The sequence below is a fragment of the Ovis aries genome, chromosome 14 (genome assembly GCF_016772045.2).
Source record: "Ovis aries strain OAR_USU_Benz2616 breed Rambouillet chromosome 14, ARS-UI_Ramb_v3.0, whole genome shotgun sequence".
Classification (NCBI taxonomy): Eukaryota; Metazoa; Chordata; class Mammalia; order Artiodactyla; family Bovidae; genus Ovis; species Ovis aries.
The window spans coordinates 45,729,847-45,793,635 of NC_056067.1; the positions used below are offsets into that span (position 1 = coordinate 45,729,847).

Genomic DNA, 63,789 nt, shown 5'->3' on the forward strand with positions numbered 1-63,789 from the left:
AGCAGCGGTTGGTACGTGAAGTACGCGGTTAAATCCCGACTCAGCTGACTGTTAAGGCGTCAATGGAGCATTGACTGCCCACGCTTGTGTCTTCTGTTTCCCTATACTCCCGGATGGGGCAGGGTGCGTTCTGCAGCCAATTAACCGTTCAGCAGGGCAAAAGGCGGGAAAGGGGAGCTACCCACAAGCATTCAAAGCCTGGCTGCCTTCCCCGCCCCCCCCCCCCCCCACCCCACGCCCCTATCCAATCACATTCATTTCTCCACAGATTGTAAGGGGTTGAGAGAAAGGTGAAAGACTTTGCAGTGAGAGTTACTCAGGATGTTAAGACAGAACCAAGAAAGAAGTGATATCCCTGAGCCCTTACGGAGGGAGCTTCCAAGGTGATGCAGATGGAGGAGGTTCAGTCTTTTAGAGGATGGGACAAGCAATTTCCGCAGCTACAAAACCTTGAGGACCAGTTGGTGGATGAGATCTCAGCCTTAGAGGCCTGAAGTCTAAGTCCGCAGACCAATCAGACTTAAGGCCTCCTCGCCACAGCGCCGGCCAGGTGGGCAAGAGCTTGGGCTCTGCAGCCAATCAGCGGAGGTCGCGAGGCAGAGGCGGGGATTGAAGGGCAAGGGGAGGGCGGGGAGTGGAGCCAAGACAGAGGGTGTGGCCAGTACTGCAGCCAATCAGCTTCTGCCTCGGATTCCCTGCAGGACCAGCGAGCTGTGCACGTGGTCAGGCTTCGCGCAGTGAGCCTCGCGCCGCTCTACTTTCTAACGGCCACTCGGGTTTGTGCTGCCCTGAGTGAATGTGAGGCTGAGTGGGAAGAGGAACAGGGCCTGAGTCGGTAAGCATCATGGATTTTCTTACTTTTCTTCGGGCTTGGACCTGGCCCAGGTAAAGCTGAGGTATGGGGGCCTGAATGGTTGTCGTGAGGAGGAAGATTGAGAAGGAAGGAGGGCTTTGGCCTCTAGGCACTCCTTCTTCCCTGGAGAGGTTGGAAATTGGGTCTCTTGGGCACTGTTGGGCCCAGCTGGGCAGAAACCAGGCCAGCATGTCTTATGAATTGGTCCGCTGTCCCTGAGATAGCCTGATTTGGAAATATGTTTTGGGGCAGTTGTAGGCACTTGGAGCTCTGTGTGCGGTCAGTAGCCATGTGGTATGGCCTCTGAACCATCACAGGTTGTCTGGGTTCTGGACTGAGCCTGGATCTGGTGACTAGAGAGATCTGTGACTCTCCAGAGGTTAGTGGGAGTCTTTGACCAAGAAATGAAACTAGTAAGCACTTGAGAGGCCTTCTGGAGTTTCTGGATCCAGCCTGGGCTGAGAGTAAGTGTTGATGAAGTCAAAAGCCCAACAGGAAGTTGTCAAGAGTCTTTGCATCCTGGCTGTGCTGGGACCATGTGGCTGCAAGGCCTTGGGGGTGGGGAGGTCTCTGGATTCCAGGTTGGGGTGCTCACGGAAGATTTTCCAGTACGGGGTACAAGTTGGACAACGTGGCAAAGAGGTTAGGCCCGTGGTGTTCTGGAGGTTCCAGGGAGAGGAGCGTGTCTCTGAATTCCAGCAGATTGTTTGCCCTCCGTGAAGTATTATTGACTTGTGGTGGCCCTAGACAGAATCAGGATTGAGTTGTGTTTGGGACCTTTTAGTTCCTGTCCCCATTTTTCCCCCAAACTGTTTCTGGTCATTTCCAGAAGATATCAGGTTATAAGCATGGGGCAGGGGCTTGGGGAAGATGGACGTTGTATTGGACACAGGAGGAGGTGTGTGAGATATCCTGCTCTTTAGGAAGTCACTTGTGCTGTCTTTACTGAAGATTTTTATACTTATGGTGCAGGAAGTTGATAGCTAATTTCACTCAGCTGTTCAAATTCTACGAAGTATTAAAGCTTTCAGGGTGCTTTCATGTACACCCAGAGTTCTCAAACCAAAGGTGAGGTGCAAGGGGGTAGTCTATGAGTGGATTACAAGGGTCTATGAGCTCCTGGAAGTAATCAGAAAAACTGTATGTGTATTGTTGGGGCCAGGGGTGGGGAGGGGAGCAGCCACAAAGAAGAGGAGTGGATCCTGTCCAAGGATGGTTCAGAGCAGTCTGTGACTCTCTTGTCATTCATATGCAAAATGGTATGAGAATCTACAATTTTCTGATGTAAAGAGTTGATTTCATAACATACGAGTTTAAAAAGGATAGTGAACCCCTGAGAGGTTAACAACTACTAGATTAAAGCAGGCCCCCCTATTATCTATTAGGCAAAACTAGAAATGGGAGATTTTCCTTCTTCTCCCCACATCTGGTGTTAGCACACACTTCAAGGTGTCTCACACACTAGCCTGCCTGTCCAAGCTCAGTTTCCATGCCCCTTCCACCCATTCAGGGCCACACCATTCTGAAGAGTATAGATCTAGGGTTGAGGCTCATGTGAGCCTGGGTAGTGGACCATTTGGACAAGGAGGTCAGGGGTTTTGAGTTCCCAAAGTATGGTCTAGAATTGCGAGGTACAAGTGGGTACTTCCTAGATACCCTTGGACTTCTCAGCCTAAAGGGAGGGACACAACTGAAGGTCAGAGTGGCGCCCTCTGGATTTGAGGCAATATGGATATTCAACACTGGTGGAAAGTAGTCCTTGTGAGGAAGTTGAAGGTCTCGGAAGAGTTAGCCCCAAGTTAAGGCTGAAGAAGAAAGCTGTCTATTGTGAAGATGCAGTGGAATCTAAATTGTTTTTATTTCTAGTCTGGTTCTTTTGCCACTTAATCTACAAAAAGTGTGCTATAATAGGGTCTCTATGACCTAGATTCAGCTCACCTGCCTATTACTGTATCCAGATCTTGGGTTATGTAGAACATAGATTTAAGGGAAGAAAGAAGCGCATCCACTCTGTGGCATCTCTTGTCCGGTATGTCTTGGATGTACTTAACTAAAGAATGAACACTTCAAGTTTTCTGTAGGGTTTGGGTAATTGGTTTTAAGCTGTATAAAATGTGGGAAGTTTAATCACCTTAATTTGCAGAAAGTGATGTGTCTCCAGGAAGAGTGGAAAGTTCATAGAACTTTCCTAAATTGAATCTTGTTTAACCTGACTTTGGAGGTACTTAATATTTAATACATGAGACAAAGGGAGTATTTTTCATAAAACAAATAAGCATACCTCTAATTGGCATATTCTGATGGTTTAGCCATTTTTTTTTAAGAGGCAGATTCTTTTTAAAAATTAGTTTATTTGGTTGCACCAGGTCTTAGTTGCATCACACAGGATCTTTCGCTTTTCCTTGTGGCAGGCAGGATCTCTAGTTGCATAATATGAACTCTTATTTGCAGCTTGTGGGAGGGATCTAGATCCCTGGCCAGGGATCGAACCTGGCCCCTCTGTGTTGGGAGCACAGAGTCTTAGCTACTGAGGGAAGTCCCCTGATGGTTTAAGTTTTAATTATAATATTTAGAGAGAATCCATACTTATATTGCTATTTTGACATTTTTTACATCAAGCTGAGTTGTGCTTGAAGGGGCTCATGGTCAGGTATATCAGTAAGAATAAAAGATATCAGATTTCAAACTTTACTTAGTAATATAAGTATTATAAAGGACTGAGAGGCAAAAATCATACCTCCTTTTCCCACATATTTCTCTTCCAATTATATCCTATGTAAACTCTCCTGCCTACTCCACTCTATCCCAAGATGCAGACTTGTGTCCGCAAAACCTGTGGTTTCCTAGCTCCACCCCAGAGAGACAACTCAATAGGAGATTCCTATTGAGGCAGCCTGGCAAGTGGAGGGTGGGCAAGGTTTCTGAGACGGGGGGGGGGGGGGGGGGGGGGGGGGGGGGGGGGAAGAGAAAAGAAACACAACATCCTCTGGTGGTCCAGTGATAAAGAGACTGCGCTTCCAGTGCAGGTGGCAAGGCTTCCCTTGTTGGGGAAGTTCCTCATGACTTGTGGCCAAAGGCAAGAAAAAGAGGAAGAGTCAGCAGTGTGCTTACCTTCCAAGTCAAAGTGGTACTTGCTTCTGCTGTCACTGCTCAGTGAAAGATGGTCTGGACTGTGCAGTCAAGAATGTAGGCAGGAAGAAGGGCTGAGGTGTAGCGGGCCTGACAGCTCTAAGGAGGCAGTCTCTAAAGGGATAGCCTTAGGTGAGGGTAGACACCAAGTTGGAGGGAAAGATGGGGTTTCCCAACCTTGGGGGCTTTAGTTCACTGAACAGAGAGTCCCCTCACCCCTTACCCTCCCTGTTAGGTTTCCTGAAAGCCCCTTGGCGCTCCCTGTCAACTGCATTTGGATAAGAAAATGCTACTCTTTGAGCACAGCCTCCAACTCTTTTGAACATCAATGGGCAAACCACCAGTGGGGGAGCTGAGTCACGGCCACATGCTGTAGGCCTGGGAAGGGACCCCACTCCCTGGGTGATGACATCATCTTCCAGACCCCTATACCTACACTTGGGGTTCCTCCTTTGTGGCTTCTCCCACTTATTCCACATCCTCAGAGAGTATTTCTGTGTGGGAGGAAGGATGTTTTCCCTCCATATACATACACGTCAAGGATTGGTGTTTTTCGTGTCCAAGTCAAGGGTCTTTTATATGGGTATTTTATGGGTCCCTGGGTGTGGTGGTGTGAGGAGTTAGAAAGCTTAGAAATGGAAAATATTTAACGACCAGAGTAGCAAATGAATACAACTTCCCCATTTGCATTTTCCCTTTCACTCTGACTCATCTTCCCCTCTCCCCACACTATTATTGCTCCTCCACTGGCCCCACCCATTGGCACACCCTGTCTGATCTAGGAAGGGATAACATCTGCTTGGACCCAAGCTAGAATGAGAGGTAGAATGAAGGTATGTTAGGTCTCAACAGAGAGTAGAAGGGTGGTCTGAACATTTGGGGGTCCTGAAGCCAAAAGGCGAAACAGGAGTTTGAGAGACATAATATTTGAGTCTAGGAGGGAATCAGACTCTAGCATCTAGTAGAGAAGCCTTGGGGAAAGCAGACTGGGTCTTGTCATCAGAACAGCCTACCAGTGCCTGACTTGTTACTCTTCTAGTTATTTATTAGGCATATGTCAAGCACATATCGTAAGCTATCTAGCAATACCTGTTCTATGCATGAAAAATCTGCAAGAAATAATAAACAAAAAGAAATGTGAGTCTCTCAGACCTCATCTTTTCCCCAGGTTAAGGAGTGCTAAACTGTGAAAAGAGGGCAAATCTCCGAGGACCTTCATCCCCTGGGCAGGAAGTCAAAGAAACCCCGCAAGTCCTGATTTCAGAGAAATGTCATTTGTCACCAGCCCAAGAAAAGTTTTTCTCTTTGGAGACCACCGCAGGCCCTTCCTGGGGTTGCCCCCTTCAAAGCGTGATGGGAGGATCTGAGTCACTCACATACCCTGTCCCCAGCGATGGCCCAGATGGCCTGGGTCATTCCCACAGAGGAGTGGAAGGTTCCCAGTACCAAGTCAGAGAGAGGGAGGAGGAGGCATGCTTTTGGCCCTCTTTCGCTCTCTTCTTAGAATCCAGATGTTTCAGTCCTTTTTACTTTTGAGGTAGTATAAAGAGCTTCCAGCTGCTAGAGCTCTACTGACACCTCTAAGAAACAGAACTAATACTATTTGAATGATGCTACGTACTGAGAAACCACTTTCACATACATCATGTCATTTCATCTTCACCCCACCTCATAATGAGGTAGGCAGAGCTTATCCCTATTTCACAGATGAAGTAACTGAGGCTCAAAGAGGTGACTTGCCCAAGGTGACTCAACTAGCAGATGGCAGAGATGAGAGTCAAATGCAGGTCTGATTATCCCAAAGTTCTTATTGCTTCAGATATAATTCTTTGACTCCAGAAATTCACAGATGAAATAAGACCAGAGGTCAGGAGGCAGAATGCTTGAGTTCTGGAAGGAGAGGAGTGGTCTCTCCTGGAGGGGTGAAGCTCAGCCAGGGGTGTAAGACCACACCCCTTGGGGGACTGTGGCAGACTGATACTTGGGACACCCAATGGAAGACTGTGAAGTCAGGGGCGGGGCTAGCTCCAGAGTAGGGGGGCCAGGAGCCCCAGCAGCAGTTCAGAGCATGCGGTGTCCAGGAGGAAGCTACAACCGGTGAGTGGTTGCTTCTCCCCAACTGAGACTTTCCTCCCATTACATTCCTCTTTCTGTCCACTTCCTGCCAGCCTGTACCCCTCCCTGTGAGGTGTCCAAGTAGTAATTCCTCCCTCTACGGGATCTGTACTCAGGGTGAGCCTACACTTAGGAATATGCCTGCTGGGCTCTGGGACACTTAGGTCTGTCTCTTTGTATCTGGGTTCCCAGTTCTCTTCTTAAAAGCCAAGGTGGTGGTTTTGATGTGTGACAAACTTCTGCCTTGTTGGGTTCTGTCTTTCTAATCTTCACTTTTGGCTTATGAAAAACAAAATTGAACTGTCTCCTTATCCTTATCTTGAGAGGAAACAGCCTCTCCCTCCACAGTTTCCATTTCCCTTTCGCCTGCTTCCTCCAAGGTCAAAGCCTTTTCCGACATCTCTCCATCCCTGGGTGAGGAGCCTTCTCTCCTGTGGGTTCCAACCTGCTCTCTTTATCTCACTGCATGGGAGCTTTTGGTCACTTCCAGTTCTTTCTCTGAGGATGGTTTCTAGAAGTTTCATCCTGAGGGAGATGATCAGTTGATGCCTTGAGCCTGCTTTCTGCAGCTATGACCCCATCTTGCTGCCCTTTTTTCCTCTCAGGACCCTCAGCCCCACATGACAGGCTTGCAGGAGGAGGACACACTGGCTTTCTAAACTCCCATGAAACTGTGTCTAGCTCCACCCCTAACTTACAGGGCTGACTGGGTTTTGTGGTGATCCTGTCTGGAATGAGAGCTGGGGCCTGTTCGGGGGTCTTTCCCTGCAGAGGAGCTTGGAGAAGCAGAAATATCAGTGTCTGCTCTCCTTTAAGTCAGACATTGCCAACTCTGCTCTCCCTTAAGTCAGACATTGCCAACTGGCAGGACCCATCTATCCACTACTTGAGATAGCTCTTCAATGTGCAATCCTTGTTCTTTTAAGTCCTGAATTTGGTCTAATTTCCATTCTCTCACCACCTCCACACCTGCTATGATTCTGAACAGCCTCGGGTTTTCTCTTGGGTCATTTTTTCTGCTCCATTCAGGACAGAGAACTGATTCAAATCCAGCAACTCACTTTCTTCCCTCACCTCCACAGGCTTGAGTATGCGGTTCCTCCCTCCCCTTTTCACCACGGACCCTACACTGTGGCCTTTCTCTCAGAACCTCTGAGATTGGTACCAAGGCAAGGCACAATGCCCCTGTCCCCAACAAGACTGCCTAGTCCCTATGCTTCTGATCGGCTGGTACGGTTAGCAGCCAGGCTCCGGCCAGCACTATGTGATACCCTGATCACAGTGGGGAGCCAGGAGTTCCCTGCCCACAGCCTGGTCCTGGCAGGTGTGAGCCAGCAACTGGGTCGCAGGGGCCACTGGGCTGTGGTGAAAGGCATCAGCCCTTCCACCTTTGCCCAACTTCTGCACTTTGTTTACGGGGAGAGTCTAGAGCTGCATCCTGGGGAACTGGGGCCCCTTGAGGAGGCAGCCAGAACACTGGGGGTGCAGTCCCTGGAGGAGGCATGCATTAGGGCTCGAAGGGACATGGCTAGAGAAGAGCTGGGTCCAGGGCTGAAGAACCAACAGGAGGAGCTAGAGAAACACACAAGGGACTCGATGAGAGGCGTGGGGGCCTTTGGGGAGAAGCAGAGACCAGAGAAGTTTGTTAGAACTGGTGGGAAAGAGCAGGAGACGTTGCACAGGCCGCGGCCGCCAAGAGAGAGCCCTGACATGGCAGAGGCAACTCTGGAGGGTCGAGGGGAGCAGATGAAACCAAAGGAGCAACTCCACCAAGCCCTTGTTGGCCATGGCAGAGTCAGTGGGAAGCAAGAAGTAATCATGTGGTTGAGGGACAGTGCAAAGGGCTCTGAGGAAAGTCTGCGGGAGTTCCCTGGCCCCCTTCCCCCAGCAGGTTCCTTCCAAACTGGCACCACCCCCAGCCCTTGGTGGGCTGAGGCCCCTTGGTTGGGGGAGGGCCAGCCTGCCCTGTGGAGCATCCTTCTGTTGCCACCTAGATATGGCACTCCCTTCTCCCATAGCATCCCTATGACTGGAGCCTGGCAAGAGGTCTGGCCTCGGGACCAGAGGTGAGTCGAAGGGCTTATGGAAGACCTCTGGCTGGGAGGGAGTGGTTCAGGAGAGGCAGCAGTGATGGGTGGAAGGGTACCACATCTCTTATCTCTACTATACATTTCCTGAGTTGTGGTAGGACAAGAAGTTGTCACCACAGGGCAAGCCAAAGCCCAGGCCCCACAGAGGACTTATGACTCCTCCCTCCCCAGAAAGGGATCTGCAGGATCCCAGGTGTAACCAAGGCTGTAACTCTTCCCCATCCCACCCCCAGGATCCCACTGCCCCTAAACCTCCATAAAGGCCTTTGGAGCCAGAACCAGCTGGCCTCCTCCAGCCCCACCCCAGGTAAGCCCCTCACTGCCTGGCATGCACCCTGTAACGTGGTCTCGAGGCTGGGACTGAGGCCAGGGCTCCAGGAGTCCAGCTTGAGCAGGGCGCCTGCTTCACTCTGTTCCCTCCAGGTTCCCTCCCCCAGGGCCCCACACAGCTCAGCCCTGGGGAGCCGGAAGAGTCTGATCACAGGCACACAGGTGAGTAGAGTGAGGGTGCTTTTGCCTCAGCGCCACTATGGCCCCAGCCTGAGTGTTCCAGTGACCCGGCTCTGGGAATCCCAGCCCTGCCCTCCTTTGCCTTTTGTTCCCACAGGTAAACTAGCAACCTGTGTGAGTCAGGTCGGCACCGCAAGCCGTCCATCTCACCCACACCCTCCCCCACCCACTCCTGCTCGGTCTCGGCCCTATTCTTGTTCTGTCTGTGGGAAGAGGTTTTCACTCAAACATCAGATGGAGACGCACTACCGTGTCCACACAGGTACGGGCGTCCTGCCCTGTGCAAACTGCTTCCTTCCAAACTCCAGTGGGCCCGCTCCTAAGTCCCTCTGTGAGTGCCGTGCTCCCGAGCAACAACCTTGCCCAGCTGCCCCTACCTACCCCTAGGCGAGCCTTCACGCCCCTTTTTTTCCTTCATGAGCCTTCCCCTCCACCTTCCCTAGGAGAGAAGCCCTTCTCCTGTAGCCTGTGTCCCCAGCGCTCCCGGGACTTCTCAGCCATGACCAAGCACCTGCGGACGCACGGGGCCGCACCCTACCGCTGCCCTCTGTGCCAGGCCGGCTGCCCCAGCCTGGCCTCCATGCAGGCGCACATGCGTGGCCACTCTCCCAGTCAGCTCCCGCCGGGATGGACCATTCGCTCCACCTTCCTCTACTCCTCCTCCTCGAGGCCATCTAGGGCCTCGACCTCTCCCAGTAGGCCCTCTTCCTCCACCACCTGACGGGGCGTCAGTAACTTCTTTGGCTTCAGCCAAGCTTACAATTAAAGAATGAAAGACGGGCCGGCGAGCAGGCTTCTGATTCCGCACCGCGGCTGCGGCAGCCTAGCAAACTCGGCTTCAAGAAGCACCGCGGGAAGGGAGCCAGGAGCCCTCTCCCAGACGGCCTCGGGCCGCGGACCTGGGCCAGAGAGCCCCTGTGGGGTGAGGGCAGTGAAGTTTGCACGAATGACGGTTAACTGTGCGAGGACTGGCGATTCATCACCAAAATAAAGCTTCCTGTGCTCTCCTCTCGGGACCAGAAAGTAGAGTCCAGCTTTTCGTCTGCGCGTCGGGGGCAGCCTTGCCCTTAGTCCTGTAGCGGCCCCTGGTGGTTCAACGTGGCGGCCACCTCCTCCGTCTCCCGGGGCTTCTGATCCTTCCCTCGAGGCAGCGGGCCGCGAGGACAGGGTGGTGTCCAGACCGACTTCGCGGCAAGCCCTGTGTGGAAAGGCTGTGAGAACCCAAGTTACTGGTCTCTTTCACAGCAAGCAACTGCGCACCAAGTCTGAGTCTGGGTCGTCTAGCCCGGGGCTCGAAAGGAACGCATGTTATGCTCTGCTTTCAGGCACCCGACTCCTTTCCGGAGCACAAGAGCCGAAAGGCCGCAGCCCCTCCAGTATCTTCCCTCCACGCCATACGGAGCGGCTGCCGGGTCAAACTCCAAACTGAGGCGGCCGCCCCTTACCCAGCCCATGCCTCCTGCAGTCGCGAACTTCATCTCCCAGTGTCCCTGAGGGTCCAAGGCCCGCTGCACTCTGGGAGTGGTAGTTCACGCGGGCCGCTGGTCTCGACAAGAACAATAGGAGGAGTCTGGGGCGAGAACCACATCTCCCGGCGGCCCAGGAGATGGCTCTCTGGGCCGGTTCAGGCTCCCATAGTCCCAGTTCTCGCGGCCCTAGCTCGCGGCGGAAGGAGCGAGGCGCTCGAACTACATTTCCCGGAGACCCTTGCGCCTCGCCCTCTCCCGCCGCGACGCGGGATCTAGGCTCTTTAGGTGCGGTCTAAGGGTGACCAGCCGGCGGGCCTCGGACTCCCGCTCCCGTGGTGCCCCGCGCGGCCGGCCCAGCCCCCGGCTCGTGTCGGCCCCGCGGCGGCGCTGGTTGTTGTCGTGAGCCTAAGCCGCCCCGCCCCTCCTCTGCTCCCCTCCCCCCGGCCCTGCGTACGGGCCGCCCCTCCCCCCGCCTCCCCGGCCCCTCTCACGGTGCCAAGATGGCGGCGGCGGCGGGCGGCGGCAGTTGCCCCGGGCCTGGCTCCGCGCGGGGCCGCTTCCCGGGCCGGCCGCGGGGCTCCGGCGGGGGCGGGGGCCGCGGCGGACGGGGCAACGGGGCCGAAAGAGTGCGGGTAGCTCTGCGGCGCGGCGGCGGCGCGGCAGGGCCGGGCGGAGCCGAGCCCGGGGAGGACACGGCCCTGCTCCGTTTGCTGGGACTCCACCGGGGCCTGCGCCGGCTCCGCCGCCTGTGGGCCGGCCCGCGCATTCAGCGGGGCCGGGGCCGGGGCCGGGGCCGGGGCTGGGGCCTGAGCCGGGGCTGCCTGCTGGAGGAGGAGAGCAGTGACGGGGAGTCCGACGATGAGGTGAGACAGTCGGAGGCGTCCCCAGCGCTGGGCGGGGCGGAGGCAGGGGGCTTCCAGGGGTCTGGGTGGCCCCGAGGGGTGGTATGGGGAAGCGGAGTCCTCAGGGCTTTGGGGGAGGGAAAGGGCCCTGGAAATAGGCAGGGGAGGAGGTAGGTAGGCTGTGCGGAGCTGTCGGTGGAAGAGGCCTCTGAAAGTGGATAGAGAAGCCTGAGCTGCCGCTGAGCACTTCGGCTCGAGGCAGGTCCTGCAGAAGTGTCCTGGGCTGATCCTTCTTGGTAGTTGGCAAAGCCATGGCTGGAGAGATTTGGGCTAGGAGGCTATGGGACTGCGTGCCCAACCAGTGGTGGTTGACAGCAGAAGCGTGGCTTGAGTGGACGCAGGCTAGCCGGTGGACCTAGGCTGTGGACCTGCAAGCTGCCCCACCCGGTCTCATAAGCTCCGACACATCACATTTCACCAGTGCCCCAATTCTTCCGACTAAAGTGGAGAGAGGGGACAATGGTGGAGGGCTTCTTCTTGGGGGCAGAGGTGCAAGAGACCTGGGACGTAGGTGAGACTGGGCACTCCAGCAGGTCTGAGTTCAGTTCAGGATTTATCACCAGTCTCGGAAAGGGCTCAAGGTGTGGGTTGTACTGCTTAGGACGGTTTGTAGCCACCTGAGTGCCCACAGCAGGTCATAATATGATAAACTACTTAATACACACACATGCACACCCCACTTGGGTGCCCCAATTCCCAATTTTCATTCAGAGAGAAACAACAGCTTGAGAGGGTATAGACAGAGTTTCTACTTTTTTCTGAGTTGGAGGATGAAAGAATATTAGGGTAGTGGCTGCTGTCTGACTTAGACCCTGTTCTGTTCCCTTTGAGCCAGTGGTCCACTGATGACTTGTGCTGGTGTGGTCTGAAACTGGGGATGCGATTTCAAAATACGTTCTGTCTCCATCCCTGGGAAGAGATTGTGTATTTTTCCCCTTCACCTTCTAGTCTTTTTAGTTCACTTGTAAATAGGGATACGTTAAGGGGGAAGCTGGGGATATTCCTCAATACCTGAGTATCAGGCTAAACAAGGGCTTTGGCACTGACTGCTGTTTCTCCCCTCCACCCCTGGTCCCCTAAATCAGGAGTTTCAGGGTTTTCATTCAGATGAAGATGTGGCCCCCAGTTCCCTGCGCTCTGCGCTCCGATCCCAGCGAGGTGAGTGACGGGGAAACTCTACCTCTGTAGCTTTATAGGAATGTTACTCTTGCTTTTTGTGTTAGCTCTGCCCTGCTCTAGAGTCTCCATCAGTTACCAAGTGTGTTCTGTGTCAAAGCCCCAGCTAGGCTGGGCTGTGGGGGAAGCAGACAAGTCAGAGTCCCTGTACTCCTGGAGTCTTCCTTTGTCTGCAGGGCCAGCTTGACCCATCTCCCCACACCTATTCTCCTTTTAGGTCGAGCCCCCCTAGGTCGGGGCCGCAAGCATAAGACGACCCCCCTTCCGCCTCCTCGCCTAGCAGATGTGGCTCCTACACCCCCAAAGACTCCTGCCCGGAAACGGGGTGAGGAGGGCACAGAACGGATGGTGCAGGCACTGACTGAACTTCTCCGGCGGGCCCAGGCACCCCCAGCCCCCCGGAGCCGGGCATGTGAGTCCTCCACCCCCCGTCGGTCTCGGGGACGGCCCCCAGGACGGCCAGCAGGCCCCTGCAGGAAGAAGCAACAAGCAGTAGTGGTGGCAGAAGCAGCTGTGACAATCCCCAAACCTGAGCCCCCACCTCCTGTTGTTCCAGTAAAACACCGAACTGGCAGCTGGAAGTGCAAGGAGGGGCCCGGCCCAGGCCCTGGGACCCCCAAGCGTGGAGGACAGTCTGGGCGAGGAGGCCGTGGAGGCAGGGGCAGAGGCCGAGGCCGGCTCCCCCTCGTGATCAAGTTTGTTTCAAAGGCCAAAAAAATGAAGATGGGACAGTTGTCCTTGGGACTTGAATCAGGTCAGGGTCAAGATCAGCATGAGGAAAGCTGGCAGGATGCCCCCCAGGGAAGAGTTGGATCTGGGCAAGAAGAGGGCCCCTGCTGGAGGAAGGAGCAGAAGCTGGAGGAGGAGGGAGAGGAGGAGAAAGAAGAGGAAGATGAGGAGGAAGAGAGAGCTGTAGCTGAGGAAGCAATGGTGCTAGCCGAGGAAAAGGAAGAGGCAAAGCTGCCGTCACCACCCCTGACTCCTCCAGCCCCTCCACCTCCTCCATCCCTGCCACCCCCTTCAGCATCTCCTCCGTCCCCGCTTTGCCCTCCCCCCCCACCTGTCTCTCCTCCACCCCCACCATCCCCTCCACCGCCTCGTGCCCCTGAGGAGCAGGAAGAGTCCCCTCCTCCCGTGGTCCCAGCTACATGCTCGCGAAAGAGGGGCCGGCCTCCCCTGACTCCCAGCCAGCGGGCAGAGCGGGAAGCTGCTCGGGCAGGGCCAGAGGGTACCTCTCCTCCCACTCCAGTCCCCAGCACCGCCACAGGAGGCCCTCTGGAAGACAGCCCCACTGTGGCCCCCAAAAGTACCACCTTTCTGAAGAACATCCGACAGTTTATTATGCCTGTGGTGAGTGCCCGCTCTTCCCGTGTCATCAAGACACCCCGGCGATTTATGGATGAAGACCCCCCCAAGCCCCCAAAGGTGGAGGTCTCACCTACTCTACGGCCTCCCACGGCCGCCTCCCCACCGGCCCCCCAGGAACCAGCACCAGCCCCTTCTCCACCCCGTGCCCCAACTCCTCCATCTACCCCAGTCCTGCTCCCTGAGAAGAGACGGTCCATCCTAAGGGAACCCACATTTCGCTGGACCTCACTGACCCGGGAACTGCCCCCTCCTCCCCCTGCTCCTCCACCGGCCCCACCCCCACTTCCTGCCCCTGTAATTCCTTCCCGGAGGCCCCTGCTCCTTCGGGCCCCTCAATTTACCCCAAGTGAAGCCCACCTGAAGATCTACGAATCGGTGCTTACTACTCCTCCTCTTGGGGCCCCTGAAGCCCCTGAGCCAGAGCCTCCTCCTGCCGATGACTCTCCAGCTGAGCCTGAGCCGCGGGCAGTGGGCCGCACGAACCACCTCAGCTTGCCTCGATTTGCCCCTGTGGTCGCCACTCCTATTAAGGCTGAGATGCCCTCCCCTGGGGCTCCAGCTCCAAGCAGTGGGCAGCAGCTTCACACTCAGCTGCAGCAGCCCCTACAGGCCTTGCAAACCCAGCTGCTGCCCCCAGCACTACCACCACAGCAGTCACTACTGCAGCCACAGTTACAGCTGCAGCCACCACCACAGCAGGCGCCACCACTGGAAAAGGCCCGGATTGCAGGCCTGGGGTCCTTACCACTGTCTGGTGTGGAGGAGAAAATGTTCAGTCTCCTCAAGAGAGCCAAGGTGCAGCTAATCAAGATTGACCAGCAGCAGCAGCAGAAAGTGGCGTCTTTGATGCCGGTGAGCATGGTGCTTTGGCCAGGCCCCTGCACCCAGTCACTCAGGCTCAATTCTCTGCAGTCCCTTTACCTCCTGGCTCTCAGGACACCTAGCATTGCAGGGAACCCTCCAAGCCAGCCTTTCCCCTGTCCCCCAGCTTCTTGGGTTCCTTCCCTGGCCCCATTTGTCCTCACTCCAGCCTCTGACCCTATTTATTCCCCCACCAGCCCAGCCCTGGAGGGCAGATGGAGGAGGTTGTGGGGACTGTCAAGCAGATCCCAGATAGAGGTTCTGTCAAGTCGGAAGATGAATCAGTGGAAACTAAGAGGGAGAGACCATCGGTATGGAGTGGGAAGAAGGCCCTCTGGGTAAGACTGGCAGAGGGAGTATGAGGGGCAGCTCTCCACAGGTATTCCTGGTTTTCCTTCCACCAGGGCCCTGAGTCCCCTGTGCAAGGACCCCGCATCAAACATGTCTGCCGTCATGCTGCTGTGGCCCTGGGTCAGGCCCGGGCCATGGTGCCCGAAGACGTCCCTCGCCTCAGTGCTCTCCCTCTCCGGGATCGGCAGGACCTCAACGCAGAGGGTAGGGGCGGGTGTGTTGTGGGGAAGTTTTGACAGCTGTGCCAAATTTGGGGGTGAGTGAAGGAATCAAGAACCTGGGAGAATGGCAACTGAGTAGAGTGCTTTGGGCAAGGTGGCAAGTGGGTTGGAATGCTAGATCTTAGAGCGGACTTGGGAGCACCTGGAGTCTGAGCATGGTGGGAAAGTTGAATGGGATTTTGGGGAGGTCAGAGGACCGAGGTAGAACTCCTGTGCTTTGTGGCTCCATTCCCACCTCTCCACTGCACTAGATACGTCGTCAGCATCTGAGACTGAGAGCGTCCCATCCCAGTCCCAGCCGGGAAAGGTGGAGTCAGCAGGGCCCGGGGGAGACTCAGAGCCTGCAGGGTCTGGAGGGACCCTGGCACATGCACCTCGGCGCTCACTGCCCTCCCATCACGGCAAGAAGATGCGGATGGCACGGTGTGGACACTGTCGGGGCTGCCTGCGTGTGCAGGACTGTGGCTCCTGTGTCAACTGCCTGGACAAGCCCAAGTTTGGGGGCCCCAACACCAAGAAGCAGTGCTGTGTGTGAGTAGCTGGGGCGCAGGCTCCGTTCCCACCCATGGTTGTCAGTCACCCAGGCCTCCTGCCCCAGCAGAGCAGTGGGATTGGCATCCTTGTGGAGAGCTTCCTCTCTTCCCCCAGACCACCAGTCCCCTACCCTGGTGACGTGCTGCTCCCCTCCCCAGATACCGGAAGTGTGACAAGATAGAGGCTCGGAAGATGGAACGGCTGGCCAAAAAAGGTAACGAGGCTTGAGAAGCGTTTCTTTACACAGTCTTACTGAGATGCATGGTATAGAGGAAACCATGTCTTTCTCTGCCCTCCTCCCTGTGTCTTTGCAGTCCAGCACCTTTGTCGTTGTTCCCATCGTGCACTTCTGTATCTCCTGTACTTGTTCTCTTCTGCCCCGCTTTTTTCTGGCTTTTCTCCATCCTAGTGTCCACGTCCTTGGCTGAGCTCAGATCTTACTGAGTCCCCTGTTCCCACAGGCCGGACGATAGTGAAGACGCTGTTGCCCTGGGATTCCGATGAATCTCCTGAGGCCTCCCCTGGTCCTCCAGGCCCACGCCGGGGGGCGGGAGCTGGGGGGCCCCGGGAGGAGGTGGTGGCCCCCCCAGGGCCCGAGGAGCAGGACTCCTTCCTACTGCAGCGCAAGTCAGCCCGGCGCTGCGTCAAACAGCGACCCTCCTATGATATCTTCGAGGACTCGGATGACTCAGAGCCCGGGGGTCCCCCTGCTCCTCGGCGTCGGACCCCCCGGGAGAATGGTATGAATTGTTTGCTGCTTTCGCTATCAGTCCTGTGTGTGGAATAGTTAGGACTCCCCAACCCAAGGCTCTGTCAGTCTCCAGGAGAGTGACTGAGTGAAGAGAAGGGCGGTTTTAGTGGGCAGGGAGAACGGGTACGGGAGGTTTTCAGTAGGTTATTGAACAAGGCTCAAGTCATCCTCATGGACTTGGGCTTGTTAAAGGCCTGGGGATCTGGAAATCACATGGGGGCGGTCGAGGAGTGGGGATGGGACAGAGAAAAGGGGGAACCTCACCACTCCTGTGTCCTGCCTAGAGCTGCCAGTGCCAGAACCAGAGGAGCAGAGTCGGCCCCGCAAACCCACCCTGCAGCCTGTGTTGCAGCTCAAGGCCCGAAGGCGCCTGGACAAGGTCAGCATAGCCCCTACACCAAGAACCTGAGCCCCGTGTGAGGCGTGGCTCCATCCCAAGGAGCTTCCTGGCAAGTCAGGGTCACAGGCTCACCTGAGTGCTGTAGTGTGTCCATGCCAGAGGACAGGCTCTGAGTGACTGAAGCAGGCATCTCTCTTTGGAAGGCCAAGTAGGATCTAGGCAAAAAGCAGGGTGGCGTAGGCTGGGGAGAGGGCAGTGAGAAGTTGGTAAATGGTGGGGCTGCAGCCCTCTTAGCACCGCTGTCCCTCTCTAGGATGCTTTGGCCCCTGGCCCTTTTGCCTCTTTTCCCAATGGCTGGACTGGAAAACAAAAGTCTCCAGATGGCGTGCACCGGGTTCGTGTGGATTTTAAGGTATGGCATAGGGTGGTGGGGACTCTGGTGGGAAGAAACGTGTTGGTTATGAATGAGAACTCTGGGCTTTAAGTTTGGATCTTGCTGTGTTGCTGGCTGCTCTCTGATTCTGCATCTTCTCTTCCCTCAGGAGGATTGTGACCTGGAGAACGTGTGGCTAATGGGTGGCCTAAGCGTACTCACCTCCGTGCCAGGGGGACCACCCATGGTGTGCTTGCTGTGTGCCAGCAAAGGCCTACATGAGGTTGGATCCCTTTCCCCTTAAGTCTCCGTTAGCCCTGACTGCCTGGTGTTTGGGCCCTTTAAACAGGGTCACCCTCCCTGGCCTCCTGGCCCCTCACTCTGCCCATTGTTCACTCTCCCCACTCCTAGCTGGTGTTCTGCCAGGTCTGCTGTGACCCTTTCCACCCATTCTGCCTGGAGGAGGCCGAGCGGCCCCTGCCCCAACATCATGACACTTGGTGCTGCCGCCGCTGCAAGTTTTGCCACGTCTGTGGGCGCAAAGGCCGGGGATCCAAGGTTTGGGCACAAGGGCCGTGGCAGTGGTGGCATGGAGGAGAGGGGTGTCTCTGAGCCAGTAGGTTTTGCCATTGCTGTCTTTCTCCGATATCCTGCAGCACCTCCTGGAGTGTGAGCGCTGCCGCCATGCTTATCACCCAGCCTGTCTGGGGCCCAGCTACCCAACCCGGGCCACACGCAAACGGCGCCACTGGGTGAGAGATGAGGCCCCTTCCTCTGGCTTTGGAGCTCTAATTAATGCCGCCGCCACCCCAGGATTGCTCTAGGCCAGGGCTCTTGGGGATGGGAGGGTGGAGGTCCTCTTAAGAGTTTGATAAGCATCACATGTCCTCTTTAAGAATTTTGCACAGACAAGATTTCTGTGCAGAATTTGTATGTAATGGTTTTACAGGCTCATGGATTCCGTAGTCCCCAGCTCACAGTCCCCTGCTGTAGCCTCATCTCTTCCGTCTCACTCTGCCGGTCTCCACACTTCATCTCTCTCCTGCCCTGCTTCTTTGCCTCTCCATCCTCCTCTTCACCTCTCCCGCACACCTGTTCCCCTTACCCGTCCTTCGGCATCTGTCTCCTGCCCACTCCTGTTTGCCCCTCCCCACTTCACACTTCTCCAGCCTGGTGTCTATGTTCTCCCACTAACATTGTCCTGCCCCTCCAGATCTGCTCAGCCTGCGTGCGCTGTAAGAGCTGTGGGGCGACTCCAGGCAAGAACTGGGACGTCGAGTGGTCGGGAGATTACAGCCTCTGCCCCAGGTGCACCCAGCTCTTTGAGAAAGGTGGGGACCTGGCAGGGGACCGGGGCCCCGGGGGCCACCGGGGAGTGGGCCAGGTTCCTAGACAAGCAGCTGGAAGAGATTCTCTCTGCTAGTATTTCTCCATTCTCTTCTCTGGAGCCTTTCTTTCCATTCAAAGTATTCTTTTGTAGGAGCCCATCTAGTACTTAAGAGAGGGACACGGCCCCTCTGAGGACAGTGGGAGTGGAGGGCTTGGACCCCACCCTCATGGTGGTCCCGGCAGTACCTCCTAGAACTTTTAAGTCTCCGCTGAGCTCTCTGAAGACCTGGGCTTCCTCGTTGGCTCAAGCAGCAGGTTTAGCAAGGCTCTTTGCATTGTGAGGCCTTAGGGCTGCAGAGTTAGGAGAGCATCGTTATCTTTAGCCAGCCTTTGGGGCGTGGTAGGGACCCAGGTGGGGCAGGACAGGGCAGCTTGTGCAGCAGTCGTGGGCCAGCTGGCCTCCATGCCAGGCTGCTGAGGGCAGCTCATGGCACCAACTCCTCTGACTTTTCTTGCTCCAGGAAACTACTGCCCGATCTGCACACGCTGCTACGAAGACAATGACTACGAGAGCAAGATGATGCAGTGTGCACAGTGTGACCACTGGGTGCACGCCAAGTGTGAGGGGCTCTCAGGTGAGTGGGCAGAAGCCTGGGCATGGCCTCAGCCCTGCCCTGCCCTTTGCTGCAGGCTCTCAGGGGACAGCGAAATGTTCTTGGTGACCTGGGGCGGTCTGAGAACTTCCACGTCACTGAAACCGTTTTTCCCTTTCCTGCTCTGGCTATTCTAGATGAAGACTACGAGATCCTTTCAGGGCTGCCAGACTCGGTGCTGTACACCTGTGGGCCGTGTGCTGGGGCCACACACCCTCGCTGGCGAGAGGCCCTGAGTGGGGCCCTACAGGGGGGCCTGCGCCAGGTGCTTCAGGGCCTGCTGAGCTCCAAGGTGGCAGGCCCACTGCTGCTATGCGCCCAGGTCTGCGGGCCCGGATGACTGGACGGGAGGGGCCCGGCCCAGCACGAGCCCTGCTGACTTCCCCTCTTTGCAGTGTGGGCAGGAAGGACAGCAGCTGCACCCAGGGCCCTGCGACCTGCACGCTGTGAGCCGGCGCTTCGAGGAGGGCCACTACAAGTCTGTGGTGAGTGGTACACTGAGGAGCCGCTGCGCACCTGGGGGAGAGGATTGGGGTGGGGGCTCGGGTCCTGACAAACCGCCTTACAGCACAGCTTCATGGAGGACGTGGTGAGCATCCTGATGAGGCACTCTGAGGAAGGAGAGATGCTGGAGCGCCGGGCTGGAGGCCAGACCAAGGGGCTCCTTCTGAAGGTGAGCTCTTTGGGGGCCGCCCTGAGGGTGACTTGCATGGTAGCAGGGAAGAGAGAGTGGGTTCCTGCCCCCCCCCCCCCCCCACCTCTCCTGGGGAAGACAGTTTTTCTCATCCTGTTAACCTGCTCCCCAGCTGCTAGAGTCTGCGTTCGGCTGGTTCGACGCCCACGACCCCAAGTACTGGCGACGGAGTACCCGGCTGCCCAAGTGAGCAAGGCTGGGTAGCAGGAGGGGAACCAGGAAGAGAGGGCAAAGGCAGGGGCGCCTGGGAATCCAGGGTCTAGCTGGACTGAGAATAGACATGGAGCAGGGTTAGGGTCTTGGAGGGCAGGGGGACCAGGATGAGAGTCCCCAGTGGTTCTAGATGAGCAGAGACTCATATTGTGTGGTTAATTCTTACTTTGGCTGTACATTATGCAAGGTGGTGTTGGGGACAGCAGTGGGCAAGCCATGTTTGGGGGGTTGGGCAGGCACTGATAACCTGGACAGTTAGGGCTTTGATGGGGAGGCCCAGGGGCTGTGGGAGCTCAGAGGAGGTGCCTGCCTAGGAGCCTCGGGTCTGAGGCTTCCCAGAGAAATGACATCTAAGCTGAAAAGTGGAGGAGACGTATTCTGGGCACAGAGAACAGTATTTTATGTGGCAAAGGTGGCACGAGAGGGTCTGGCTTGTTTGGAAGGCTGAGAGAAGTTTCGCGTAGAGAGAGGACAGAGGGGCTCATGGCATAATCAGGTTGATACTATGGGTGGGCCCCAGTCCAGCACCCCTCGATAGATGTGTCAGAGGCTGACCCTGCCTGTCCACAGCGGAGTCCTTCCCAATGCGGTGTTGCCCCCATCCCTGGACCACGTCTATGCTCAGTGGAGGCAGCAGGAACCAGAGACCCCAGAATCAGGGCAGCCTCCAGGCGATCCCTCAACAGGTACTGGGCAGTTGGGGCTAGAAGCTTGATCACTTAGTTGGTGGGCCAGGCTCCAGGTCCTCATTCTTAGACCGTCCTTCCCACACCCCTACCAGCTTTCCAGGGCAAGGATTCAGCTGCTTTCTCACACCTGGAGGACCCCCGTCAGTGTGCGCTCTGCCTCAAATACGGGGATGCAGACTCTAAGGTGAGGGCTACTGCGTGAAGACCCAGGTTGCAGGGTCTGATCTCTGACTCTTCCCCTCACACCATGACTCTGCCCCCAGGAGGCGGGACGGCTCCTGTACATTGGGCAGAATGAGTGGACACATGTCAACTGTGCCATTTGGTCAGCCGAAGTGTTTGAAGAAAATGACGGCTCCCTCAAGAACGTGCATGCTGCTGTGGCTCGAGGGAGGCAGATGGTGAGGGCGCGGGCCTGGAGAGGGGGCAGTTCTCGGGGGCTGGGGTGGGGCCCACCTCAAGGAGAGACAGCTCTGGTTTCGCAGTCTCCGCCGCAGCTTGTCCTTGGTGCCTCTTTTGGCTGTCCAGGACTCTAGTGCCGCAGCAAAAGCAAGTCTTTTCCTATCTGTGCTCTCTCGCTTAATGGGGGCCTGAAGCCTCGGAGACTAAAAGTTAGATGATCTGTTACTAGGCTTGTGTGGCATTGACCTCTTACTCCATCCCTGTGAGGTGAGGTACTGCGTGGGAACCCCCCTCTGTGGGGTGCCGCTAGCTCACCCTCAGGAAGTAGGATGAGAGAGACCTGCCACAGCGGGCAGGTGTGAGGGTTCAGTAAAGTAATATGGGCTCCACGTTAGAACAGCGTGAGGAAATCTCAGCTCCTGTTATTTTTCTTCCTGCTACAACTCTGTTTCAAGGAGTCTGCGCTTATTTTGATGTGTGCCTGGGCCTGGATGCCACTGGTGGGGAGTAACGTGCTGTTGTTCTGTGAGGTGCTAGGCTCAGCAGGGGCCCAAGGGAGTCTTTGAGGACAGCGATGCTGGGTGTCAGGCTCTGCTTCCTCGCCTAGCAGCCCCTTCTGCCCATAGCGCTGTGAACTCTGCCTGAAGCCTGGTGCCACGGTGGGCTGCTGCCTTTCCTCCTGTCTCAGCAACTTCCACTTCATGTGCGCCCGGGCCAGCTACTGCATTTTCCAGGATGACAAGAAAGTGTTCTGCCAGAAGCACACAGACCTGCTGGATGGCAAGGTGGGCCCTCACCTTGGGGACACACTGCCCCACTGCTCTCTCTCTTCTTCCTCTCAGGGAGCCCCGTAGCCCCTTGAGCCTCACCCAGCTGCCTCTTAGTGTCTCTTCCTTGTTCCCTTGCTGTCCGCCCCCAGTCCTTTAGTCAAGCCCCTTGACTGACCAGTCTCTGGAGCAAGCCTTCCCTCACATCCCCCTCACCCCCTCACCAATCCAGCAACCCCATTTGCCACCCACCTCCCAGGAGATCGTGAACCCTGACGGTTTTGATGTTCTCCGCCGAGTCTACGTGGACTTTGAGGGCATCAATTTCAAGCGAAAGTTCTTGACGGGGCTTGAACCTGATGCCATCAATGTACTCATTGGTAAGCAGCTTGCTCTCTCCCCTCATCTTCCTGACCCTGCCTAGGCCCGCTCTCCTGACCTCTCCCACCCACCTGTACCATAGGCTCCATTCGGATCGACTCCTTGGGCACTCTGTCTGACCTCTCAGACTGTGAGGGACGGCTCTTCCCCGTTGGCTACCAGTGAGCAACCCAAGGGGTGTTGGTGGGGCTGGGGGCTTCCAAGGCTGGCTCTTGTTTCCCAAGTTGTCCTGTCCCTTTTGTCCTACGCGCCACCCACCCCCACCTCCCCCCGCCCCAGGTGCTCCCGTCTGTACTGGAGCACGGTAGATGCTCGGCGGCGCTGCTGGTATCGGTGCCGGATCCTGGAGTATCGGCCATGGGGGCCAAGAGAAGAGCCGGTTCACCTGGAGGCAGCAGAAGAGAACCAGACCATTGTGCACAGTCCTGCCCCTTCCTCAGGTATGGCCTTGGAGCTCACGCATTTTTTCCCCGAGTGCTGCCCTCCGCAAACAGCTACCCATCAAGCGTTGTTCTCCTGTGCCCTAACGAAATCCCAGGACGTTTGCCATTGTTCTGTGTGTTGTAGTGGTGGTAGCTTAAGATTAACTTCGTGCCAGGAAGTGAGGAGAGAGGCAGGTGCACACTAACTGCTTGTGAGGGTGGCAGTTTCTGGACAAATGTAAGGAGCGTTTATGGCCACCTGACTTGGGGCTCCGTGCTTGTGTTATGCTCCCCGCAGCCCCTTGAAAAAGGGATAAGCTCCTTTGTACATCCTAGAGGGGGCATAGTGGTGAAGCCAGGATTTAACCCTAGACCCGCTCATTTCCCAAACTGACACCCTCCCCTCCATGCCAGCGCTTAGGGCTGGTTGGCAGGAAGCACAGAATGGGCTCAAGGACTGGTAGAGAGAGGGGTCCTGGTGGGCCCAGTGGGAGGAGGGAGAGATGTGGATCAAGCTTGTGGGCAAGGTGTGTGTTCTGGGTTGGAGCACAACATGGAGAGAGGGGAAAGAGAGTACAGCCACCCTGGCTGGAAACACAGGAGCATTGGGAGCAGGCAGCAGAGATCAGCGTGTACAGATTGGGTGGAGCCAGGTCACGGGGCGCCACAAGCGCCAGGATGGGGTGGATGCCTTTGATGTGGCTGGGATGTGCAGCGCCAGTAAGAAAGTGGTAGGACTGGCCGTGCTGGAGGGAGGGCCGTACCCTGCGTGGAGCCTGAATCTGGGAGGGAACAGCAGGCATCCAGGAAGTGAGGAAATGGCCAAGGATGGGTGAGGGGGTCACAAAGGGACTCTGAGCCAGGTGTATGGGGAGGTTTTGCAGAAGTCAGAGAGGTTTGAGATCTGGGCCATGACTGGGAACGCAAGCACCTTGTGCCCGGGTCAGGGGCCAGACGGAGGTGTGGGTGCCTCAAGAGAATGAAAGCTGTGTGAGCAGAGGCTTTCACAAGGAGCCCCCGCCACCCACCACCCCATTCTCTTGCCTCTCTAGAGCCCCCAGATCATGTGGACCCCCCGCCAGATACAGATGCCCTTATCCCTAGAGCTCCTGAGCACCACCCACCCGTTCAGAACCCGGACCCCCCACCTCGGCTGGATCCAAGCAGCGCCCCTCCTCCAGCTCCCCGCTCCTTCTCGGGGGCTCGAATCAAAGTGCCCAACTACTCACCATCCCGGAGGCCCTTGGGGGGTGTGTCCTTTGGACCCCTGCCCTCCCCTGGTGTGTACCTGGAAGTCCTGGGGAGGGGTGGGGCAGGGTGAGGCAGGAACTCCTGGCTGACACTAACCCTTCCCCCTACAGGAAGTCCATCTTCTCTGACCCACCACATCCCTACAGTGGGAGACCCGGACTTCCCAGCTCCCCCGAGACGCTCCCGTCGCCCCAGCCCTCTGGCTTCCAGGCTGCCACCTTCACGGCGGGCCTCTCCCCCTCTCAGAACCTCTCCTCAGCTCAGGGTGCCCCCTCCTACCTCAGTCGTTAGAGCCCTCACACCTACCTCAGGGGAGCTGGCTCCCCCAAGCCGGGCCCCGTCTCCTCCACCACCCCCTGAAGACCTGGGCCCAGACTTTGAGGACATGGAGGTGGTGTCAGGACTGAGTGCTGCTGACCTGGACTTTGCGGCCAGCCTGCTGGGGACTGAGCCCTTCCAGGAAGAGATCGTGGCTGCGGGGGCCGGGGGGAGCAGCCATGGGGGCCCGGGGGACAGCTCAGAGGAGGAGGCTGGCCCCACCCCCCGCTACGTCCACTTCCCTGTGACTGTGGTGTCCGGCCCTGCCCTGGTCCCCGGTGCCCTCCCCGGAGCCCCCCGCATTGAACAGCTGGATGGAGTGGATGATGGCACCGACAGCGAGGCCGAGGCAGTCCAGCAGCCTCGGGGCCAGGGAACTCCTCCTTCAGGGCCAGGAGCAGGCCGGGCGGGGATCATCGGGGCTACAGGGGACAGGGCCCGACCTCCTGAGGACTTGCCGTCAGAAATCGTGGATTTTGTGTTGAAGAACCTAGGGGGTCCTGGGGAGGGGGGTGCTGGACCCAGAGAGGAGCCCCTCCCCCCAGCACCTCCTCTGGCCAACGGCAGCCAGCCCCCTCAGGGCCTGCCCCCTAACCCAGCTGACCCCACCCGGACGTTTGCCTGGCTCCCTGGACCCCCAGGGGTCCGGGTATTGAGCCTGGGCCCTGCCCCTGAGCCCCCGAAACCTGCCGCATCCAAGATCATCCTTGTCAACAAGCTGGGGCAGGTGTTTGTAAAGATGGCGGGGGAGGGTGAACCTGTCTCAACCCCAGTGAAGCCACCGCCTCTGCCCCCTCCCATGCCCCCCACAGCCCCCACTTCCTGGACTCTGCCCCCAGGACCCTTGCTGGGTGTGTTGCCAGTGGTAGGGGTGGTCCGCCCTGCCCCGCCCCCACCTCCCCCTCCATTGACGCTGGTGTTGAGCAGTGGGCCCCCCAGCCCGCCCCGCCAGGCCATCCGTGTCAAAAGGGTGTCCACCTTCTCTGGCCGTTCTCCACCAGCGCCTCCGCCAAGCAAGACTCCCCGGCTGGAGGAAGATGGAGAGTCCTTGGAGGACCCCTCCCAGGGTCCAGGGCCTTGTGGCAGTGGGTGAGTGAGTGTGGCCAGGCTGTGGAGTGGGGGAGAGGTGGGCAAAGGAAGGCACTTAGCCTTCTTACGGTGCCCCTACCCCAGGTTCAGCCGAGTGAGGATGAAAACGCCCACCGTGCGTGGAGTTCTCGACCTGGGTGATCCTGGGGAGCCCACTGCAGGGGAAAGCCCGAGGTGAGTGGCCAGCCTCCTTTCCCTGGAGGCTCTGGTACCGCTGTCCTTTCCTCCTTCTGACAGGTCTCTTCTCACAGGCCCCTCCAGGACCGGTCCCCTCTGCTGCCACTTCCCGAAGGTGGTCCTCCCAGGGCCCCTGATGGTCCCCCTGACCTGCTGCTTGAGTCCCAGTGGCACCACTACTCAGGTAGGGACCAGCCTCTCCCTCTCACTGCCTCCCTCCCCCATTCTGGTCTCAGCTGAGTAACTGACATACACAATTGGTCCACTTTAAACACTCCCTGGGTGTTGCACCTTGCACACTCAACGTGGATACAAGCCTGAGGCGAGGTGCTAGGGTTGCAGAGATACCCTTAGGAGCTTGTGGCCTGTGGCAGAAATAAACACATGCCTGTCCAGTGTCCCCAAAAGGCCAAGGAAGGGCTTCAGAACTTTGTGTGCCAGGGTCAGAGGGTTAGGTACCTAGTAAAGCCAAAGATGGGGTTCTGGGGATCATTCAGAAAGGGTTCAGCCCACTTGAGACCCAGAGGAAGGGCAAGAGCAGTAGGGAAGTCAGAGGAGAGTGGTGTCCAGAGGCTCAGGGAAGGCAGTAGTCAGCCATCCCAGCTGCTGCAGAGGCCACCATGCACATGGGGTCTGGGAAAGGTGTACTATCTGTACAGGTAGCACAGGGTGGGGAAGATGTGGTGTCAGAGTCCAAAACTGAAGACAGCGGTGATGAGGAAGCCAGAATAAAGCCCAGGCACCTCACCAAAAAGCTCAGCTGAGAGTCTTGGGCGGGGGTGGGGGGAGGGTGGGACAAACTCACAGGGGTTTTGTGTGAGGGCTGTGAAAGCAAAGGCAAGAAGGAAGTTGAATGGGACTCATGGATGGAAAAGGAGGTGGGAGGAGCTGTGGCAGTCAGGTTTGAATTGGAGACCCCTGAGACAGGAGGACACGAGGAAGGTGTACAGGCATATCTCGTTTTATTGCCCTTCAGTTATCACATTTTTTACAAATTGAAGGTTTTTGGAAACCCTGCATGGAGCAAGTCTTATCAGCGTCATTTTTCCAACAATATGTGCTCACTTTGTGTCTCTGTGTCACACTTTGGTAATTTTCATAATACTTCAAACTTTCTCATTGTCTGTGACGGTGATCAGTGATCTTTGCTGTTACTATTGCAAGAAGATTACAACTTGCTGAAAGCTCAGATGATGGTTAGCATATTTTAGCGATAATTAAGGTATGTACATTGTTTTTTTAGCCATAATGCTGTTGCACATTTAAGAGACTACAATGTAGTGTAAACATAACTTTTATATGCCCTAGGAAACCCAAAAGATTTGTTGACTTGCTTTATTTCAGTATTTACCCTAATGCGGTGGTCCGGAACCGAACCCGCAATATCTCCGAGTTATGCCTGTACTTGCAGAGATAATGAGACATCAGGATGCAGGATGGGGCACTTGGAGCAGTTCTGGCTGATGGACTCAGTGAAGCTGGAAGGGCAGTGCTCTGCTGGTCATGGAGGGCAGGGGGAGAGGGAGTGGGCTCCAGCCAAGTAAGCTGGTAATTGAGCAGCCCAAGGCTCAGAATTTCTTGTGGCCCCAGTCCTGTTGGGATGTGTGGATTTTCTCCATTATGTAGAGCTCAACTGCTGAATAGGGAAGTGGAATGAAGTAGACTGAGACTGTTTAGCTGAAAGGCTACTTACAGGGGTCAGAGATGGCGTAAGGAGGTGGTAGTGACCGTGACAGACATGTCCCTGCCCGTAGGGACCAGACACATTTTGCTAGAGGAAATCGACATGTAATTAGCAAGCGCACTTCAGCCTAGAATGAGCGCTGTGAGAAAGAAGCCAGTAAGAGAGTGCCTGGGCGAGGCCTCTGTCTACAGACTGGTCTGTGTAGTTATGTTCAGGGAATAGAATGGAAGTGAGGGTGGAGAAAGGCGGAAGTCAGAGGAGGACCCTGGAGCACTTGGAGGCTTGGAGATGATGTGGGTCACACAGCAAGAGTTAGGTTTAATCTTGCTTAGGGACAGAGGGTGGGCATATGGGCAGGTTGGCCCAGAGAAGTTACATGGGAAGAAAGCTTGGCCATGTGAGTCCTGCCTCTCCTATAATGTGCTCCATTCAAAACATTTGCCCCCATCCCACTCATCTTAGGTACAGTAGTCGGGCCTCAGTCCACATCCTGCTTGAGCCAATAGCATCATTTGGTGCATGGATCCCTCCCTCCTTGAAGCATGTCCTTTCCTGGCTTCCAGCCCTCTCCTCACCTCTGGTTGTGCCTCTTTGTTCTAGCCTGTCAGCTTTGGTGTGTCCCAGGACCCTGGCCTTGACTTCTCTATCTCCACTTACTCCTGAGTGCTCTTGTCTATCTTCCTGGCTCTAAAGCCCATCTCTAATTCTGATAGCTCCCAAATCGCTAGCCAGGCTCCTGTATCCTGCTGCCCACCTGCCATCTCTGCCACAAGTTGAAAGGGGAGGTTTTCTAAGAGAGATCTCTGACTCAGTGTGTTCTAAACTGAGTTCTTAACTTTCACTACAAACTTGTTTCTCCCTTACCTTTACTGCCTCAGTCAGTGGCCATTGTATCCTTCCAGTTGTTTAGACTCCACACCTGGAGTTGTCCTTGACTCTCCTCTTTCTCACATCCACATCACCTATGTTAGCTAGGCCTGTCTGTTCTAGCTTTAAATTCTTTAGCCCTTGAGAAGTCCCTTATAGTGTACATACACTTGATTCTGTGAGTATGGCTTTTTATAATACTGTAATCTTTACAGAAATCTTTACAGAAATGGGGTGCACATAAAAAAATTGTTGTTTAGTCAATAAGTCATGTCTACCTCTTTTGTGACCCCATGGACTGTACTCCAGCAGGGTCCTGTATCCATGGGATTTTCCAGACAAGAATACTGGAGTGGGTTGCCGTTTTCTTCTCCAGAGGATCATCCCAAGCCAGGGATCGAACACGTGTCTCCTGCTTGGCAGGCAGATTCTTTACTACTGAGCCACCAGGGAAGCCCACTTTTAAAAACACACGTGCAAAATAGTTCTCCAGTATTTTAAGTTTTGTGTGAGATTCAGAAGAATGAGGAGTAGATGGGCATTCGTGATAGACTGAGTTTGAGTGAGCTGTGAACACGTCCTACAGAAAAGGGACTGTAGACCCTTTAGAAGAAATAATGTCCATTCTGTAGGATTCATTGGGCAAATATTGCAAGAGGAAGGCCATTAAATCTAGTAACTGTGCTTGTACCCGAGGAGGAAGGGAAGGCAGAGGGGAGCCAGGGACGTTTGAGTCAAGGAAGGGTGACCCTCCCCAACTCTGATCTGCTCCCTGGGACCAGGTGAGGCTTCAAGCTCCGAGGAAGAGCCTCCATCCCCAGAGGACAAAGAGAACCAGGCCCCTAAACGGGCTGGCCCACACCTGCGTTTCGAGATCAGCAGTGAGGATGGGTTCAGCGTGGAGGCAGAGAGCTTGGAAGGTGAGTTGGGGATAGGGTTGACAGGGAGGGGAGATGTTCCATGGAACATTATCCTGACAGCTCTGGCCCTGTCCTCTCCCCAGGGGCATGGAGAACTCTGATTGAGAAGGTGCAAGAGGCCCGAGGGCATGCCCGGCTCAGACATCTCTCCTTCAGTGGTAATTGAGGGGGGTCCACAGGGATGCTGGGAGCTGGGATGACTCCCAGTTGACAGGATGGGCCTCTGACATGACCAGTGTGTCCTCACCGTTGACTCTCCCCAGGAATGAGTGGGGCAAGGCTCCTGGGCATCCACCACGATGCTGTCATCTTCCTGGCAGAGCAGCTGCCTGGGGCTCAGCGCTGCCAGCACTACAAGTTCCGCTACCACCAGCAGGGAGAGGGCCAGGAGGAGCCACCCCTGAATCCCCATGGGGCAGCCCGCGCTGAGGTCTATCTCCGGTGAGAGGTCTGGGGTGTGGTGCCTGGGTCCGGGTAGCCCTAGAGGAGTTCTCAAGGGTGGAAATTTAGTCTGCTTGGAAACTGAGGTCTGAGAAGACACTAGGTTACTCCAGAAGTTGTTTCTGGAGACCACATCAGAAGAATGAACCCCATCTCTTCCCTTTTGCTGTGTCTTCAATAGTAGCAGTATTCTTCCTGCCCCACCAGCAGCAGGCCCAGGCCAAAGAATAGATGGGTAGCATCTTCCTGAGAGAATGGCTACGAACCTCCCTCCTTTCCTCCCTCCCACCTGCAGCAAGTGCACCTTTGACATGTTCAACTTCCTGGCCTCCCAGCACCGGGTGCTTCCTGAGGGAGCCACCTGTGACGAGGAAGAGGACGAGGTGCAGCTCAGGTCAACCAGGTATGGGAGGCAGGCCAGGGTGCTGGGAGTGGTCTGGAAGGGCCCAAAAGAGGGTAATCAGGGCAAGAGAAGTTATTTCTGGGTACCAGCCTGTGTGACACTGCCATCCCCCACCAGACGTGCCACCAGTCTGGAGCTGCCCATGGCCATGCGCTTTCGCCACCTCAAGAAGACATCCAAAGAGGCTGTGGGTGTCTACAGGTTCGTGGGGTTGTGGGGAGGATGCCCCTTGGGTGGACAGGCAGGTGCCCGGGTCCGGGGCTGCCTTGGTTCTGTCCCCCTGACCTCCCCCTTGCCCATCCTACCCTGCAGATCTGCCATCCACGGGCGGGGCCTGTTCTGTAAGCGCAACATCGATGCCGGCGAGATGGTCATTGAGTACTCTGGTATTGTCATTCGCTCTGTGCTGACTGACAAGCGGGAGAAGTTCTATGATGGGAAGGTAGGCTCTGCCAGGCCGTGGGAATGAGGCAGCTGAAACAGGGCGGTCCATGGGAACAGAGGCTCTGACGTTCCCACCCTGTCCCTGTAGGGCATTGGGTGCTACATGTTCCGCATGGATGACTTTGACGTGGTGGACGCCACCATGCATGGCAATGCCGCCCGCTTCATCAACCACTCGTGTGAGCCCAATTGCTTCTCTCGAGTCATCCATGTGGAGGGCCAGAAGCACATCGTCATCTTCGCCCTGCGCCGCATCCTGCGTGGTGAGGAGCTCACCTATGACTACAAGTTCCCCATTGAGGATGCCAGCAACAAGCTGCCCTGCAACTGTGGCGCCAAGCGCTGCCGTCGCTTCCTTAACTGAAGCAGTGGCTGCCTGCCACGCCCCCCCGCTGCCATCTTGCCCCTAGCTTGGGGGCTCCCTCGTCCCTCCCAGAGCATCTCACCTCCACCCTCATGTTCAGGGTGGATGTGGGCATGCAGGTGGCGAGGGCCCTGCCTCCACCCCTCCAGCCCACCCAGCAATCGCCCCCTTCTTGCCCTGGGGGCCCAGGATGTAGATATTGTACAAAAGTTTCTAAATCCCTTCTTTTCTATGCACTTTTTTATTTAAGGGGGTGGGATCCCAGGTGGGAACCCCCCACAATAAAGTCTGTCAATGTTTGGAGAGGTGGTCTTCCATTTGTATGGTGCAGGGGACAGGTAGGACCTCTTTTCTCTGTGCCCCACACTCATCCTGAGCCAGGGAAACCCGTCAGCCTGAACAGGTAGGTAAGAGGGCATGGTTCAGAACTAGAATTGTGGGGTCTCTGAAGGCTCAGAGCTAAATACCTGTTCTGGGTTAGAATTGAACTAAGTCCTTGTAGATGAACTCTCCCAGGGGGAGCAGGGCCTTTTCTCAGAGGGGACCCTGGTTGCCCAGAGGTAACCCACAGCTGGTCTTGTGAGGTGGGATTGGCCCATTCTGTGGGGGTGGGATTAGAAGGAGAATCAGGATGTCTGTTGGGTTTTGGCCCAATTAAGGCTTTGGGGGTGGGGAGCGGCATACAAGATCCTAGTTTCCTGATGGGAAATCAAACCCAGTCCCCTTGTAGTGGAAATGCAGAGTTGGAACTACTGTGCTGCCAGGAATTCCTAATTCATACTGTTTTAAGAGGGCTCTTAATGAGGCCCAGAGACAGCAGCACTTACTTCAATAGAAACTTTATTGAATACTAGGCCAGGCAAGCCCCTGATGAGCCAAGTTTGGACAGCACCTGCAGTGCATCTGCCCTCCCTATCTGGGCCAGGTGTGTGCCAAGCTGGCCCAAAGAGGCAGAGGGCTCCCGCGCCACCACCATCTCAATGAGAGCCCTCAGAGGTGAGCGACTGGGCCGCAGTGAGTAGGCGAAAGTGGACCAGGCAGCAGGCAGTCCGTATCTTGCAGCCAGGTGTCGAGTGGTGCCACAGGCCATCCTCCCACCTGGCCCAGGCTCAGGATCCAGCAACAGGATCAGCTCCTCCAGCACCTCCAGCTCATCCAGGAGGCGAGAGAGGGGCTGTGACTCCAGGCTTGGCATCTCTGGGAGACAAAGTAAGGGGTGAGGAAGGGGGAGTACAAGCTTCCAGTCCACCTCCCCATCCTTGGTGTATCCTCAACTAACCCCTGCCTAGGAGTGGAGACAGAGAGACCTCCTTCCATATGTCCCTTGCCTCTGAAGTCTCCAGGGAGGCTGGAGAGGACGAGTGCAAGAAGCGGGTGTGGGTGTCAAGGTCGCTGCAAACCAAGCTAGGATACAGGTGTTGGACTGCTTTCCCTTGGTTGAGGCGACGGTGGTGCCTTTGCAGGGCAAGCAGGATTATGGCTGAGGTCACGAGCAGAACCAGCACTAGGAATAGGGCAAAACTCAAACTCGGCCAGGCTTGCTGAGGGGCTTTGTGCTCAGAAGTCCACGAAACACTGGGAATCGCTGATGAGCTGGGCTCCTGGGAGCTAAGGATGCTCGATTTTCCAGGTGTCAGTGGGCAGGGCTCCTTGTTAGGGACAGGCTTCTGGAAAACAAGGGGTTGGAATAAAGTGCGAGGCATGCCCAACTTGGGAATTCTCAGCACAAACCTCTCATCCTTAACTCCCTCAGTGGGTCTACATCCCCGCCCCCCCCCGCCCCCCCGCAACCCTCGACTCCTTTAAACCCAGGCAAGTCATCTCCAGATACCATGGCCCCATCCCTACCCTCTTCAGTTAAGCTACTCCCCTTCCCTTAATAAGACCCCACCCATCCGATCCCAAGTCAGGCCTCCAGTTCTCGCCCCGCTCCCTTAAGCTGCACCCCTGCCCAGGCCCTCTGAAACCTAAGCAGTACCTCTCGGCAGGGCCGCCCAGTTCCGCCGCGGCTCCCCGAGGGAATGGATGCCGTTGCTCCGCCGCCACAAAGGCTACATAGCTCCGCGCTGTTGCTATTGCACTGTCCAGGAGGACACTCTTGGAAGGGGTGCATTACGTGATTGCCAGCATCATCCAGCCCGCAGTTTTCCGAAAACTCTAGGTCTGGTGGGAGAGAGTCTCACGTGCTGTTGTCAAGCCTGCCTTCTCAGCACTAGCTACGCCCTTTCATCTATGCCCTATCCTTGCAGGCCCCGCCCCTTATACGGTACTCACCCAACCTATCAGCGGACCTATCACCTCTAACCCCGCCCCACAGTATCTCAAGCAGCCTCCCAACCCTCTCTACCCAGGCACCGCCCCTTAAATTGTCCCGCCCACTTCTTCCTCGCTGCTCGGTTCCCGCCTAATGGGTCACACACCTTCACCTTGACCCTCTTAACACACACAGCTCCTTTCTTCGCAGGCTTAGCCCCCATCCTCACTCGTCTATGCACAACCCACCGCCCCTACCCTGAAGCAAGCCTCACAGGCCGTAGCACACAGACCTCGCCCCTCCCCCTGCCCCCATCACCCTGTAACTCCGCCCGAACATATACAAACGCCCAGTTTCCCGCTCCTCACCCGAGCAAGGGGGCGGCCCGAAGCGCTGCAGGCAGCTGCCGCAGCACCGGTTGTCAGGGTTCCAGTACTCGAGGCGGCCGCAGTGCTGAGAGGCCTCCCAAGGCGCCGCCTGGGCCAGGAGCAGCACAGCAGTCCGGAGGAGGCGTAGGGGCCCCATCCGGGCGGAGCCTGCAATCTGGGGGCCCCTGACCACACGACTTCCTGCCACAGCACTTCTGCCGCACTTGCCAGGAAACCAGGGCAGAAGAAGGAAGCAGTGGATGTGGAGGCATAGGACCCTCAGTCCCCTTCAGAAGCCAAGAATCTATCCCCCAGTCCCTAGTCCAACTCCTGGCCGGTTATCAGAGAGGCCATAAGGCCTTGAGATCACTAGAGCGAGGACTCTAGAGCCAGATTGCGTGGATTTATAACCTATCTCTGCCATCTTCCTGCCCTGTTTTCCCATCTGTAAAATGGGATAATAATAGTAACCTGTCTCATAGGGTAACTGGAGAAGTAAAACTATGACTGACAGTAAAGCATTTAGAACAGTATCTGGCATAGAATACCTACTTCAATCGCGGGGCAGTGGGCATGGAGGACCCAATCCTCACCCACTACACACTCCCACCCAATGCCCAGCAACCTTACCTTAGCTCCTAACCACAATCTCCTCCAGATTAGGAGTCCTCCAACCTGCTGCAACCAACCATCTCCCTCGAGAGTCATCAGCCAGATGTGAAGTTTCCAGCACAAAGGCAGCCCCACCTATCCAGTCCCACTTGGGGATTTCTGGGACCCTGGGTGTTCTGCTTTTGCACCTGTTGTTGGAAGTTCCTTGGCTGAGGTTGTGGCCAGAGCCCAGCCCCGCTTCCCCTTTTCACCAGATGTGGGGGTGGAAGGAAACCAGCCTACAGCCAGGCTTAAGCTAACAACAAAGCTCTAAACCCTCAGTACAGAATTTTATTAGGGGAGGGGCAATAGAAGTTCCCTGTGTTGAAGGTGTTACATCATGGAGACCCAGAGTCTGGAGAAGATGTCACTGGGCAGTTATGGGAACTTTGAGGAGGTGTCCTGGCGAGGAACATCTGTGCCTGCCAAGGGTGGAGGGCAAGGGAGTCAGGGTCTCAGAAACGGCCATGCCGGTGGTCTGGAGACCGTCGTCGATTTCTTTCTCGGGGACGGTGGCCAGTATGGGACCTTGGGGGTGACCTGGGGACATAGAGAGGAGGGTTAGAGCCATAGGGAATGATGCGCAGATCTTCCAGTTCAGCCTCCCTGCTCAGGGATAAATCATGACAATTGATGAAGTAAATAGCTCCTGGGGGTGGCCTCAGGATAGGCGCATAGGGACTAATCTCAGGACTGGAGAGCCAGGATGGACTTGGGTTTGGGGTTCAGGCTGGTTTAGGGGTTGAGACTTAGATGCTGACCTTCAGATAGGGCTGAGGGCTAGTCTTAGGGTACAAAAGGCTGAGACACTTACTGGGGCATAGGATCAGATTCATCTAAGGGTTCAGGGGGCTTGGGGTATGAGAAGTCTTGGCAGGCTGGTCCTGAAATACCTGCGCCTGGGTCCCCGCCCGTAGAGCTGCCGCCTGAGGTCTCGGGAAATGGGTCGCAGGTGCATGAAGTTGCAGAAACCACCTCGGGTACATTCCCTGGGTAAAGGATAAATACATGGATGAATGGATGGATGAGGCCACTGTCACTGACAGCCCCCTCAACACACAACAGAAGCCTGGGACTCCAGGTGCCCATCCCACTGCTGTACTACCATACCCCATCTCATACTGCCGACAGCACGACTCCCGGAAATCGGTGACGGGAGACAGCTCAGCATGCACAGCTTGCCCGTTGAACCAGCGGTTATTGAGCTCAACCACTGCCCGCTCTGCATCTTCCTCACGCCGAAACTGAGGAAAAGTCAGTCAGGGTGAACAATCAAACTCAGAAATCTTCAGAGGATTAGCTAGCAGCTCAAGGGCTGGACCGCTTTTAGTGATGGACCTCAGGCTGTGAGGCTTCAGTGGTGACTTTTAGGCACTGAAATGCCTTCACTTCTGGGCTCTGGGGGGACAGCAGGCACCTTGACATAAACATTGCCCACGAGGTGATCCCCCAGGTTGTCGCACACATTCATCTCTTCAATCTCCCCGTACTTCTCTTGCAGTTCGGTGAACACTTCCTGTGGAAGATTAGGAGGAAATCAGCTGAGCTCCCGGCCCACGGGAAAGTCAACCCACCCCCGCCAACCCTCACCTCGAAGAAGTTATCATAGTGTTCTTGCACCTCCACGTCGCTCACGTGACCTGGAGGAGGGGGCAGGGTGGAATCAGGGGGCGGCCTGCTGGGGGCTGTCCGCCCTGCCCCCAACACTGGCCGCTTACTCACAGTGCGATCCGTCTGCGGTTTGGGCGGTGTTCTGTGGATTCCGATACAGGTTGAGCAGCACTATGGTCTGAACAGAATTTAAAGGGGGCAGGGCCTGAGTTCAGAGGGCGGGGTTATATGCGAAGGGGTGGGATATGAAGGTTGCGGGTGAGACCTCGCAACAGAGAAAAAAGCATAAACGTCTTGCGTGCCTCAGCAACGCTTGCCCCTCAGAGAACCAGAAGAGAGGGTATCTAGCAGTGAGGGATAGCCCAGGGGTGTGGTCTGTACGTACGGGGGCGTGGCCAAGTTCCTGGGAGAAGAGCCTGAAGGTTGGGGGAGGAACCTGTAGAGGTCCGACAAGAAAAAAACCGGGCGATAGGGTGGGCCCTAGAAATCCGGAAAAGGCGGGACCTCGTGATGATGGACAACAGAAGGGGAATGGCCAGGAGGCGTTAACCCCCCAGGATCCGCGCCGGGTCTCACCTGGCTGAAAGTCGGCTTGTTGTGAAGCCGGGAGCACCGGTCCCCGTGCCGGCAGGCCCCGATCTTAAAGTAAAAAGAGCAGTTAACCCTGGAAGAGGTGCAAAGACAGAGGTGAACCGAGGGCCAGGGAGCTGGACACTCCAGAAACACTGATCCGCGCCGCCCAGCCACCAGGTTGCCAAGTGCCCCGTCCCCGGTCCCCCGAAGGGGCCACTCCCTGCACCCATTCTCACTTGTCCTTCTCAGTCCCGAATATCGATGCTAAATATTCAGCCATTTTTACCCAAACCCTCCAACTCTGTCTGCTATTCACGTCATTTCCGTTGCTTAAAAGCATTGGGAAGTGTAGTTCGCTGCCTCCGCACTGGAAACTCCCTAGTGCGCTTGCGTGATGCGGGCTCGCACTCTCCGCACAGGCTCACCCAGTGGAGTTGCCTGAAGGGGCATGCGCGCGGCGTTGCCTCATCAAAAAAACTACAATCTCCAGAGAAACTTGGGGCGTCTCGCGCAAAAGTCCGTGGTTGAAAGTGGCAAAGGGGCCCAGACCGGAGGAAGTTAAGACTCCACTGGTGAGTCGGGGGTCGTTTCCGCACCCAAATAAACGTAAAGAGCATCTCAACCTAGTCAGCTCGCTGGTGGGGGCAGGAGTGCCCTTCTTCCAGAAAATCCACCCTTCAGTTTCTCTCCGTTTTGTCCTAATAGGGGCGTGGTTGTTTGTGATCCTTGGATCTGTCACTTAGGGTCAGGACTTGGGTCTGCCCCAGACCCTCGGAAGACCCGGCCCCAGCGCAACTATGAACTTGGAGCGAGTGTCCAACGAGGAGAAGTTGAACCTCTGCCGGAAGTACTACCTGGGTAAGGGCCGGTATCCTAGGGTACCCGAAGAGAGGGGGCGGGACTAGAGCGCCTGATGGAAGAGGGTCTGGGGGCCTGGGTTCTTGGGTCCAGAGGATGAAGTGGCTGGGGACGCCGATTCTTTGGTCCCAAGAGAGGAAGGGCCTGAGTCTTGCTGAAGGAGGAGACTGGGACCTCAATTTCTGGGTCCCAAAATAGAAATGTTGCTGGGGCTGGACTCCTGGTTCTGACAAAGACGTGGTTGAGGACTAGGATTCTTGACTCCCAGGGAGGAGCCAGGATTTCTGAGTCCATGATAGCAGAGATACCCATTTCACTTAGGTTGTGGGAGAGGATCTTCCTACTGGACCTTTCAACAGGTGGGTGTTGGGAGGATCCTCATTTCTTCATGTCCCAGTCTTTTTTCTTCTCTTTAGGTGGGTTTGCCTTCCTGCCTTTTCTCTGGTTGGTCAACATTTTCTGGTTCTTCCGAGAGGCCTTCATTGTCCCGGCATACACGGAGCAGAGCCAAATCAAAGGCTGTGAGTCCAGGGCACAGATGAAGGGAGGCCATCAGGTGTAAGGAGGGGGACTCAAGAAGCCTTGGTGGGAGGGGATGACGGAGGGTCAAGAATCCTGGAACTTTGTGGAAGAAAAGGGCCAGTCTCAGGGAGACCACAGAGCAGGTGGAGAACAACCTTTCCCTTCCTGTTCCCTCTTACAGATGTCTGGCGCTCAGCTGTGGGCTTCTTCTTATGGGTGATTGTACTCTCCACCTGGATCACTATCTTCCAGATCTACCGGCCACGTTGGGGCGCCCTTGGGGACTACCTCTCCTTCACCATACCCCTGGGTACCCCCTGACAGCTTCTGTACAGGCCTGAGGACCAGGATGGGCTCCTCTCCTCCAAGCCCACTTTCAAGCCCTTAAGACTTGTTCCTGTCTCCTATGTTCTCTGCTGACATCCCCCAATAAAGGACCCTAATTCTCAATATTGACTTCCTGGGATCTTTTGGAGATTGAAGGATAAGATGATTTGGGTTTGTTTTTTTTTTTTTTGCCCACCATGCACACACCTTGTGAAATTTTATTTTCCCAACTAGAGATTGAACCCAGGCCCTCTGGGCCCTTGGCAGTGAGAGCATGGAGTCTCAACCACTGGACTGCCAGGGAATTCCCTAAAATAATTATTAATATTCAGGAACATTTATTGGTTGCTTACTTTGTATTAGGCTTAGTGCTTCAAACATGATGTGCATTAGTTTACTGTATACTACTCATAACTCTCAAAAATAGAAAACTTGCTTGGGAACACTGTTTTACAGATTTGGAACCAGAAAGGAAGAGTACTTTCATTAGTAGGGGCTGTTATCCTGTACTGGTAGTATGTGAATTTGAAAATACATACTTTTCCACTGGGCTTCATTATTCTCGTCAGAAATGTGGATCACAACACTACCCCCTAGAATTTATCTGGGCCAAGGCACATGTGGTAAATGTAAGTTCCCCATTTTCTGAAGGAGACTGTCCGTAGCTATAGAAAAGTATTCAATTGCTTTATTAGAGAAGGCTTCCTTGACCATCCTATTTAAAGTTTCAGTCCCCCTCCTGGGTACTCTCCATGTGTCTTTCAGGCTATATTCTTTTTCCTATTACATTGCATTTAAAATGTTCTACTTGTTTATTGTTTATCTTCCATTCTCTATAAGCTCATTAGGGCAAGGATTTTTATCGTTTTGTTCACTGCGGTGTCCCCAGTACCTAGAGAAGTACCTGGAACGCTAATATTCGCTAAGTGAATGAGGCTAAACTTGAAAAGAGATTAACAGGGAGCTACCTGGTAGGCTGCCGTCTAGGGGGTCACAGAGAGTCGGACACGACTGAAGAGACTTAGCAGCAGCAGCAGCTGGCACCTAGCGAGTGCTCAGTAAGAGGGAGCCCCGCCTAACCCCAAATTTGTTTTCCTCTTAGGGATAAAGAGACTTCCACGGTTAAATAACTCCTGTTCAATAGCTAAACTGATGTTACTCAAAAGCTTCTAACTCTCCAAGTTCTAAGCAGCAGCCTCGCGATGCTCTGATCCTTCGTTTCCCACCGTGCGTTACTTCTACCGAGTCTCGGAAGTTAGAACCACGTCCCAGGAAGGGCCCCGGGATGTCGTTGGTTTGTTTCCGGAAACTAGGCTTTAGGAAGGTGGGACTGAGAGCTGGGAGCCGACAGCGGCAGCTATTAATTGGCCACGATATGAGATTGACGGTTGCACTGACTAATGGGAACAAGGAACTGCCGAGAGGGCCCGCCCACAGAAGGAACGGGAGGAGGTGGCGGCATCTGCGTCCATCGCGGCCGGACACTGCTCAGGGCGGCGGACTGGCTACACATGAAGCTTACCTTTGACCTCTCCCCGTCTGCCTCCGGCCTTGACTTGTGACATTAGGCTCTTTTGGGCTCCTCTGGCCCAGCTACCCAGATCCCAGACCCCAACCATGTTCCCGGTGAAGGTGAAAGTGGAGAAATCAGGTGAGGATCCCGAGGTTGGGGGCAGGTAAGGGAGCAGCGCACTGATCAGGGTAAGGGAGCCCCATTAAACAGGATTATCGCGATAAGGTGGACTGCGTGACTTCTCCCTGCAGCCCATATGACTACCGCTGTCAGGCGTCGATCGAACGATTCCGGCCACCTTGATACCCTCCCGAACTGTGTTCAGGATAGCTTTGAGGCTGAATGGTGGTGGCCTGGCAGTGTGGTGCAGTCCCACATGGGGAACCCGAACCGTGTGACTCCAAGAAGGACTCATTTCCTGGCTCTGCCTCCATTTCCCCCTTTCTAGCAATGGTCTTGAGTGAAGCATTATGCTGATCACCTGAAGTACAGGAAAGCTTTTAATCTTTGCAGTCACTGTATCCCAATAGTCCTAGGGGATTGATAATTCCTATTTCCTAGGAAGTAGGAAATATAGATGGGGAAACTGAAGCTGAGAGAGGAAGTCATTCTGGGTTTGGGCCAAGCTGATGGGAACCCAGGGCTAGCATGTTAAGGGTGGTGGGAGAGACCTGGAATCCAGACCAAGTAAAATGACATGAGATAGTAAACGCTGCTGCTGCTAAGTCACTGCAGTCGTATCCGACTCTGTGCGACCCCATAGACAGCAGCCCACCAGGCTCCCCCGTCCCTGAGATTCTCCAGGCAAGAATACTGGAGTGGGTTGCCATTTCCTTCTCCAATGCATGAAAGTGAAAAGTGAAAGGGAAGTTGCTCAGTCGTGTCCCACGCTCAGCGACCCCATGGACTGCAGCCTTCCAGGCTCCTCCATCCATGGGATTTTCCAGGCAAGAGTACTGGAGTGGGGTGCCATTGCCTTCTTCGTAGTAAATGCTATAAGTGGTCAAAAAGAAAAAAAAAAAAAAACAAGAGAAGCTAAGGAGATCAGGAGTGAGGCAAGGTGAGGGACAGAGTGATAAGTGAGGGAACAGCAAATCTGACAAAGGAAATAGCTTTGAAATGGCAGAGAAGTGAAAGATTTCTCTGGCATGTTCAAGGGCCAGCAGGGAGGCCAGAGTGGCTGGAGCAGAGCAAGTGAAGTGAGGTAGAAAGGTGAGGAGATGAGAGCAAAGAGGTGAAGGAAAGGGGCAGATCTTGTGGGCCCAGGTTATGACTTTGGCTTTTGCTCCAAGGGCAATGGGGAGCCAAGGGAGGGTTTTGAACCCCAGAGGAAGTCTTTACAAGATGCCCCCTCCAACTGCCAAAAAATGCCCCAAAAGTCGTGGGTGGAAGAATGAAGGGGCTCTGACCACAAATGAGGGTGTTGAGGAAGGAGTAGGCAGAGTCATGGAAGCCTGTGAACACCAGGCTGACCATTAGGACTCTGCCTCAGGGGGCACTGCAGAGTTCTGGAGCATTCTAAACAGGGAAAGATCGGGATCAGGTTTGGCTTTAGGAAGATTCCCCTGGCAACCTTGTGGATCAGAAGGGGAGACTGAGGCTGGGGGCCCAGGGGAAGGAAGGGACACGACAGATAGACCAGGGAGGTGGGAGAGGGGAGAGAACCTCAGGAGACAAGTAGACAGGTTGTGGGGTGGGCGGGGAAGGGAGAGCAATGACCATGTTGAGACCGAGAAAAGGACTGGGTGACAATAGGGATATCTCTGAGATGGCGGTCCAGGAAAAAAGGATACGTTTAGAGACACTGAGGCCAGTGTGGGACCCAGTCCATGGAAGGAGCCTGGGGGATGTCCAGGGGGAAGTGTCTGGGAGTCCATGGGATCCCAAGATCTGAGGTTCAGGAGAGAAGCAGGGACTGAGGAAAGACATTGGGCATTATTCACACCTTGGCTCCTACCCAAGGCTCTTTGCTAGAGAATCTCAGCTGCTCCCAGCCCCACATCCCCACCCTGTCTGCTCTGAGTAATGTCTCCTGGCCTCTTCAGGAAGTCTCAGCGCTGGCTAGTCATGTCCCCAAGTGTCCTTCTGGGCTCTGAGCGCTGGGTCAGAGCTCCTATTAGTTGGAAGAGAAGAATGAACACCCCACAAGAAATGTAAGGAGATTTATAACATTGTCAACTCCATAAGTTCTGTGATGAAGAGAGGCAAACACATAGGTTCTTAGGGCCAGGCTGGGTCTGTGGCATGCAGGAAGGTGGGCCCAGATATCTCATTTCCTGGGGGGGAAAAAGCCCAAAATGGGTATTTTAGGTGAAATCTCCCAACTGTTCAAATGTAGTCATCTCATTCAGATTTAACAGATTTGAAGTAACCCCATTACCTTAGCCAAACAAAGTGCACCTTGGGGCTAGATTCTGCACCCAGTTTGAGCCCCTGCCGTATAATGTCCACTCTGGAGCCAAATGACCTGGTGTATATCTTCAGCCTTTTAATTTTCTAGCTGTGTAACTTTGGGCAAGTAGCATATCCTCTCTGTGCCTCAGTTTCATTCTCTCTGAAATGGGGATAAAAATCCTATCCACCTGCCAGGGTTGTTGTAAAAAACTCAATGGGTTGATATACGTGACATGCCTGGAACAATGCTTGGCACATAATAAGCTTTCATATACAGCATAGGTTTATTTAAACCTCAAAACAGCCCTAGCAATAGATATCATTTGGAGACCCATTTTCAAGATGAGGAAACAGGCTCAGTGAGGTAAGGTGATTCACCTTAGATCACACATGAGCGTGTGGGTCAGCCCTGGAAGCCAGAGCTCTTGCTCTTTAGTAGGCTCTGCCCACTATACCCTCCTAGTACGCCTGGCCCAGCCAAACGATTGGATCTGCATGCCCTTTCCTGGTCCAGTGGCTGCCCACCTGGCTTGGGCCTGGGAAGTGACTCCTGCTTGGTACCCCTCCTCTTCCCCAGAGTTGGAGATGGCCAAGGCCCGGAACCAACTGGATGCTGTTCTGCAGTGTCTGCTAGAGAAGAGTCACATGGACAGGTTGGGATCTGACCCAGGACAGGGTCATGGGAAGTTGGGGGCCCTAGCGGGTGGGACCCTCTGGTTGTGGGTGGGACCCCAGAGACTGACTTAGGAAGGAAGAGGCCCAGTGGATGAGGCCACTGGGTACTTTCCCACCCTGGGCCCTGGGAACCCTGAGCATGCAGTTCTCTTCTGCTACCAGGGAGCGTCTGGATGAGGAACCTGGGAAGACCTCCTCAGACACCCACAACAAGTAAGTTTTATTGATGGGATCTGTGTCTGAGGGTTTGTGGTAGATAACTTCTTTCCTCATCTGAGCCCTGAGCCCCCTGCCCTGTGCTTTCTCCATCACAGTCTTAACCATTCTTCACGTACAAAAGCCATGGAGCAGCAGAAACTCAGGTCCCCTGATGATGGCACGTCAGCTTGCAAGGGGTGGGACCCAAGGCTGCAGGGTTTGGTGGGATCTCTGAGCTCATTCACAGTACCCCCAGGGTGCTTTTTGAGGGGTTGTGAGCAGGCATTCGTTTAAGGGCAAGCCTGCTAACATGACACCCTGTCTCTCCCCACAGGGATTGCTCCATCACGGCCACTGGCAAACGGTAAGGTGGCAGGGGCCCCACCAGCTGATGAGAGGTCTGTAGTCCCCACCCCGGTCCTGATGTACTCCCTCCCCACACAGGCCATCTGCCCGATTCCCCCACCAGCGGAGGAAGAAGAGGAGGGAGATGGATGAGGGGCTGGCTGAGGGAGGGCCACAGCGATCCAGTGAGTAGGCGGTGGCCCTCGAGGGCAGGCAGTGATTGGGGGGGCTAGGCAAGGATGTTCATACCCTTCCTACTCGCCCCACTCTAGACACCTATGTGATCAAGCTGTTTGACCGGAGTGTGGACTTGGCTCAGTTCAGTGAGAACACGCCACTGTACCCCATCTGCCGAGCCTGGATGCGCAACAGCCCCACAGTGCGTGAGCGTGAACGCTCACCCAGCTCGCCACTGCCTCCCCTGCCTGAGGATGAGGAGGTGAGATGGGTGGTGGGTTCCTGCCCAGCAGCCCAGGAGTGCAATGGGTAGGCAGTCACAAAGCACCCTCCCTGGCAGACAAGAACACCAGTGACTCCTGAATCTGGTGAAGCACATAGATAGGAACCCTTAGGCCAGGGCAAAGGTTGGAGTGCCCTAGAGCAGACAGACATGGCTCTCTGGTCTGAGAGGCAGAGGAGACAGGGTTCCTGGGTAAATAGATGTGCCCTCCAAGATCAGAAGTCACCAAGAGCTGAGAGACTAGGCAGGGGTCCTTAGGGCAACCAGGTATAGCCACCTGGTCTAGGGGAGCAGATGGCAACCCCCTGGGCTAGGAATGGAGGTCTCCATAGATGGAGGTCTCTATGCTGGGCAGGAGTGATCAGGGGTCCCTGGGTTGGACAGGGGTCCTTGGAGCAGACACATGACTCCTAAGTACAAGTCCCTGGAGAAACCTTCATGTCTTTTGTTGCTGGGGAAGGTGTGAAATGATGTCCCTGACCCTCTTCTCTGACTCTGTTGGGTCTGGTGTGGGTCCTTGTATCCCCAGGGTTCTGAAGTCACCAACAGCAAGAGTCGTGATGTGTATAAGCTGCCTCCACCCACAGCTCCTGGGCCACCTGGAGACGCCTGCAGATCCCGAATTCCATCCCCGCTGCAGCCTGAGACCCAGGGTACCCCTGATGATGAGGTGAGTATGCTGGGCTGGCTCAGGGCCATGGGGCAGGTGTTGTGGGGTATGAGTGTGGTCACCCAGCCTGGCCTCTCTGTCATGCAGCCCTCCGAGCCTGAGCCCTCACCCTCCACGCTTATCTACCGTAACATGCAGCGCTGGAAGCGTATCCGCCAGAGGTGAGCATCCCCCCACCAGCTTGTTCTCTGTGGCCTCTGCTCCAACTGCTGAGTCCTCCCTCTGCTTTTCCCCCACCCCCACTGCAGGTGGAAGGAGGCATCTCATCGGAACCAGCTTCGTTACTCAGAGAGCATGAAGATCCTACGGGAGATGTACGAGCGACAGTGATGTTCCCCTGTCCCCACCCTCATCCCAATAAACATTCCTCTCCTCCACACTGGTCTCCATTTACTACAGCCTATCCTTCCTGGATCAGACATAAAACAGTTGGCACAGCTCTAGCACATTTATTGGGGGAGTGGACCTAGGTAGGGGATGGGGCATCAGGGAATTTGAGGAGGGAGAAAGATTGTAGGGAATTAAAGAAAGTGGCTGCTTGGTTGGGTCTTGGAGAATAAGGGGAGGGTGTTGTGGTTGGAGATTTGGGGGGTCAAGACAAAGTGACTGAGGAGTTCTGGATAGCGTGAGATATCTGTGCAGACTCTGGGGAGGAGGGGTAGGTATCTGTACAGTTCGAGGTTGAGGGTTCTGGTTGGCTTAGAATAGGGGTACAAAGGTAGGGTCAGAAAAGGCGTTCAAGGATCTGGGAGTGGCTGGCTGAGGTTTCAGGTTAGAAGATGGGTTGGAGGGAGAGGGTGAGAAGTGGTGTATCTGGTTGGAATGAAGGGAAGGATCCAGAGTCTTGGGGACCAGGCCAGGATGGTCCGGGGTGGGAGGTCTGTGCAGAGTCTTGGACATTTGAGAAGGGGGGATTATGCTTGACTGGCCTAGGGTGGGGCAGGGCTGTCTACACCATGATCTTTGGTGGTGGGTCGGATTGAAATGGGGTGAGGGGATGTTTTTCTAGAAAAGTCAAAAGGAAATAGGGAGTTTGAAGTGGGGTTATATGCCAAGTGGGGTTGGTGGAAATGAGAGACTAGCTGAGGGATTGTGGTTGTAGGGTCTGGAAGTCAGAGAGGTGTCTGGAGATTTGAAAGCACGAGAGGGTGTGAGAGCCGGAGTGTCAGTGGAAAGTAAGTTATCAGGGATGAGTAGGTTGGAAGGTTCAAGGCACATCCCAGACTGGGTGGGCGGGTAGTCTTGGCGCGCGCTGGGGACACCTGGCTGGGCGGAGTCAGGTCGGCTTTGAAAGGGCGGGGGCGCTGAGGCGGCTCCCAGGGTTCAGGTGTGCCCTGACCCCTACTTGGCAGCCGCCCCGGGCGGCGACTGCAGTGGGGCCTGGGCCGGCGCAGGTGCGGCCTGGATGGAAAGGACGCCCTCAGGGGACAGCGCAGACGTCACGGCCGCAGGGTCCACACCAGGCGGCAAGCGGTAGCGGCGGTGGAACTCGCGCGCAATGTATCCGTGCTCATCCTGGAGGGAGAGAGGCTTGAGAGATTCCGCCAGGTTCCCGTAGGTGCCCCGCCCCTCCCGCCTGTGGATCCCGCCTACTCGTTCTGGCCCCGCCCCCGCCAGCGGGCTCACCGGGCGCTCCTCGTGACGCGCATGAACTTCCACGTGGTCACCAACCACCTTGACGGCAATTTCCTCGGGTGAGAAGTGTTTCACATCCAGCAGCACCGAGAAATGCCCGGGGTCGGTAGATACCTACGTACAACCTGATGGTCATCGGGCGGGGCACGGCTCCTGGGGCCCAGCAAGGGCCCTCCCCTCGGTTCCCCCTTGGTTCCGGTGCTGCAGCCTATCCAGGCCTCCGGAACTGGGACGTCCCCTTTCCTGCTCTTAGCCACCCAGGACCTCTTTACCCAGAATAACTGGCATCATCCCTCCCCCTGTAGCCACCGGGGATCCAGGGTGATGAGGGTCCATCCCTTGCCCTCCAAGGTCAGGGACCGCTGCCCTCACAGGGTGAGGCCTGCCGGCTCCCCCAGAGTCAACAACCTCGTAGTCCGTGTATCCTCCTGGGCACTGACTCCTCAGCCCCATTCCCCTCAGGGCCCCTTGGAGCCCTTACTGCTCCACCTCCGCCAGAAATCCCCAAAAAGCCTCCTCCCAGATTCTCCAGAATCCTCTTTCTACCCTCCCGCTCGAGTTACGAGATTGCTTGAGCCCTCAGCAGTTATTAGTACTACTCCCCCACTTCTGAGTGTCCAGACCCCCCTTTCTCAAGTTGCAGGACCCTCCTTCCCCTCTGCCTCTCCAGGAGACACACACAGTCACCACCCACAGTCTCCAAACTCTCTTCCTCAAGAATAACAGAAAATGCCCTCCCCCCGCCCCGGGAGTCACTGGGAGCCCCACGCCCTTCAGAATGACTAGGCTCCCCCTTTTCCCCAGATTCCGTGAGTCCCCAGCCTCCTTCAGAATCACCAAGACACCCCTTCAGAGGGAGCATCCCCACCCTATTAGGGACCCTGCCCTTACACTCTGGGACGTGAGACCCTCCTCACACCGACTGGGCCCTCCCACCCGATTCAGGGAAACGATCTTTGAGAATCCATACTCCAGGAACTCCGGAAGCCCCTCTGAGTGGCTGGACTCTCCACCCCGCTCAAAGTCAAGGGGCTTTCCTTAACCCCCCTCAAGGTGACCGAGGACCCCAGCCTTGGAAGTAGTCGGGTTACCGCCCCTCCCCTAGGTCTGCACCTGGGCGGTAGGCAGCGCCACGCTGGGTGCGCGCAGGTAGTAGGGGGCCAGCGCGGCAGGGCAGAGCGCAGCCAGCTCGGCCTCCAGCAGCCCCTCGCCGAAGCGCTGGTCGAAGAGGCGCCCGGGAGCCGACAGCCCAGGCAAAGGGGCCGAGGCGCGGCGCAGCCAAGACGGCTGCACAGGCACTGGGATCTCCATCCTGCTCTGCCGTCGCCCTAGGCTCCGCAGTGCTCCAGCGAGCGCCGCCGCTGCTTTATAGTAGCCCTGTGTCCGCCCCTCGGCGGGCCGCCCGGGGACATTGGGACCGCGGCCAGAGCCGGCCATTAATAGAGCCTTATTTAGACAGCCCAACAATGACTTGGCCATTTATTAAGCTCCTGCTGGATGTCAGCGAGGTATCATTCCCTAATTTCCCGAAAGAAAAACTAAGGCTGAGGAGGCGGAGCCTTGCCAAAGTGGGGTGCAAGCGTGGCGTTTGGGACCTACAGCCTGAGAAACCCACCAAAAAATTCCCAGTCCCTTTAATCCACCCCCGCCCCGAAGGTGCTCTGAGGATGACGCAGATGCCGGTCTTGGGAGCAGATTCCTGGGTAGAGGGAATGCGGTAGCTGGGCCAGGCTGTCAGGACGACACAGAACAGACCCTATTCCCATTTGAGCAGGGCCCTGGACCCAACCCCCGGCAAGCCGGGCCTAATTCTGTGCGTCTGACTCAGCCTCGGGTGAGCAGGACAGCGGGATCTGCCAGGTGAGCAGAAGCCAGGGGGCGCGGGCAGGAACAGTCCAGGCTGGCCCCACGGGGGCCTAAAGCTGGGGCCCGAAATAGCTCGTTATGATCCAGCCACTTCGGCCGGGAGCCCAGGCGTGGCAGTTGGAGCAACCAGCTGCTCCTGGAGCAAGACGGAAGTGGTTAGAAGATCGGGAGGGACTGGTAGACTTCTGGACTGATGAAGGGACGGCGGCTAGAGAGGGGGTAGGCTCCCTGATGGCCCCTGCAACGGAAAAATCCGTAGACTGGAATCTGGATGAGATTTAGACAGCAAGAGGGGGAGTGGTTAGAATACACGACTACAGCAAAGAGAGAGTACATTGGGACTTCCTCCTAACCGCGAGCCCAGCCTCGGATCCTTTCCATTGGTCCACGGGCTTGCCAATTACTGCATCTCGCTACCGTTCCCCAATCAAACATTCCCTCTCATTCCCGTTACAGCCAATTGTGAGGGATCTTCCTTTGGCCATTGTCCAATTACTTTTATTTTCCTCTCTATCATTGGTCGCCTTAGAGACCGCTCTCTTCCCGCGCCGGCAGTCCCAAAGAGGGGCGGGGTTATAGAGTATTGCTAAGCGACAAAGGTGCGCTCCGGGAGAGTCCGGTGACCGAGCAGAGCCGGCGGAATCTGCAAGGTAGCTGCAGGATGGACTTCAGGTGATGGATTACAGGAGGCCTGGGGAGGATCAAGGGTGAGAGTAACACAACCTAAGATCAGATTTGCTACGTTCCAGAGTCAAGGGTTCTCAACCTTACTGGAACTACAACTCCCAAGATGCTCCACAGCCTTAAGCGGCTCCGACCTTGGACTTTACCACTGCGGGGGTTCCATAGCGTTTTACGTTCCGCTAAGTGGCCCTAAGGGCTTTTTTTTTTTTTTTTTTCCTAAAAGTGTCTGGGGGCACCTTGGGAATTAAGATTCGTAATTTTGAATTTGCTCCAAGACTGCCACGGGTGTCTTGCTTAGGCGGAGCCCAATGACTATAGGAATTGTAATCCATCTACTCCCCTTCTTAATGTCCTAAGGACTTATGGGAAATATACAGTGATAGGGTTTAGCCTTGGCTCTTTTCCTGACTTCCACTTCAGAGTCACCAGAAACACTGCGAAACAGATGTATGTAGATGCCCAGCCCCGTTCCAGATACTCTGATTCTTTTGATCTTGGGTGAGCATCACGCCTCTGTATTTTTAAAAGACTCCTCTTAGACTGGATCCAGGGTTACGAATCACCAACCAACAGTTCCCGGGTTCTCTTTTGAGACTGCTCCAGGGACTGGTGGGAATCGTGCCTCCAGTGTCATTATCTTTTTTTTTTTTTTTTCTTTTATAACTGAGATTTTATTGGTTGTTTTGAGGATCACTACACAGACATTTCAATTTGTACACAATTCTTCACATACGTACCAGAAATCTAAAATATCATGTAGTTGTGATTCTTAACAGTTATTCCAGTGACTTTCCAGCTTAAAATTTGGAGCAAACTTTCCTTAACAGGATATCAAGTACCAATATCTTCAAATATTGATATGCTGTTACATCTTAAGTCCCACTGATTCACAATTTAATATCATATACACTACATACCCAAACTGTCAATCGTTCACAGCACATTAACCAAGTTACTAGGAAAACTGGACTACCACGACCAAAGATGTTATAGTATAGTGCACAAAATTCTGACCAGGAGAGCCAAGATCAAAAAGTGGTTTTCTGTAGGAAATAATTCTACCAAAACAATATGGGAAGAGAAGTAATTTAAAGTGTTCAAGACATTAACTGCACAACTGACTCCAAACTGCCATTTAGTATGCTTTTGTATTATAGGATATAAAAGCTACCCCCCATCTATGGAATGTTAAGCTGACACCCAAGACAATCAAAGCCTCCCGTATCCAATATCCCACTATTTTCTGGTTGCACCAAAAAATAAACAACCAGCAAATGATTTCACCTCTTAAAAAAAAGCATTTACACTTAAAAAATGGGATGAGGTGGGATTCCCTCCTTTTTAAAAATGTTTCTAGAGCTACTAAAAAACTTGCATTTACAAAATAGTTGATAAAAATATTCCTCTGGATTGTACAAGAAGGGAAACAGGGACCACTGACAGGACTCGGTGTGTGGTTATTAATCAGACTTGGCTTCTTTCTCTTCTGCTTCATCAGAGGCTGGGCTCTCCTCGTTTTTAGTCTCTCCATTTTCTGCAGGTAAGTCTTCTTTAGTCTCCTGGTTAGCCACTTCCGCCTGTTTTCCCTTTGCTCCTCTTTTCCCTTTTGTTTGCACTTTTTTGTCTGAAGATTTATCCTTTCCCGCCGCCTTTTTTGGCTTCGTTTCCACTTTCGCAGGAGCCGGTTTAGCTGACAACCTCGCCGATCTCCTCTTGGGCTCCTCCTTCGCCGCCCCCTCGGCGGAGCTGACCTTCCTCTTGGGCATCGTGGCGACGGGGCGGGCGAGAGCCGTGTGCCTGAGGGCCGCGGCGCGCCGAGAGCCTTCGCGAAGCTGAGTAGCCCGACCGCAGCCGCTCCTCCCGCCGCCCGAGCTGCTGGGACCCCTCCAGTGTCATTATCTTGAATGTACAGTGGTGCTTCATGGAAATTATAGTTCGTCTCTTCCAGGATTCCGTGGGAACCGTAGTGTGGTTTGAAGCCACTACTGGCCATTCTGAAGCTAAACCTGGCACCCCCAGGTGAGGACACCCCACAGAGAGTGCTGTGTGCCAACCAGTAAGAAGGGAGTGAAGACTAGAGGGAAGGAAGACGTGATGAGAGATGGGGGTGAGAGATTAAAAGAAAGCCTCTCCTCTCTTCCCCATGGCCTTGCCCTTGTCCTCCACCACCTGAATCACTTGTCACCTCCCCAATCACTCTGAGTTGTTGCCATTGTGGGATGTGTTTCCGCCCCTCTGGACTGAGATTTCATATGTGTCTTCGTTTTGCTACAGGGATGACTCCTCAGCCTCACTTTTTCTTCTCTTCACCTCCTCTGTATTAGACCCTGAGCCGATCCACATCCCAGAGATCCAGACTTCCAGAAGCTTCCAAGGCTCTGGCCACAGGCCCCAGCTCCCCTGAGCTGTTTGAGGAGTCCTGGCCATCCAGCTCAGGGACCCCTTCCCCACCCAGCACCGCTGAGGGCCAGATGAGAACCTCCCCACCACCCATCGTGACTGACAGTGGGGACTCTGTGGTGGCCAAGTAAGTTCCAGTAGCTCTCAGGGGAAAGAAGGATTTGGATCAGTGTGAGGGGGCAGACATCCATAATAATCATCCTAGCCAGAGCTGCACTTTTAGGATCATGCTTCATTCACGTTACCAAGCGCTCTGGAGCTAGATTCAAATCCAGGCTTTATCACTGTACAATCCTGCCCTCAGTTTCTTCATCTGTATATTGAGGATATTAATAGCACATATGTTCTGGGTCTGTTTTAAGTTTTCAATGAATTACCATCAGTACTGCATCTGTAACAAACAATAGTGAGCCACATAGTGAGCCCTTGGATTTGTAGGATCCAAGTTCAGCTGCTATAAGAAGGAGTCCCAAATGAATCGTGCCTTAAACAAGAGTGTTTATCAATATGTCTCCCTCACATAACAGTCCAGGCAGAAGCAACCAGGGCTGATATGCTGCTAAGCTGCTGCTGCTGCTGCTGCTAAGTCGCTTCAGTTGTGTCCGACTCTGTGCGACCGCATAGAGGGCAGCCCACCAGGCTCCCCCGTCCCTGGGATTCTCCAGGCAAGAACACTGGAGTGGTTTGCCATTGTCTTCTCCAATGCATGCAAGTGAAAAGGGAAAGTGAAGTCGCTCAGTCGAGTCCGACCCTCAGCAACCCCATGGACTGCAGCCTTCCAGGCTCCTCCATCCATGGGATTTTCCAGGCAAGAGTACTGGAGTGGGGTGCCACTGCCTTCTCCAGGGCTGATATGGCAGCCACTAACTGAGGTGTCAGAGACACGGTTTCCTTCTCTCTTGTTGCTCTCCCTTCCCTAGGCTGTTACCCTTTCCTTCATGGCCCATAATGGCTCCCAGCCATATCCACTTTCCAGAATTGCATCTTGTGGTCAGGAATATACATGGCCATAAATCTGCAAGGGTATCTAGAAAATGTGTTTATAGAAGAGTGGCTATGTCCCCAGGGTTATATCGTCTTACATAATATTGCATTACTGTATAAGAAAGGAGAACAGATGCTGAGGATCAACTCCCAAGTGTTGCTATGGTGCTATATATACATTGACTATTGTGATTATTATTGTTATTATTATTGGGTGCTCCTCATCCCACCCACCTCCCAATTCTCTGATGCTCGCAGGTACATAAACCGGTTCCGACAGGCTCAGCCCACAAGCCGAGAAGAACGCCAGTCTGCAGGCCCAACCCCAGCTGACTTTTGGTGGCTGCGGCCTGAATCTTCAGACCCTGGCAGTCAACTTGCAGCAGGTACCTGCTTCAGTCTCATCTCCTCCTGAGCAATACCCCCAGCAGCTCCTCTACCTGCCCCCAACTAAATCAATTGGGGCATCTCAGCAGGAGCCAGTGAACCAGAAGGAAGACCCTACACAGCAGCCCTGACTCATGCTAAGATGGCCAGTGCATCAAAGGCTAAGGCTGTGGCACCCCTTCAGGAAATAAAGCAGGTGACACTACCACCCACTTCTTTCCCTCCATGCCTGGACTGATAGCACCAGCCCTGAGATAGAACTAGTGTCAGAAATTCCCTGGTGATCTAGTGGTTAAGACTCTCCACTTCCAATGCAGGGTGCGCAGGTTCGACCCTTGGTCAGGAAATTAGATCCTATATGCCACTGCATGGCTCAGCCAGAAAAGAAGAAGGAAAAAAAAAAAACAAATAAACATGGAGTTAGCATTAGAGTCAACCCCCAGTTCAAGGAAGCCTAAACAAAAAAGGGAGGCTTTGTTAGCTAGTGTAATCAAGAAATCCAAAACTAGATGCTTTACAGCATAGCTGAATCCAGGTAACTGACCAGTATTGGGAGGAACTCAACTCTCATGGCTTTTGGTTCCTCCTTGTTTGGCTCAATCTCAGGTAGGCTTTCCCCTCAAAATAGCTAAGATGTCTCCAGTAGCTGTAGGTGTCTGATATACCTGATTACTCCAGTGAAAAGAAAAAGCTTTTCCAATAGCTCCATCCAAAGCCCCAGGACTTACTCTCATTCACTCATCCTTGTGAGCCAGTCACTGTGAACTGGAGGACAGAACACTGTGACCAGCCAGGCCTGATCAGGAAGGTAGGGTCAACCCTTCTACTATAACAATGACTACACTGAGGGTTATGGATCCACAGAGGGAAACCTGGTCTGTCTTCCCTAAGGAGGAGGAGCAGATTGTCAGCCAGCATGTGAGGATGCCAGGTGGAATGTAGACCTGCATTCAGGCCCTCTGTCCAGAGCCCCTTTCCCAGAAGCCTTTGCAATGGGGGCTAGTCTCTGACCCCCTCTCACCTCACAGAGTCTCAACACATGGAACTCATCCCTGCTGGACTTGGAGACACTGAGCTTGCAAAGCAGAGCTGCCAGGCTGCTCAAACGCAGGTGCCTCCCCCGCCCACATCATCCTCCCCAGTCCTTCCTCTCTGGGCCCAGGCTGCTGCCTCTGAGACCCCGGTGGCCTCACTTCTGCCTTCTCCCTCCAGCAAGGCCTCCGTCTCCTCCACCTCCTCCCTCAGCCCCAGCGATGGTGGCAGCTCCTCATTCCCTGTCAGCTCTGATGGCCTCTCTCCCTTCTCCATGACCTTCACTCCTGACTCCATCAAGGACCCTGACCTCACGGCACAAGGTAAGTGCTGGGAGGTGAGGATGAGGGCAGTCTGGGTGCAAATTCCAACTTTTCGACTTATAGCTCTGTGACCTTGGGCTTCTCTGCACTTTGTTTACCCAGCTGTAAAACAGGGATAATAACTGTATTCCCCTGCTGTAGGTGTCGTGAGGATTGAAAGAGTTGGTGAATACATGGAGTACACAGCATGGCTCTGTTAACAGTACCTATCATGGGAGGACTTCCCTGGTGGTCCAGTGGTTAAGACTCCACACTGCCAATGCAGGGGGTGCAGTTTCAATCCCTGATCAGGGAACTGAGATCCCGCATGCTATGAGCCAGGGCCAAAAAAATTAAGAAAGCATACACAGTAGCTCCCATGAGTATGCAATTTCTCTCTCTGCATCCTGTCTGCAGTTCTGAACATGAAGCTCCAAAATCAGAAGGCTTGTTGCAAATTTGGCACCATAGCTGATTTGGCAGCAAAATTTGACCTAAACAGTATGAAGAGTATTTATATATCTATCTCATTTAGGATGAAGTCATCCTTTTTTTAATTGAGGCATAGTTGATTGACAATATTCTATTAGTTTAAGGTGGACGACATAGTAATTCAAATGTTCATAGATTATACTCCATTTGAAGTTATTTGCGGAGATGGTGATTTAGTGTCCAACTGTAGCCCACCAGGCTCCTCTGCCCATGGAATTTCCCAGGCAAGAATACTGGAGTGGGTTGCTATTTCCTGAATAGAATCCATGTCTCCTGCATTGCAGGCAGATTCTTTGTCACTTGGCCACCAGGGAACCTCTTAACATTATTAGGTTAGCCAAAAAGTTCATTTGGTTAGTGAATACATTATTCAGTAAAGTTCTTGGTGAGAATGAAGAGTATGTCTTTTATTTTCACTTAAAACCAAATAAATTTTTTGGCCAACCCTATATTCTAAAATATTGGCTATCTTTCTTGTGCTCCACAATATATCTTTGTAGCCTATTTATACACAGTAGTTTTTACCTCTTATCCCCTGTCCCTATCCCACCCTTCCCCTGCTTCCCTCTATCCTAACCACTGGTTTGTTCCCTATATCTGTGAGTCAATTTCTGTTTTTTTTTAATATTCATTTGTTTTATTCTTTCAGTTCTACATATAAGTGATAAAATATGGTATTCATCTTTCTCTGTCTGACTTATTTCACTAAGCATAATATCTTCCCCTCACCCCCAGAAAAGAACCATTTGTGTTGTTGCAAATGGTAGAATTTCATTCTTTTTTTAATGGATGAGTAATACTCCACTGTATATATACACCACATCTTCTTTATCCATTCATCTGTTGATGAATACCAAAGTTGCTTCTGTATTTTGGCTGTTGTAAATAATGCTGCTGTTGGGGTGCATGTATCTTTTCAAATTACTGTTTTCATTTTCTTTAGACATATACCCAGGAGTGGAATTGCTGGAATGTATCATAGTTCTATTTTTAGTCTTTTGAGGAATCTCCATGCTGTTTTCCACTGTAGCTGTACCAATTTAAACACATTCCCATAAACACTGTACTACAAGGGTTCCCTTTTCTCCACATCTTTGCCAACATTTGTTATTTGTGGTCTTTTTAATGATAACCATTTAGAAAGATTTGAGGTGATTATCTCATTGTGGTTTTGATTTGCATTTCTCTGATGAGTAGTAATGTTGAGCATCTTTTAATGTGTCTGTTGGCCATCTGTCTTATTCAGAAAAGTGTCTGTTCAGGTCTTCTGCCCATCTCTTTAAAAAAAAAAAAAAAAAAAACTTTTTATTTCGTTCGTCAGAGCCTGAGTCTGGAAACACCCATGGAGTCATCCTATGGGGATGGGACTGACATTGATAAAATAGTCTGTGCATCAGAAGAGCTGCCATATGTACAGGGTTAAAATTACTCACAGCTCAGAGTAAGAGGAGGAATAATACAAAGTGGGGCAGGGGTGGGGGTTGTCTAGTGCTTCTGCAGATGTGAATCTGCTTCCACCCGCACCCCCAACTCCGCCACCAGCCCCAGGGAAAGCAAGGGGCCATGGGCAGGGCCGGTCGCCACTCGGGGCTGCGGGGCAGCGAGGCCAGGCACCCAGGAAGTGGCCTCAGTTGCCCTCAGGAAGATTCTACCCATCTTTTAATCAAGTTTTTTTTTTTTAATGTTAAGTTGTATGAGCTATTAATCCCTTTCTGGTCGTATCACTTGCAAATGTTTTCTCCCATTCAATAGGTTGTCTTTTTGTTTTGTTGATTGTTTCCTTTGCTGTACAAAACTTTTAAGTTTAATTGGGTCCCATTCATTTATTTTTGTTTTTGTTTCCTTTGCCTTAGGAGATAGATCTACAAAAATATTGCTACGCCATGGCTATGTTATCTTCTAGGAGTTGTATGGCTCAGATCTTACATTTAGGTCTTTAATCCATCTTGAGTTTATTTTTGTATATGGTGGGAGAAAATGTTCTAATATTCTTTTACATGTAGCTGTCCAGTTTTCCTGGAGAAGGCAATGGCACCCCACTCCAGTATTCTTGCCTGGAAAATCCCACAGACGGGGGAGTCTGGTAGGCTGCAGTCCATGGGGTCGTGAAGAGTCGGACACAACGGAGTGACTTCCCTTTCACTTTTCACTTTCATGCACTGGAGAAGGAAATGGCAACCCACTCCAGTGTTCTTGCCTGGAGAATCCCAGGGACGGGGGAATCTGGTGGGCTTCTGTCTATGGGGTTGCACAGTCGGACACGACTGAAGCGACTTAGCAGCAGCAGCAGTCCAGTTTTCCTAGCAGCACTTATTGAAGAAACTGTCTTTTCCCCATTGTATATTTTTGCCTCCTTTGTTGTAGATTAATTGACCATAAGTGTGTGGGTTCATTTCTGGGTGCTTTGATCTGTTCTATTCATCTGTGCCTATTTCTGTGCCAGTACCATACTGTTTTGATTACTGTGGCTTTGTAGTATAGTCTGAAGTCAGGGAGTAAATATTCGTTCTACTATGAATCTTATGAAATTTTTGTCTTTGTAAGTAAAAAAATGGTTGAATAATGGCAATTTCACACGTTCAACTATATACCAGTGTTCTATATACCTGATGTTCTGACCCAGATCCCTGTCAATCCTGTACATACCTAGCAACTTGACTAAAACATGCAAAGTGTTGAACTCTCAAATTTCTGCCCCCGAGATTTCAGAGGTTGGGTTAAAGAGGTGGGCTACTATTTTGTCATCACTGTTGTTACTATTACTCTGTGCCCCAGTTCCTGGGATGCAGTGGTAGCCAGGAAAAGAGTCTCTCCATATCTCATGGGACGCCCATGAGTGGGGACAGGCAAGCAGAGGGAACAGAGTGCTGTTTGTGCGTGTTGAGTGATCTTGCCCAAGCCATCCCAATTCTTTGATCCTTCCAAGCTTCTCTTTTTATTCACTTCTCCTTCCTGATCCTGTTGCCTCATCTGTAAAATAGGGATAAACCTACTACTTCATAAGTTTTTTGCAGAGTAAATATATGTATTCTTTATGCAACACACATTGAATACGTGTTGCCTGTGAAGCCTGTGTTCGAGATTGGGGATTCCTTAGTGAACCAACCATACGTGGTCTCACCTTCATGGTGCTCACAGAATAGTGAGTGTGGGGCACAGAATAGCTGCATAACTCCACAAACAAATATAAGCAGAAATGAGGGGCATGCAGGGGAGACTTGTGATACTGGGATGTCAGAGAAGGCCTTCCTGGAAGAGGTGCTATCTAAGTGGAAACCTGAATGATGAAGGTGAGGCCTATAGCCCTGTAGCCTGTACAAAGGACCTGAGGTGGGAGAGAGCACAATGCAGATAATGAACAAGAAAAGGCAAGAACCAGGGGTAAGGGTAGTGTGAGATAAAGTGGAAGATATTGGGAGGGGTCAGATTACATGGGGCTGTGTAGCCATGTGAGGCATTTGGTCATGATCTACTGGGGAGCCACAGGAGGGTGGTGAGCAAGGCAGGGACAAGATCTTTACCGGGTGTTAGCAAACTCCCTGTGGCTGCTACTCTGCTAGGAGCAGAGTAAAGGGAAGTGGCCAGGTCTGGAAATAGACTCACAGGATACAGAGGGGAGGGGACGGGAGGTCCCGGATGCTGCCCCCTACCTCGCTTCCCCTTCTCTGTGCAGCATTAGTAGGTAGGGCTTCTGAGAGATAATGATAGCCATACTAATCATGACTCATGAAATGATAACCTGGGTGATGGGAAATGAGGTCCCTTTGTCCCACAGGCCTGAGGATAGGTGGTGACCCTGCCCTTAGTCACTCCCGTATCCCCAGTACAGTGCTGGACACTGGAATGGAGCACAATTTTGCATATATTTATTTTCTATTTTGCCCTTAGGTTACATATACTGACACCAGGCCCTATTCTTGACACTGGGGATCTGGTAACAGCCTGGCAGATAAAAACTGCTGTCCTTGTGTAGCCGACATTATGGAGGGAGAGATGAACAATGAATAAGCAAAGAAGTGTGATCTTTAGTAATTAGAAGGTGATAGGTGCTAAGGAGAAAAATGGAACAGGAAAGAGGATGGAGGGTGGTAGTGCTGGGCTATTGCAATTTTGAATAGGGCAGCCAGGGATGGCCTCATGAAAAAGGTGGTACTTGGGCAAATACCTAAAGGACTTGGAGTTAATCCTGCGGATGCATAAGTGAAGAGCCTTCCAGGCAAAGGGAACCACAAGTGCAAAGACGTGCTTTTTACCAGGAGAGAGGTACAGCCCAGGGAAGATTCTAAATCAGGAGGGCCCTGACCTGACTCAGATGTTCACAGGCTCCCTGGACTGTGGATGGAGGCCGTTTCAGAGGATGGGAGAGAAGGGAAGCCATGGAGGAAGTTGTTATGGGTTGGCAAGTGAGGGTGGTAAAGTGGGGAGATGTGGGCAGATTCTGGAAGATCTGCCCTGGTCCCTGCTGTGACCACCGTGTCCAGAACAGTGCCTGGCACATAGTAAGGGCTCAGTAATATTTGTTGATGATGAAGAGTCAAATGATGACAGGTTGAAGCCCATGAGGGCTCTCTTCTCCGATTCTGCCCCCTTTCCCCATTTCCCAATCTGCAGGGGACTTGGGACAATATCTGGAGAGCCTGTCTGAATAACCTGGTACTCAAAGGGTGTGTGCTAGTCTATCCTTGCTCATCACCCAGGCCCTGCCTTACCCCTCTTCCCTCTACTTCCTCCACAGCAACCCCAGCACCTGCCCCCATCCCTACTCCTGCCCCCATCCCTACTCCTGCCCCGGGGTCCTCCCAGGCACCCCTGCGGCCAGAGGATGACATTCTGTACCAGTGGCGGCAGCGGCGGAAACTTGAACAGGCTCGAAGAAGCCAGGGTGACGGAACCTGGGTGCTGCCGCAGACTACTGCCCTCACCACCTCGGTGAGATGGAGGAGGGAGGAGCCTGAGGGGGGTGGAGGGAGGATCCTAAGGGAAGTTGGAGGAGGGGGGAGGCTGAGAGGGACTGAGGACTCTCTACCTTTTCTCTCCCTCTCAGGTCCCTTCCCCCATCTGTCCACAGCCATCTCCTCCCGCTGTGGAGACCCTTGGTTCCCTGGGAACCCAGTCTAACTCCATCCCACTTTGGGGCAGTGTGGTTCCACCTGTACTCCAGGAAGCTTTCCGCATGGAGAGGCCTCCTATTCCCCCAGGGTTCTCTCCACACATCTTTTGGGGTCCCAGTCCCCATGGATTCTTCTGGGCCCCACAGCCCAGTCCCTGGATATCTCTTGGGGTCATCCCTCCAACACTCCCGGCCTCCGCCCCAGCGCCCCCGGCCTCCGCCCCAGCGCCCCCGGCCTCCGCCCCAGCGACCCTGGCCTCCAATCCTGCCCCTCCAGCCTCAACCCCCGCGCCCCATGCCTCCACACCCACGACCCCTGCAGCCCCCCAGGGCCCCCCCATCCCTGCACCAAGCAGCCCAGAGGAGGTCGAGAAGCAAAGCTCCAAGCCTCGGAGAAGCAGAGACCAACGCCGGGAGTCTTCAGGGCGAGTCATGGCCGCGGATGAGCACGAGGGCCCTGGCCCGCAGCTCAGAGGCGCGCTGGGCCAGGTGGTGATGGCTCGGCTGTTTCCGGACAGCCTGGAGGACACGCCCCCCCGGTTTGAGGGCCCGCCTCCACACGAGGCTGAACCTCGGAAAGCCAAGGCCACACACCCTATGACCCGTCGCTCAGAGGTCACGGCTCATCTATCTGAATCACCGGATCGGTCTAAGGCGGTGTCTCGGAATGCCAAGACCATGCTCCCCCTAGCGGGATCAGTGCCTAGGAAAGACAAAGACACTCCCTTGGCTGAAGTCAAGCGTCTGCAGCCCAAGATCCTGCCTCCTCCAGCTGAGGTGGTGGCCACTTGTGTTAAGGCCCCGCCCCCTCCATTCGAGGCCGGGTCTTTAGAGGTGGTAGTCACGCCCTCACCCGATGCTGGCCACGCCCCCTCAGAAGACCTGCTCTCCCAGGCTGCCAGACTTCTGCAGGCTGCGGAAGGTGAGCAGGCGCGCACGCCGCGCGCGGCTGCCTGCCGTGTTCTGAATGGCAGTCCATTACTCTATGAGTCCGGCCCCTTGAATCTTGCTCCTTTCTCCCTTAGACTCTGATGGGAGCGAGTTCCAGGACGACCCTATACTGCAGGTGCTAAGGATTCAAAGGATGGCGCTGCGGCAGCAGAAAAGGTGACCATCGCCAGGATTTAACACACCCGGCCCCCGAATTCTGAGATTGCCATGTGGTGCCCACCTCTCCTGAACCCCTTTCCCAGAACATAGATAGCCCCAGACCCTAATCCTGAACAAATACCTCAACCTCTACCCACTGTCCTTTTTCCAGGAAAGTGGATGCCCAAATAGCCCGCCTGTTGGGCCACCCTGAAGACCCAGAGTCTCGGTCTCCTCCAGCCAGGTCGCCCCCCCGGGTCCCCAAGGCTGCGGCCGAGGAGGGAAGGAGTCTCTCTTGAGGCCAGACGACCTTGAATTGTATAGATTCTATTTTTCTTAATAAAAAAATTTTTTTTCAAATTACTGGTTGTCTCCAGAAAAGAAGTTGTTTGAAAAGGCCAAAGGTCTTGCTAATTTAGGGAAATAGCTCCCTGTGCCCCCCTTCCCCTCCCCCACACTAGCTCTGCCCTGCACCACTTAACTCTTGTTTCTGACCACTGAAGCCAAGTCTCTTCTGCTTTCATCTTTGAGGGCAGGAGAGGGTTTCTGGGCAAGTGGGTCCTCCTGTCTCAGATGAGACCAAAGGAACTATTCTCTGGGTGTGAAGCTTGTAGTCATTAGAGTGTTAGACAATGGTCAGGCCTCCACATCCTGCTTGACCCAGCAGCAGCATTAGGTGAGCTGATCCCCACTCACTGTTTGAAGCACTTCCTTGCCTAGCTTCCAGAACCCCAGCCTTCTCCTCACCAATCTGGTTGTGCCTCATTGCGCCTCACACCTGTTACTTTGGTGTCCCAGGCCTTGACTTTTCTATCTACAATCAGTCCCGGGTGCTCTCATCTGGCTTCATGGTTCTGAACCTCATCTCTGTTCTGACAGATGACTTTGAACTGTACAAAGTCGTACAAATTGTGAACCCCGAGTACTACAACAAATTCCTATCTTCAGCCTAGAACCTCAGGTTCCTATATCCCATGACTTGCTCATCATCCACGCAAAAAGTTCTAAGAAATCTCTCAAACTCCATAGGTCTTAATCCTTGCCCTAAACCTGCTCCTCCCTGGCTCTCGGCTCCATCCTTCCACCTGCTCAAGTCAGAAGCCTCATAGCTGTCGTTGATTCTCCTCACAATCAGTTGACGAGCAAGTCATATCATCTCTACCTTTAAAATCTCTCCAGGGACTTCCCTGGTGGTACAGTGGATAGGAATCCACCTGCAGATGCAGGGGACTTGGGTTCGATCCCTGGTTGGGGAAGATTGCACAGGCAGCAGAGCGATAAGCTTTTGTGCCGCAGGTACTGAGCCTGCCTGCTGCAACTACTGCAGCCTGTGTGCTTACAGCCTGTGCCCTGCAACAAGAGAAGTCACTGCAATAAGAAGCCTGAGCACTACAACAAAAACCAGCCCCCGCTTGCCATAACTAGAGAAAGCCAGGGTGCAGCAAAGTAGGCCCAGCACAACCAAAAAAACTAAATAAATAAAAGCTGTGACAAGAAACTATAAGAGTTACCATCACTTAAAAAAAAAAAACTCTCCAGAATTTAACCCCTCCCTTGACCCTAGTCTAGACTATCATCATCTCTCTGGACTACTGAAAAACCTATTGTTTTGTGTTCGAATTCTTTGGCATATTTCCTATCAAAAAATAGGGTCTATATTCCTTCTTGATACTGGGTAGAACTTTGTGACCGCCTCCACAGAATGCAAAGGAAGCAATTTTACTTTAACTTTCTAAATTGGATTAGAAAAGGTGATACAGTTTCCACCTGTTTTTTAAATAATTAAAAAATTATTTATTTGCTTATTTATGGCTGTGCTGGGTCTTCATTGCTGTGCAGGCTTTCCTCTACTTGTGTCCAGTAGGGGCCACTCTCTAGGTGTGGTGTGCAGTCTTCTCATTGTGGAGGCTTCTCTTGTTGCTGAGAGCAAGCTCTAGGGCACAGGGGCTTCTAGTTGCAGCATGTGGGCTCAGTAGTTGTGGTTCCCCAGCTCTAGAACACAAGCTCAATAGTTTTGGTACACAGGTTTAGTTGCTGTGCGGTATGTGCGATCTTCCTGGAAACCCATGTTTCCTGCATTGACAGGTGGATTCTTGACCACAGAGCACCAGGGAAACCCTCCACCTGGTTTTCTCCTAATCTTTCCCCTCACCTCCTTTGGGAGTCCTGGGATGCTGTATAAAAATGTTCAGCTGCCATCCTGGGTAAGGATTTGGATTATGAAGGTATATGCACTTGCTAGGGGCTTCCCAGGTGGTGCTAGTGATAAAGAACTCACCTGCCAATGCAGGAGACGTAAGAAACGCCAGTTTGATCCGTGGGTTGGGATGATCCCCTGGAGGAGGGTATGGGAACCCATTCCGGTATTCTTGCCTGTAGAATCTCATGGACAGAGGAGCCTGGCAGGCTACTGTCCATGGGATTGCAAAGAGTTGAACACAACTGAAGCGACTTAGCACAAATGCACACATGCACCTGTTAAAATTCAATGAAATTGTGGATTACATTGGGTATATATTACCTGAAAAGAAAAATAAATATTGAACTCTAGTGAGAGATATGCATGCTGAAGTATTTATGGGACAGTATACAATGTCTTTAATTTATTTTGCTGCTGCTGCTGCTAAGTCACTTCAGTCATGTCTGACTCTGTGCGACCCCATAGACGGCAGCCCTCCAGGCTCCGCTGGCCCTGGGATTCTTCAGGCAAGAACACTGGAGTGGGTTGCCATTTCCTTCTCCAGTGCATGAAAGTGAAAAGTGAAAGTGAAGTCGCTCAGTCCTATCCGACTCTTCGAGACCCAAGGGCTGCAGCCCACCTGGCTCCTTCATCCATGGGATTTTCCAGGCAAGAGTACTGGAGTGGGTTGCCATTGCCTTCTCCAATTTATTTTGAAATGTATCCAAAGTTAAATTAACAGATGAATAGAGTAATAGATGTGAGATAAAACAAATATAGTAAAATGTTAATGGTAGGATCTGGGGTGGTTATATGGGTGTAAAATTGTTCAGCTTTGCTGTATGTTAAACAATTTTTATAATAAGGTGTTAAATATGCAATCAGGATTATGTTGATATTTGTATTTACAAAAAAGAGGATAGGATAGATTTCTACAAAAAGTAGCTTTTGTATGTTATAGACATGTTAAATATTTGTTTTCAGTCTTTAGGAACAGCCATACATTTAAGTAAAAAGAAGGAAATAGCTGTTTAGGTATAAGGAGAAAAAAAAGATGTTTATAGCAGCAGAATCTGATTTAGTTGGTGTGTGTGGGGTGAGTGGAGCCTAGAAGTATTCCTGAGGAGTTGAGATAGGTAGGAATTAATAATTAACAAAGGGCCATCCTAATGACTACTTCTGGGTTACAAGCTATCCCCAAAACTTAGTGGCACAAAACAATGATTCTATTATGCTCATAGGTTCTGTGAGTCAAAAATTTGGACAGGGTAGAGTTGGGAATAGATCATTTCTGCTCCATGATGTCTAGGGGTTCGGCTGGGAAGACAAAGGTGGCTTGACAGCTGGGAGTGGAAGCCTCTTCACTCCTAAGTTCAGCATCAGGGCTCAGACAACTCCAAGCTGGACTGTAGTGTCTATACAAGGTCTCTCCATGTGGCTTTTTTTGGTTTGTTTGTGTTCATGTGCTCAACTGTGTTCCAACTCTTTGCGATCCCATGGACTGTAGGCCGCCATACTCCTCTGTCCATGAGATTTTCCAGGCAAGAGTACTGGAGTGGGTTGCTGTTTCCTACTCCAGGGGATCTTCCCAACTCAGGGATCAAACCCATGTCTTCTGTGGCTCCAGCACTGCAGGCAGATTCTTCACCTGTGGAGTCT

The 63,789-nt window shown here is 53.8% G+C and overlaps 9 protein-coding genes across 20 annotated transcripts; 5 read left to right on the forward strand and 4 right to left on the reverse strand.

The window, feature by feature from the left end:
- The first annotated feature begins 6,045 nt into the window (after nt 1-6,045).
- Nucleotides 6,046-9,720, forward strand: ZBTB32 (zinc finger and BTB domain containing 32). 3 transcript variants are annotated; one of them, XM_042230809.2, is made up of 6 exons: nt 6,046-6,079; nt 7,180-8,163; nt 8,421-8,494; nt 8,611-8,679; nt 8,795-8,959; nt 9,141-9,720. In XM_042230809.2, the coding sequence occupies exons 1-6, from the start codon at nt 6,051-6,053 to the stop codon at nt 9,416-9,418; spliced, it is 1,599 nt and encodes a 532-aa protein (XP_042086743.1). In that variant the 5' UTR covers nt 6,046-6,050; the 3' UTR covers nt 9,419-9,720. The 3 variants fall into 3 exon arrangements, with proteins under 3 accessions (XP_042086743.1, XP_042086744.1, XP_042086742.1); XM_042230810.2 differs by lacking the exon at nt 8,795-8,959; XM_042230808.2 differs by having other exon boundaries at nt 8,421-8,959.
- A 925-nt stretch (nt 9,721-10,645) lies between these two features.
- On the forward strand, nt 10,646-30,854 carry KMT2B (lysine methyltransferase 2B). 7 transcript variants are annotated; one of them, XM_060398499.1, is made up of 38 exons: nt 10,646-11,029; nt 12,154-12,226; nt 12,462-12,656; nt 12,801-14,464; nt 14,671-14,784; nt 14,878-15,028; nt 15,297-15,576; nt 15,738-15,793; nt 16,041-16,319; nt 16,615-16,709; nt 16,984-17,082; nt 17,213-17,326; nt 17,455-17,601; nt 17,700-17,795; nt 18,257-18,374; nt 18,894-19,007; nt 19,163-19,347; nt 19,421-19,510; nt 19,594-19,698; nt 19,832-19,905; nt 20,503-20,618; nt 20,714-20,805; nt 20,885-21,022; nt 21,650-21,808; nt 22,023-22,170; nt 22,254-22,332; nt 22,451-22,611; nt 23,646-23,873; nt 23,955-25,251; nt 25,336-25,425; nt 25,503-25,612; nt 28,762-28,899; nt 28,983-29,057; nt 29,163-29,340; nt 29,636-29,743; nt 29,861-29,944; nt 30,056-30,185; nt 30,276-30,854. In XM_060398499.1, the coding sequence occupies exons 1-38, from the start codon at nt 10,667-10,669 to the stop codon at nt 30,549-30,551; spliced, it is 8,019 nt and encodes a 2,672-aa protein (XP_060254482.1). In that variant the 5' UTR covers nt 10,646-10,666; the 3' UTR covers nt 30,552-30,854. The 7 variants fall into 7 exon arrangements, with proteins under 7 accessions (XP_060254482.1, XP_060254481.1, XP_027833179.1 ...); XM_060398498.1 differs by having other exon boundaries at nt 12,462-14,464; XM_027977378.2 differs by having other exon boundaries at nt 12,462-14,464; nt 22,050-22,170.
- A 520-nt stretch (nt 30,855-31,374) lies between these two features.
- IGFLR1 (IGF like family receptor 1) lies at nt 31,375-34,004 on the reverse strand. Its single transcript, XM_027977430.2, has 5 exons — nt 33,804-34,004; nt 33,174-33,396; nt 32,530-32,714; nt 31,831-32,218; nt 31,375-31,748 (listed from the first exon to the last, which is right to left on the reverse strand). Exons 1-5 carry the CDS (start codon nt 33,879-33,881, stop codon nt 31,402-31,404), a joined length of 1,221 nt encoding a protein of 406 aa, XP_027833231.1. The 5' UTR covers nt 33,882-34,004; the 3' UTR covers nt 31,375-31,401.
- Nucleotides 34,005-34,095: 91 nt separating this feature from the next.
- Nucleotides 34,096-36,318, reverse strand: U2AF1L4 (U2 small nuclear RNA auxiliary factor 1 like 4). Of its 2 annotated transcripts, XM_012190194.5 has the most exons (9): nt 36,245-36,318; nt 36,012-36,099; nt 35,821-35,871; nt 35,547-35,613; nt 35,415-35,464; nt 35,242-35,340; nt 34,935-35,068; nt 34,718-34,813; nt 34,096-34,364 (listed from the first exon to the last, which is right to left on the reverse strand). In XM_012190194.5, exons 1-9 carry the CDS (start codon nt 36,286-36,288, stop codon nt 34,280-34,282), a joined length of 714 nt encoding a protein of 237 aa, XP_012045584.2. In that variant the 5' UTR covers nt 36,289-36,318; the 3' UTR covers nt 34,096-34,279. The 2 variants fall into 2 exon arrangements, with proteins under 2 accessions (XP_012045584.2, XP_004015232.3); XM_004015183.6 differs by lacking the exon at nt 35,821-35,871.
- Nucleotides 36,319-36,506: 188 nt separating this feature from the next.
- On the forward strand, nt 36,507-37,838 carry PSENEN (presenilin enhancer, gamma-secretase subunit). Of its 2 annotated transcripts, none has more exons than XM_004015186.4 (4): nt 36,507-36,580; nt 36,714-36,866; nt 37,283-37,387; nt 37,570-37,838. In XM_004015186.4, the coding sequence occupies exons 2-4, from the start codon at nt 36,806-36,808 to the stop codon at nt 37,707-37,709; spliced, it is 306 nt and encodes a 101-aa protein (XP_004015235.1). In that variant the 5' UTR covers nt 36,507-36,580; nt 36,714-36,805; the 3' UTR covers nt 37,710-37,838. The 2 variants fall into 2 exon arrangements, with proteins under 2 accessions (XP_004015235.1, XP_004015236.1); XM_004015187.5 differs by having other exon boundaries at nt 36,752-36,866.
- Nucleotides 37,839-39,185: 1,347 nt separating this feature from the next.
- LIN37 (lin-37 DREAM MuvB core complex component) lies at nt 39,186-44,347 on the forward strand. Of its 2 annotated transcripts, XM_004015175.5 has the most exons (9): nt 39,186-39,366; nt 42,200-42,275; nt 42,460-42,510; nt 42,830-42,859; nt 42,940-43,025; nt 43,113-43,279; nt 43,830-43,970; nt 44,058-44,131; nt 44,219-44,347. In XM_004015175.5, the coding sequence occupies exons 1-9, from the start codon at nt 39,333-39,335 to the stop codon at nt 44,298-44,300; spliced, it is 741 nt and encodes a 246-aa protein (XP_004015224.1). In that variant the 5' UTR covers nt 39,186-39,332; the 3' UTR covers nt 44,301-44,347. The 2 variants fall into 2 exon arrangements, with proteins under 2 accessions (XP_004015224.1, XP_060254487.1); XM_060398504.1 differs by having other exon boundaries at nt 43,830-44,347.
- A 56-nt stretch (nt 44,348-44,403) lies between these two features.
- HSPB6 (heat shock protein family B (small) member 6) lies at nt 44,404-46,947 on the reverse strand. The gene is made up of 3 exons (XM_027977443.2): nt 46,719-46,947; nt 45,597-45,719; nt 44,404-45,485 (listed from the first exon to the last, which is right to left on the reverse strand). The coding sequence occupies exons 1-3, from the start codon at nt 46,914-46,916 to the stop codon at nt 45,312-45,314; spliced, it is 495 nt and encodes a 164-aa protein (XP_027833244.1). The 5' UTR covers nt 46,917-46,947; the 3' UTR covers nt 44,404-45,311.
- A 1,093-nt stretch (nt 46,948-48,040) lies between these two features.
- On the forward strand, nt 48,041-60,314 carry PROSER3 (proline and serine rich 3). Its single transcript, XM_027977394.2, has 10 exons — nt 48,041-50,262; nt 50,480-50,682; nt 51,798-51,925; nt 52,013-52,122; nt 52,955-53,037; nt 53,139-53,281; nt 58,488-58,681; nt 58,797-59,784; nt 59,888-59,969; nt 60,124-60,314. Exons 1-10 carry the CDS (start codon nt 50,257-50,259, stop codon nt 60,248-60,250), a joined length of 2,064 nt encoding a protein of 687 aa, XP_027833195.2. The 5' UTR covers nt 48,041-50,256; the 3' UTR covers nt 60,251-60,314.
- On the reverse strand, nt 49,033-50,040 carry LOC101122717 (non-histone chromosomal protein HMG-14). The gene has a single exon (XM_012190198.5). The coding sequence runs from the start codon at nt 49,919-49,921 to the stop codon at nt 49,616-49,618; it is 306 nt and encodes a 101-aa protein (XP_012045588.1). The 5' UTR covers nt 49,922-50,040; the 3' UTR covers nt 49,033-49,615.
- Nucleotides 60,315-63,789: the final 3,475 nt, after the last annotated feature.

What these genes read in the sequence shown, in the direction of transcription:
- ZBTB32 (XM_042230808.2), top strand. Translation starts at nt 6,051, where the DNA reads ATGCGGTGTCCAGGAGGAAGCTACAACCG. An exon ending in CCAGGAGGAAGCTACAACCG is followed by an intron (nt 6,080 to 7,179) that starts GTGAGTGGTTGC and finishes TCACCTCCACAG; the next exon opens with GCTTGAGTATGCGGTTCCTC. An exon ending in GCACTACCGTGTCCACACAG is followed by an intron (nt 8,960 to 9,140) that starts GTACGGGCGTCC and finishes CACCTTCCCTAG; the next exon opens with GAGAGAAGCCCTTCTCCTGT.
- KMT2B (XM_060398498.1), top strand. Translation starts at nt 10,667, where the DNA reads ATGGCGGCGGCGGCGGGCGGCGGCAGTTGCCCCGGGCCTGGCTCCGCG. An exon ending in AAGTGGCGTCTTTGATGCCG is followed by an intron (nt 14,465 to 14,670) that starts GTGAGCATGGTG and finishes TTCCCCCACCAG; the next exon opens with CCCAGCCCTGGAGGGCAGAT. An exon ending in CACTGCTGCTATGCGCCCAG is followed by an intron (nt 19,348 to 19,420) that starts GTCTGCGGGCCC and finishes CCCTCTTTGCAG; the next exon opens with TGTGGGCAGGAAGGACAGCA.
- IGFLR1 (XM_027977430.2), bottom strand. Translation starts at nt 33,881, where the DNA reads ATGACTCTCGAGGGAGATGGTTGGTTGCAGCAGGTTGGAGGACTCCTA. An exon ending in GATTGTGGTTAGGAGCTAAG is followed by an intron (nt 33,397 to 33,803) that starts GTAAGGTTGCTG and finishes TTTCCTGGCAAG; the next exon opens with TGCGGCAGAAGTGCTGTGGC. An exon ending in CGGGCCGCCCCCTTGCTCGG is followed by an intron (nt 32,715 to 33,173) that starts GTGAGGAGCGGG and finishes CTCTCCCACCAG; the next exon opens with ACCTAGAGTTTTCGGAAAAC.
- U2AF1L4 (XM_012190194.5), bottom strand. Translation starts at nt 36,288, where the DNA reads ATGGCTGAATATTTAGCATCGATATTCGGGACTGAGAAGGACAA. An exon ending in AGGAACTTGGCCACGCCCCC is followed by an intron (nt 35,614 to 35,820) that starts GTACGTACAGAC and finishes AATTCTGTTCAG; the next exon opens with ACCATAGTGCTGCTCAACCT. An exon ending in AACCGCAGACGGATCGCACT is followed by an intron (nt 35,465 to 35,546) that starts GTGAGTAAGCGG and finishes CCCCTCCTCCAG; the next exon opens with GTCACGTGAGCGACGTGGAG.
- PSENEN (XM_004015186.4), top strand. Translation starts at nt 36,806, where the DNA reads ATGAACTTGGAGCGAGTGTCCAACGAGGAGAAGTTGAACCTCTGCCGG. An exon ending in CTGCCGGAAGTACTACCTGG is followed by an intron (nt 36,867 to 37,282) that starts GTAAGGGCCGGT and finishes TCTTCTCTTTAG; the next exon opens with GTGGGTTTGCCTTCCTGCCT. An exon ending in GCAGAGCCAAATCAAAGGCT is followed by an intron (nt 37,388 to 37,569) that starts GTGAGTCCAGGG and finishes TCCCTCTTACAG; the next exon opens with ATGTCTGGCGCTCAGCTGTG.
- LIN37 (XM_060398504.1), top strand. Translation starts at nt 39,333, where the DNA reads ATGTTCCCGGTGAAGGTGAAAGTGGAGAAATCAG. An exon ending in GGTGAAAGTGGAGAAATCAG is followed by an intron (nt 39,367 to 42,199) that starts GTGAGGATCCCG and finishes CCTCTTCCCCAG; the next exon opens with AGTTGGAGATGGCCAAGGCC. An exon ending in TCCTCAGACACCCACAACAA is followed by an intron (nt 42,511 to 42,829) that starts GTAAGTTTTATT and finishes CTCTCCCCACAG; the next exon opens with GGATTGCTCCATCACGGCCA.
- HSPB6 (XM_027977443.2), bottom strand. Translation starts at nt 46,916, where the DNA reads ATGGAGATCCCAGTGCCTGTGCAGCCGTCTTGGCTGCGCCGCGCCTCG. An exon ending in TGGCGCTGCCTACCGCCCAG is followed by an intron (nt 45,720 to 46,718) that starts GTGCAGACCTAG and finishes GGTTGTACGTAG; the next exon opens with GTATCTACCGACCCCGGGCA. An exon ending in CGCGTCACGAGGAGCGCCCG is followed by an intron (nt 45,486 to 45,596) that starts GTGAGCCCGCTG and finishes CTCTCCCTCCAG; the next exon opens with GATGAGCACGGATACATTGC.
- LOC101122717 (XM_012190198.5), bottom strand. Translation starts at nt 49,921, where the DNA reads ATGCCCAAGAGGAAGGTCAGCTCCGCCGAGGGGGCGGCGAAGGAGGAG.
- PROSER3 (XM_027977394.2), top strand. An exon ending in GCCAGGCTGCTCAAACGCAG is followed by an intron (nt 53,038 to 53,138) that starts GTGCCTCCCCCG and finishes TTCTCCCTCCAG; the next exon opens with CAAGGCCTCCGTCTCCTCCA. An exon ending in GCGCTGCGGCAGCAGAAAAG is followed by an intron (nt 59,970 to 60,123) that starts GTGACCATCGCC and finishes TCCTTTTTCCAG; the next exon opens with GAAAGTGGATGCCCAAATAG.